This window comes from Cryptomeria japonica, chromosome 6 (assembly GCF_030272615.1).
Source record: "Cryptomeria japonica chromosome 6, Sugi_1.0, whole genome shotgun sequence".
Classification (NCBI taxonomy): domain Eukaryota; kingdom Viridiplantae; phylum Streptophyta; class Pinopsida; order Cupressales; family Cupressaceae; genus Cryptomeria; species Cryptomeria japonica.
The window spans coordinates 137,257,467-137,329,555 of record NC_081410.1 but is presented as its reverse complement, the minus strand read 5'-3'; positions in this window follow the sequence as shown (position 1 = coordinate 137,329,555).

Here is a 72,089-nt window from a genome sequence, read left to right as displayed (position 1 = left end):
TTAATCATTTTTGCAACTGAAAAAACTCTTAACCTCTTTCTTAACATACACAGAACTGTATTGCATAATCACAACAAAAATTGTAAAGAGATTAACAAAAAGAGTTTGAAGAATGAAAACCCCTGATTGTGTGTTGAAACCAATTCTTTCCAAAATGTTCGCTATAAAATCTCCAAATCAAACACACTTCAATGATTCTGAGAAAACATCATTTGTTTTTCTTCTATTAATTTCTTCTTTCATGATAGAGAAAACCCTAACTACTTTTTTCTTAGTTCGGAAGCCCAAATGAAATAATGAAGACATAAAGTGGACTTCAAAAAGATATATTCAATGTTTTATTTGAAGCCATTAAAATCTCATTGGAAATGAATAAGATGGGATGCACTTTTCACTTTATTAATACCTTGTCGATGGGAACACACCAAGTCACATTTCCTAGTCACTTAACTTTCATACGATACTTAGGTGTTTTAAAACTTAAGAAACTTAGTGACTTAGTGTAACGTCATAAAATCGTGACCCTGTAATTTTTTACCGTATTTGAGTCTTCACATTGGTGAAACAAATCCCTAAGCCTGATTGGAGACCCAAGACATGCTCGCACCTCTCGAAACATGCATTTTTCTCACATCTTGCACTTCCTATCCTGGATAGGGGCGTGGCGTGGTGCCCTTGTCCTTGCCCTATTTTAGGCCCCCTCCACATAGGTCCTGCATTGGGCTTGTCAATGTGAAGTGGGAAAAAGGTTTTCAATGTCGGTCTGAGATGAAAAATCAATGACAAACCCTAATTGGCAAGTATATAAGATGCATTCTCCCCTCTCATAAGTTCTATAAGTCAATGAGTTCAAGAGGTTCAATAAGCGAAAGTAAGGTGAACAAGCATTATCTTCATTCAAGAATTCAAGCATTGAGAATCTCAAGTCTCCTTTCAAGGCTAGGTGTTGCATTCAAGTCAAGGATTCAACCATTGAAGAGGAGATCCCTATCTACATTCAAAGCTTATAATTCTACAAACAACTCTATCTACATTTTAATTGCATCCTCTCTTGAGGTGAATTCTACTTCAATCATTTACTTTCATTTACTTGCAAGTACTTTTCATCATTTGGTTAATTCCAAAATTGGGGTTTGACTCGAAGGCAAACCCTCGATCCCAACAACATTTCCTCTCTTTTCTGTGTGTAGGTTACATGTGCGTAGCTATATTTGCAGGTTTAAACTTTTTTTTAGAGATAGAAAAACCCTTTTCGACGGGCAAATTTTTTGAAGGGCTGAGTACACTTTCAACATAGTCCCAACAAATTTCGCTCAAATTTACAAGGGAGCTTCATCTCGACATTTCACTGCTAATTCCAGGTGCACAGCTTCATCTCGCATTTCTATCTTGAGTTATAATCATTTTTTTGTTGTCTTTGCACTTAGTCTCAATTCACTTAATTCATCATTTCCATTCTAAAAGAGGGGTTACTTTTACTTTCCAAATTCATTTCCAATTCACTTAGCATTTAGTATCTCTCTATTGATATTGGATCTAGTGAATTCAACCCCCCTCTTTTAAATGTAATGCGTGAAATAGGTTGAAGATGGATCCTTTGTGAAACTTTCACTCCATCCTTGAGGAGGGTAAAGCTTTCCACTTGATCCCCTACTCCCATTTTCACCATTATATTTTGGTGAAACTAAAATCCTACATGCTTGACATTTCACATTAATGCATTTTTTAATTTACAAGTTTAATTTTCTTGCAAAACTTAGTGGTTAATTCATTCAAAACCCTAGTTGTTAAAATTGGAATTGAACTTGTGTTTTGCAAAAATTGCTATCTATTGTTTTAGATCTGAGAATTACATTAAATTCAATTTCTTATTTGTCTTGTTCAATTTTCAAATCAATTTTACAAAATTTAGTGGTTAATGGTCAAAACCCTAATTTTCAAAAATCAACTTGAAATTGTGCAAACATTGGATTTACATTTAATTTTAAGATTTAGTACTATTTTCAGTTTTGTCTTCTTGCCTAAAATTCAAATTTTCAATTTCCCTCCCTTTTCCAAAATTTAAAATTTAAAAATTCAGTGGTTAGGTCCTAAAACCCTAATTTTCAAATTTTGTTGGATTTTGTGCAAATTTCAATCAATTTCAACCAATTTCAGTTTTCAAAATATTATCCAAGCTTGCCTTATCCATTAGGTTTGACGCTTTTCAAATTTGCAATTCAATTTCTTATCTTTTTCAAAACCCTAACAGGGTCCTATTTTCACATTCAAACCTTCATTTTGCATATCTAAACTTCATAAAATCAACCAAAATTTTGAGGTTAGCTTTAAAATCATCGTAGCTTTCATCCTTGAAAAGTTTCTGAAGAAGTTAGGCAGACTGTGTCTTCAACACGGTACTTGGTTTTTTTCCCGAAATTTCGAGAGACTGTTATGACTGTATTTAGTTGCTTTGATCCAAAAAATTGTCTGATTTTGTAGAATTTTGGTCCCTCTAAAATAAAAAATACTTCACAAATTCAATATCACAACTTTCAAGAAAAAAGTTAAAATTAAGTGGTTAATTGTAATCTGCCCTGATTTTAAAAAAATTGTCAAGTTTAATTTTAAAGTTATGTGGTATCCCATTGGCCCTAATTTTAAAATTCTAATTTCTTTTCACCATAACAATTATTTTGGTAATTGTGTCATTTCTTCTTTCAACAAAGTTCAAATTGTGTAATCATCATTTGTGCATAATTCAATTTTGCAAACTTTGTTCCCCAAGTTCAAAACTCAAATTCAAATTTCAAATTCAAATTTTCCCTCTAGTGCATGAGTTTTACCACTATTAGTCCTACCTCTGCTATCTCTATTAGACGAAGCATTAGAATTAAGGCTTCCCAAGGTTCAATTCCCAAAGAGATGGAGCCTAATTTGGGTGACCTCTTCAATGAGGATAATGCTAATTCTTCTCATCCTAATAACATCCCTATCTACACAGTTGATGATTCCAACAATGAAGAAGAAGCTTTGACTAGAGTTTCCATATATCAACTTTCAAAATTGGACAATCAATTTGAAAACTTTCAACAATGGATGTCCCAAAAATATCCCAATAGTGAATCTCTTCCATTAATTGAAGGTCTAAAATGCATGATTCAAAGTGATAAGAATGAAATGGATATATTGCGTGGCATTTCCCATATTGTTGATTCTAATATCACGCCTATAAAGAGTTGTGCTGAGAAATTAGGTTATTCACCACCTCCTACACAAGTCAATCATTCTATTCCTTTGACCACTTCAATGACTAGCATTCCTACTTTCACTTCAAACATCATAGCTACATCAACTCAAAATGTCATACCTACAACCATTAGTCATGGGAGCAATCCCTCTTCTTTATTCAATCTTCCATCTTTATGTATGCCTTCCATGAGTATTCCTATTGTCTCTCAACCAATCAATGTGATACAAGGGGGCAATTCATCCAATCATTCTATACCTCCTTTTAGTGTCCCATTTCCTACTCAATCATCACCTACACCTACTTACCATAGTGTTCCACCACCCTATTCACAATCAATGCCTTCTTTCAATAACATCACACCACCTTCTCAATCAAACATGTCTAACATAAATTCTTCAACTGAAGCAACCATTAATAGCCTTGCCAAAACTGTGTCATCATTGCAACAACAAATTGCTTCTATGAGTCAATCCAAGTTTGGTGTGCCCACATTTGATATTGTGAGCCCTCTTTCTCTTGATATTATTAGAGTTGTCCCTCCTAAACATGTTGAAGTCCCTCATTTGGAACTCTATAATGGAAAAGGTGATCCTTTAACACATGTCAAGACATGTGTATTGAATTTGCATACGATCAAAGATTGCTTGCCAAGCTATTTACTAGAACACTAAGAGATAAGGCTTTACAATGGTATTTCTATTTGCCTTCCTATTCTATTACTTCTTTTCAAAAATTAGCAAATGCTTTTATTCAAAAATTTCAAAATAACATAGGTCCTAAAATCACTTTGACTGATTTAATGCATTGTAAACAAGGTGTTAAAGAAAAAGTGACTGATTTCATTGGTAGATATAAGCATTTGTATTCTCAAATTTCTTTTCCAATGCCTGATAATGATATTCAAAGAATTTTCATTTCTAATTTGCAAAAATACATTAGGGACAAACTTCTCCTTTCTGAGTTTACTTCCTTTCCATAGTTGTGTGCAACACTTCACAATTATCAACTAACTATGAGTCAACTAGAGCAATCTACTCCTATGGCTCCGAGTGATAAGAGTGAGAGTGCTCAACAACCGTTTGCAAAGTTCAAACTAAATAAAGGCTTCATCAAATTTAATGATACCATCAACAATAACAATGTGAATGCTACAACATGTGTGCCTCCTATTTCTAAATTTTTCAAAAGAGAAAGACAATTTACTCCTTTGAATGAATCTTTACATAGCATTATGTCTCAGTTTTTACAAAGACATGTTATCAACCTTCCTCCAATAAAACCAGTTGACCCTTCTAAGGTAGCCTCACCTTACTTTAATAATTATTATTTTTGTCAATTTCATCGTCAACCTGGTCATGATACTGAGAAATATTTTGTATTAAAAAGTAAGATTCAAGACCCGATTGATAATAATCCTATATCTGTGGGAGGTGTGAATGATAAGGGAAACAAATTAGTAGCTCCTCCTAATAAAAATCTTAAGATTTTTACTGATCCTTTAGCTTCTCATACCTCTAACATGATTGAGACTGAGCATAGCTCTTTCTCTCCTTTTTATCTTACTACCACGACTCCAAATTTGGTGAATATGGTAGAGAAATAAGAAACACCTAAGGATTCATGTATCACCATTAGAGCACACGGTGGACCTTTATACATAGTTATGAAGATTCAAGATAAACCTTGTCATGGTGTGCTTATCGATCCCTCTTGCATGGTTAATGTCATCACTGAGGAGTATCTTTTCAATTTTTATTTGTATAAACCAAGCTATGATGATACTAATGTGGTCGTAAGTTATTTGATGGATTTTCTTGTCCTACCATTGGTTCTATCACACTCCCTATTAAGGTCCACACTAAATCTTTGGATGTCAACTTTGTTGTCATTCCTTCATCTGAATAATTCTGTGTGAAGTTAGGCTACCCTTGGATATCTTCCATGAAGGCTATTGATTCTCCAATACATAAGTGTTTGAAAGTTTCCCACAATAGAGAGATCATAACTGTTAACTGTAGCTTATTTTGACCAGCCGAAAGAAGCCCAAGTGTTCCTATCGATTACTTTTAGCCTCAACCATTTCAATCTCTTCCACCAAGAAGTGATGTTCTCTTTCAATCTTATAAAAAATGGAATAAAGATATGATCTTATCCTTAAGCCAACCTAGAACTCCAACACCTGATATTCCCATCATTCCTAAAGATGAAGTTATTCCTCTAACAAATAGAACTAATCTTCCTCCTAAGGAAGATTCCCAACGTATTCCTATGGATGAAACTATGCCTTCCCCTAAGAAGAACAATAATATTCCTCCTAAGGTTAGACCTATACCTCCTCCTCATGATGGACTTGGTCTCCTTCCTACACCAAACATTTCTCCTTTATATGTTGTAGTTCTGCCTCCTTTCTCTTATAAAGAGAAGAGACCTGTCTTTCCTCTTGTCCAGCCTAAGAGACCTCAACCTGAACCTCCAACTACCAAAGATGAGAATATTTTTCCTTCAGAAAATATTACTCTTTTCATAAATAATCTTCCTTCTTCTCAGCCATCCACTAAGACTCAATGGAATCATTGGCGAGAGATCGCTGATGAAAATGTCGTGCTAGAGCTTGTGAAGTTGTTTCTCAAACTATTCAATCTCCCAAAACACCAACAATTGATATGATTCCCTTTTCTCCTAAACAAGATGTTGAACCTAAATCTCTAAATCATAAGTTGCAAAAAACATGTGATGGTTTTATGTTTATTCATGTTAGGGCTCCTCTTTCTATAAATATTGATGAAGAAATAGGTGAAAATGTTATTCATGATGGCAATACAACTCCTCGTGCTTCTAATAGTGAATATGAATATGTGGATGTTGACAAACATTTATCTGCAGAATTTTCAAAAGCCTTAATCCTAGATCCTAGAATCAAACAAGGTGACTTAGCATATGAGCATAGTCCTTGTTTGGATCTTGTGATAGCTCCATCTGATGTGCTCGATGTCGCTCCTCTAGTGTGTTTCCCGCCTTCCCAAAATAGTGATCAGCAAGATCGAGAGGTGGATGTCATGCTAGACTAGTTGCATTAGCATCGCAGATCCTCTACCTCTATCTCTTTTCTCACTCTTTTGTGACCATTATTCTATGTGTATCCCTGTTCTTCTATTTGTTGTCCCTAGTAATGTGAACTTGCGGTCAATGCAAAGCATTGAGATCTCTTTTGGTCTCTTTCATGTTGACTCAAAAGATACCCGTGTTCCCCTTCTTCCAAGGTATTTTCCTTTCTTTGGGGAATGACGACTATTATTTGCATATATATATATGAGTTATCATACAACATACTAACCCCGAGGAAAGCGAAACCACCTCATGCTTTGTGTTTTGTGTTCATTATCCTTGGGTTTATTCCTTGATTGGGGGATAAATCCTTGTGATATCGTGCTTCCTCTCTCTCTCTCTCTTGGGTGTATCTTACCTTAAATAAATCACTCTCGATAAGGCATGCGCGATCGCTTTAACATGGGGGCATACACTCCGCTCATATTTTCCTTCTTGATACTTAAAGTTACTTAGTGAACTTGACCTTACTTTGTAATTTTTTGGTATCTTTTCTTTTTTCATGATTCATAGTGAGGGGAACCTTACTACATCCAGTCATGGTTCTTCCCTTTTACTTTGTCAATTGAATTTGTAAGATCCATAGTCCACTAGGGGCTTGGTGTATCTTGCCTCCTTGACATGGTGAAAGTCTTTCAATCTTGTTTTCTTGTACTTTATCAGTAATATTGGTGTATGCTTATACTCCCACTAAAGTGGGGGCTAAATGTAACGTCATAAAATCGTGACCTTGCAATTTTTGACCGTATTTGAGTCTTCACATGGGTGAAACAAATCCCTAAGCCTGATTGGAGACATGAGACATGCTTGCACCTCTCGAAACATACATTTTTCTTGCATCCCGCACTTTCCTCCACTTCCTATCCTAGATTAGGGCAGGACAGGGGCGTAGCTCCCTTGTCCTTGCCCTATTTTGGCACCCCTCCACTTAGGTCCTGCATTGGGCTTGTCAATGTGAAGTGAGAAAAAGGTTTTCTATGTCGGCCTGTGATGAAAAATCAATGACAAACCCTAATTGGCAAGTATATAATATGCTTTTCCCCCTCTCATAAGTTTGATAAGTCAATGAGTTCAATAGGTTCAATGAGCGAAAGTAAGGTGAACAAGCGTTATCCTCATTCAAGAATTCAAGAATTCCTTTCAAGCATTGAGAATCTCAAGTCTCCTTTCAAGGCTAAGCGTTGCATTCAAGTCAAGGATTCAGCCATTGAAGAGGAGATCCTATCAACATTCAAAGCATTCAATTATACAAACAACTTTATCTACATTTCAATTGCATCCTCTCTTGAGGTGAATTCTACTTCAGTCATTTACTTTCATTTACTTGCAAGTACTTTTCATCATTTGGTTAATTCCAAAACCAAGGTTTGAACTGAAGGAAAACCCCCAATCCCAACAACATTTCCTCTCTTTTCTATATGTAGGTTGCAGGTGCACAACTGTATTTGCAGGTTTAAGCTTCATTTTCAGAGATAGAAAAACCCTTTTTGATGCACAGATTTTTCAGAGGACCGAGTACAGTTTGAACACAATCTTGGCAACTCTCACTCAAATTTACAGGGGATCTCCATCTCGACATTTCACTTCTAATTCCAGGTGCACAACTTCATCCCACATTTCTATCTTGAGTTATAATCATTTCTTTTTTGTCTTTACACTTAGTCTCAATTCACTTAATTCATCCTTTCCATTCTAAAAGAGGGGTTACTTTTACTTTCCAAATTCATTGCCAATTCACTTAGCACTCAGTCTCTCTCTCTATTGATATTGGATCTACTGAATTCAACCCCCCTCTTTTAAATGTAATGCATGAAAGAGGTTGAAGATGGATCCTTTGTGAAACTTTCACTCCATCCTTGAGGAGGGTAAAGCTTTCCACTTGATCCCCTCCTCCCATTTTCATCATTATAGTTAGTCACTTTTAGAGACCACTATCATACATAACAAGTTTTCCACGTTTGAACCCAATCAAAGTAAAAATATTTGACACAAATGTCAACAAATGCCTTAGGGGTGAACACTAAGATGTATTAGCTAGATGACTACAAAATTAATAGGAAATGCCAATAAGGGAAGGGAAATAAGATATAATAGGCAAAAGAGAGAGGACGAAGTTGTGGAGAAAGGTCAAGTCAACATCAAAGCATTTTTGTATAAATCCAAGAGAAGAAATACCTCCCTTGGAGACAAATGAAGATCTTGGGCCCTAACAAGTGATGCTTAGTCAAGCACCATTTGGGAAAAATTATGATGGATGTTGCAATTTTTTAAGAAACCCAAATTAGTGTAGAAGATGGGGATAAATTTGTCAAATATTGCAAGCAATGGAAGGGATCTTTCCTCAGTGCATGAGGCAATGCAAGTGGTTTGGGTTTGATGTGGAATCTGGATACTATTAAAGTTTCCATCCAAATGATTGAGGATCATTGGTTGCTTTGCACAATTCGGTGATAGGCTTCCAATACGAAATTTTCTTTATTTAACATTTATGGTCCCACCAAAATGGAGTACAAAGCAAGGCTTTGGGAAAGTATCTTAGATTTAAGTAAAATCCTAGATAAAGATAAGTTAATATTAGGTGGTGATTTTAATGTGATTTTGGATTTAAGTGAAAAAGGTGGAGGGGTAACTAAAATAAATAAAGTTGTTTTAGATTTTAGGGATTTTATTTCGAAGGTAGATGTTGTGGATTATGTTCCCAAAAATGAGAATTATACATGGACAAATAGAAGAGTGGGCTTCACCAACATCTTTGAAAGACTTGATAGATTTTTTATTGGGAACAATTGGCTTAATAGTGAAAACACGGTCTTTTAATATGCTTCCTTATTCTATTTCTAATCACTACCCATAAATATTTGAATTGAAGCATATTGAGAGACCAAAAAGAGGGTACTTTAAATTTGAAAGCATTTGGTGGCGAGACCCCTCTTTGAAGGAAAAAATTGAGATAGGGTGGAAGGAGAGAAAATTATTTAAATGAATTGTTAACTTTTGATTTCTAAAGAGAGTAGGGTTTTTTAAAAATAAGTTGAAATGTTGGAGTCCTGAATGTTTTAAAAACATATTTGAGGAGAAGGAAGTAGTGGAGAAGGAGCTGGAAAACTTGAATGAAAAAGTGATAAAAGGAGGCATGTTTTTAGAAGATTTTTTAGAAGAAAAGGAACTCAAGGAGAGGCTATCAGAGCTACTATCACACAAGTAAATATGTTGGAAATATAAGGCACGAGAAAATTGGATATATGTCGATATTAAGATTAAAAAATTATTTCATGCCTCATCCTAGGCTCATTGAGAAAGAAAATGCATTCAAGGGATTAAAATAGAAAATGAAATAATTAGTAGAGACCCATCTTAAATAGAAACAAAAGCGGTAAGATACTTTCAGATGTTCCTAGATGACGATGATAAGGCTAATAACGACTATAATGATCCAATCTTTTTTGTCATTCCCAAGTGTGTATCTAAAGAAGATAATGAGATATTAGTTGAAAGATACACAAAAGAAGAAATCAAAGCTCATACATTCGAACTGCATCTAGATAAGACACCAGGGATAGATGGTATGCTTGCCAAATTTTGCAAATGAGATGTTAGTTAAAAAAATTCACAAAATAGGAAATTGAAGTTGCTACATTCCAATTGCATCTAGATAAGACACCAAGGCTAGATGGTATGCCTGCCAAATTTTACCAAGTATGCTAGGATATCATAGGTCAAGATATGTGGGAATTGGTGAAGGATTTCATAAAACACCATAGATTTGTAAGAGATATCAATAACATTGCAATTTATCTTATCCTGAATAAGAGAAATTGCTCCATGATGGCAAATTACAAGCCAATCTCTTTATGCAACACTATTTACAAAATAATTTTGAAAGCCTTGATAAACAAGTTGAAGTGGTTACTAGGAAAATTAATCGCAAAGTAGCAAAATGGATTCACCCTTGGTAGGGACATTACAAATAACATCATTTTGGTGGCAAAGACCATCCATACCAAAACAAAGAAGAAAATTAAGGGAATGCTTATCAAATTGGATACTAGTAAATTGTATGATAGAGTATGATGGAATTTTTCTTAGAAGTCATGAGGAGCTTTAGATTTAATCTACACTAGATTGAGATAATTAGAACATGTATTACATCGCCATGTTTATTTATTTTTATGGATCGATGTATGGATTTTTCACCCCTTCCAATGGCTCGAGGCAATGGGATTCAATCTCTCCTTTTTTGTTTGTAATCATGGTACAAGTTATGTGGAGATTAGCTGGCAAATTGAGAGAGAATAAAGTATAGGAAGTAATTGTGATTTCTAGTGATCCAAGGCCAATCTCTCATGCTCAATTTTCTAACGACACAATATTTTTTAGAGAAGCTACTATCAGGGATACTATAATACTTTAGGTCAGATTTTGAAGAAGGAAAAAATAAAAGTTTTCTTTTTTAATACAAAAAGGTAGTTTAGAATAGGATCAACAAGGTTTTGGTTTTCCCCGTTGCATCACTTCTTGCTAAATACCTAGGAGCCCCTATTTTTATTGGGATGGGGAGAACCTCTTATTGGGAGGAATTAATTAGTAATTATTGAAATAAAATGGGTGCATGGAAGAACAAATGACTCTCTCTTGCTGGACAAATTTTGATGACTAAAGCAATACTCTTCATTGTTCTCATTTATGTGATGTCATTCTTTAGACTCACAAATACGATAATCTTAGGACTAGAGATCCAAATGAATAAATTCCTATGCGAAGGTACTAAAGATGATAAGAAAATCCCATTTATCAGTTGGGACATGGCTTGTAGGCCAAAACTAGATGATGGCACTAGGTTTTGATGGTTGAACTGACAGAATGTTGCTCTTGATGCCAAGCTCATATGGAAGATGTATTGGGATCCACCCAAACAGTTCTACCAAATAATTCTAAAGAAATACCTAGACCACATCTCAACAATTGACAAAGGGGGGTGGCTCTTTTATTTGGAGATTCATGTGGGAATGCAAGAAATTAATCGTGGAACATTTGACATGGAAGGAATATAATGGTACATAAGCAAATTTCTAGTGTGATTCATGAAATGGTGAGGATCCTGTTTGTCTCATCCTGAACAACCTAGACTAGATCCTGAAAGTCACACGAATGCATGGGTCTTGTGTAGCAGATTATGTAGTGCGGATCAGTGATGGGTTTGGGGAGGAATGGAATTGGTGATTGGTGGAGAGTATAGATGTGGACGACACAAAAGAGTCATTAAGAGTTATCTTGGGACAAAGCAGGATTATGCTCTCTTTGAACAATGATGAAATTTTTTGGTGTGCTTTTTGGTAAGGGGAATGTTCGGTTAGGTTACACAATGCAAAGAGAAAAATTTGATTGGCCATTGAAACTTTGTTAGCACTGCATGTTACCCAAAGCAAGTGCCTTCCTTTAGATGACATTGCATAGTACAATACTAACTGGGGATAGATTGAGGATGGTGGGGATTGAGGGACCAAGTTGTTGCCCCATTTGCTATGAGAATGAGGAGAACATGGACCACTTTCTCCTTAGGTGTCCATCTGCAACCAACTGTTGCGAGTGGTTAGATTCCTGTCTAAATTAGAGGTCTATAATGCATTCCTCATTGTTGAGATTTTTACTAAGTTGGTCAATTCAAGGTAAGAATTCTACTTGGGGAGATATTTGGATTTCTACTCCATCTGGTGGTCCAATAGGTGTGGAACGAAAGGAATAGAAGAATTTTTTGCATTCAATCCTCATCGATTGATGAGGTTGTATCTAAATTTGAAAGTGGGATCTGTGAGATGGTTAATACCAATGTAAAAAGAAAAAAAGAAAAAAAATTTCTCCTCATGGGACAATACAATATAAATGGATTGGTGTGAGCTAAAGGCCCCTCATAACAATATCACAAGTAAACAAAAGTTGAGGGATAATTCCTGGTGGGTCGCATCTACAATGAGGAGATACAAGATAAATTTTGATTGTGCAACAAAAGGGAACCCTAGGCAAGCAAGTATAAGGTGTACCATTAGAGATTATATTGGTAATGGCATTTGAGCATTGGCAATACTTATTGGATGTCCCACAAATAATGAGGTTGAACTAGAGGCACTAGCATGGGGGCTATGGCTTTGCAAGAAAAAAGGGATCCTAGACTTGGACATTAAAGGGGACTCAAAAATTTGTATTAATGTTGTGTGTAAGGATTATATAAGCATCTGGAAACTAAAACACTAGGTATCAAGAATAAAAAAATGCATTACAATTATAAGTGATATTTGTATTTTCTATGTATATAGAGAATCTAACAAGGTAACAAACTTTTTGGTTAACATGGGTGTCAACTCAAACAAAGGGGAAATTATTATTTGTCATCTAGAAAGGTGGATGGACCTGGTTAACATTCTTAGCTAGGATAGGGATAATAATGCTACTATCCATAGAACTGGCATTGGGTAAGACTAGCAGCAAACACATGATGGTATGGCTGGTTTATGAGGTTCGAAGTTGTAAGTTATCATGTGATATGATAAATCTTCATTCACAGTGCTCCTTGAATATTGTGTATAATAATATATTCATTGTTATGTACACATTAGATATCAAGATAAATTTAAAGGATAATTTGAAATGGTGAAATTGTGGATGTGGATTAGTACCAAGCTATCTAGTTTTCGCAGTTTTTTGTAAGCCAAATCTAAAGGAGGATTTTTTTTGAATACTAGAATGCTTTGGTTTTGGCAGGACATGATGTCATGAGGATTTAAAAAAAAAAAACAATGTTACATTTGACCAATCAAATTATGGATGGCGAACATGTAGAGGGATGCAAAGCACATAAATTATTTTGCTTTCACAATTTGAAAAAATGGAATTCAATTCACTTGGGACATGGTGGGATTCAAGTTAGACATCATATCTCCTTGTATCTTGGGATGTCACAAGATACTTTGGATCAAGAGAATGCTTGATGACATTTATCTTTGGAACAAGTTGCTCACGCCTAGAGGAGACTAAGGATGAGAAATGTCATCGACTATTTAAGTGTTAAGATGGCAAAGTCAGACACACCATAAAAATGGCTATTGGAGTTAGATTAGGTGGTGATGACCATGTCCACGATGGGTCAATCTACAAATACTTTTTCTCACCCATAATCTAAACACTTCATTCACTGGACTAGGGTTTTTAAATCAGAAGCACTTTGATGGTGGATTATAACTAGGCAATGATATCAAACACATTGTATGAGATTGATGTGGGTAAGGTTTCTTGGCCTCTATGTAGTTTCTTCAATCTAGAAATGCAAGGGAAGAAAGAGGCAATGAAGGTCACTTGGTCCAATTTCTGAAATGGAGTAACTCAGGAGGATTTCTTGAAACTGTTCAACTAATTAACAAGAATCTTGATTTTTTTTATCGGGCAAATATTAGAAGGTTATTGGATTTTGGTATCAGAATCAGTTTTTTTCGCAACCATTATCCTTGATGTATTTTTATATATAATATCTTTATTATTAATATATGGAAGCTACCCCTATAAGGTAGTACTAATCTAAAAAAAATAGAAAGGACATTGAATAAATAATAATTCTTTATATACTAAATTATTTAATATTTATTATAATTAAAATTTTATTTGATTAAATATATTGATAATTAATAATAAATGAATAAGGGGAGATTACAAAATGGGTCAAATCAATGAAAAATTAAAAAAAGAAGGTTTAAACGATAAATGAATGAATGAAGGGTCATAAGGAGAGAAAGACATAAGTGTTGAAGTCAACACCCAAGATCATTAATTTGCAACACCAAATAACCTTTGCAAGACAAGAGATAAGCAACAATAGAAGATGTTATTTCATTAAATCAAGAATACAATATAATAAACAATATTGAATAGAAATGGGGTTAACCCCGCAATGCAACGACATGTTTTATTCCACGTTGTGTGTTCAATTCCCTTGCAGGGTCTCTCATTTCCTACCCAGGCGTGCTTGCAAATTTATGTTGGTGGTGATTGGTGGTCATAGGTGACATCCCCAACATGCAAAAAGAAGTGGTTGCTAGTCAAAGGCTTGACTAATGCAGGTGTGGCGTAAGGCAATGATGGGTCCTGACAAGGTGGTTGTTAGACAACACACAGGCATGGTGCTGGGTGTTGGTGATCAGAAGACTACCCATGGAATGATAAGGTGAGGAGGAATAAGGAGATTTTTGGAGTGATAAGGAGTGAAGGATGGAGGTGATAACCCAACATGAGACTGATAAATTAGAGAGGTGTTAATACCTCAAATAAAAAGTAGAAAAAAATGTAACCACAGGGAGGGGGTCCCCCAAAAGTGACCCTCATTGGTTAGTAAATCTAGTATAAAAAGTCATTACCAATCAAAACAAAAAAAATTAATAGAAATGAGATGTTTTACAATGTTAGAGGCACCTTCATTTCATAAGAAAGGCATTGGCATAAGATTAGACAAGATTATGACATGTTTCTTAATCCTATGACATGAAACACAACAAATATCAAATAACCTAGGTTATTAGAATTAAATAAAGATGTGATATGATAAGATCTTATATAGACAACTAAGAATTATAGATTGACACCTAGGACCTAGCTAAACTTAAGACACGTGAATAAGTCCCCCCATTAGAAACTATCTATGTAGATAACCTTTAATAGATACAAAACCTTATTCACACCAACACCCCCCTTAAGATCAACTTAGGAAGGAACAAAACAATAAAAAGATGTAGAAGATGGGTCCCAGTAACAAGGCTTGATTAGGTACCCATGTATAAACAATCTCTAACAAGTGGAGAAAAGGAGAAAAATACTACAAGAGAAAAATCATCTACAAAAGAGAGAAAACATGGATGAATAAGAAGCCTCCAAAATAATGTCCCAACATGAATAACATCATTGAAGCATGAAGAAGATTTAGTCAACTATCAAAGGATGACTAATATAGTGTTGTAACTAAAGAAGGTCTCCTCTAAAAATAGGATGATGTTCAAGATCAAGAAGACAACAATATGTATGAGTTCCCCCAAGGACACTACTCAAACAATGATTGGATGTAAAACAAAGGCAATAAAATTTATCAATAAAAAATATAGATGTCACAATAATTTGCTCGAGTGACCTCAACCATCACTACTCAAACAATGATTGGATGTAAAACAAAGGCAATAAAATCTATCAATAAAAATTATAGATGTCACAATAATTTGCTCGAGTGACCTCAACCATCACTACTCAACCAATGCAAGATGAAATATAGGTTTGATATTTTGAAGAACCAATATCAATTGAGGATGAAAGGTTTCCTCTACAAAAGTGGAATGCAAGTGTCTCATAACTCATTCCTAACCAAGACCAAGGAAGCATTAATACAAATAGTATAATACCCCCGATAATGTTGACTAGGGAGAGACATGTCATGTCTAAAACTGTGTGTCACCAAGTAGTGCATGAAGGAGAAGATACAACATCTAAAGTGACCAGGAAAATATTTACACCAGATAAAAGGGTGTGCAACAACAATGCCTGCACATATGAGGCAAGAATCATTGAGATCCATTGTTTTCGTGGAGGGACAATCACTTGGCAAAGCTATAATTGAAAAATAGCAAAGGCACTACACACTATCCATGGCACTTTATAATATTGTGTGAGTACAATAATATGGTACAAAATTTGTGCAAAATACCCCAAAATACATAAGAGTGTGGCACTTTATCTTAGTGCATCTACAAAAAAGAAAGTGCTTACAAAAGATGCTCAAAGAATTAAAAAAGGAAACAAGTTGTATACACATATGAAGCAACACAACTGAAGCCATCTCATGCAAAAAAAGGTTTCTAGGTGTCAAAATGACCAAGTAACTAACAAACATGTTAAAACACAAAAATCTGTATTAACCATACATGGGGGAAAATATGGAAAAAGTGCATAAATTTACTAATATCTCTCTGAAAGAGCTTTTCAATGCCACAAGAATCACAAAAAATAGAATTTGGACAAATTTTATGATCTTGGGAGTCAAAATGCACTTTTGATTTCAATGAGTGATAAAGTGTACCAATAATTTTTTTACAAAAATACCTGCACCACTGGATAGTGTTCAAAACCAACTTTTGATGATATCTCATTTGTAAAAAATTGACATTGTATGCAAAAGTTATGGTTATTTTTCTTATTACTGCAAGTTTTAAAAAAAAACTAGAAAAAATAGCACCTAGGGGCCAAGCCTCTGGGCACCCATACGAATTGGCCCTAGATTATGTGGAATACAAGGGTTGCCCAGGGTGTTGTGGATGACAGTTCCCATTGAGTGGTGGAGTGGTTGTAAGAGGTGGAGTAAAGGTGTGGCACCTTGGAGGTGGTGAGATTTGGTAATGCGCTAGGCGTTTAGTGCATAGGGGTGGGGGGCCATGACGCTTAGCACCTAGAGTATGGCACACACACTAAACATGCCAATCCTCCACTTATGAATAAACATGCCAACCATACTAAGTAAAGCTCAACTAAACATGAAACAAGCTACCAAAACAAACAAAGCATGGTTGAGGTACCAAGTAAACCACCAACCAAAATTTGAATGTAGGTTGACAAATATAAACATAGACTAACATAAACAATAACAACATTGACCCAAATGTACAAAAGGCACAGGCTAGTAGACTTGAGGGGTTTGAAGACCCAAAAATAAATATATTTTGTTTATAATTTTTCCTTTGCCTTTTTTCTTAAACAACCATACAAAAAATGTATTTCCCTAACTATACAAATTAGAAACACTCCAAGAAAATTTTAATTTTTTGACAAAAAAAGGTCATACCCTACATGCTTGGTGGACTATATGACATGCCCAGGCAAATAAAAATTGCCTCAAAAACTTTGGTGGAAATAAACAAATTTATAGTTAATATTCATCACTCAACCTTTTGAACACAATGGCAAGTTTTGTTTGGGCCATAAATTCCCCCCCACAAAAGTTGTTCACCAAATCTAAGCTTTAAACCCTTATTTGTCAATGTTGAAAATAGTGGCCAAATTGAGTGAAACAAAAGTCAAATATGACTTTCTCAATCCTCTTGAATGTAATGAGATAATCAAAAATACTACCACTATGTCCAAAAGTGTTGCAGTCGTCATATCTCACAAAAAACAAGTAGTAATATAGGATCTAAAAATTTATGTAAGCCCCCTATTGTTCTCAAGATCGCATGGAAACACAAGAGAAGAGAATATGGGTGTTCACAAGATCAAATAAGAAATTCAAATCACAATAAAAAATTGGATGATGAAAAATCTCTAAAAGGAAGGGACTTTCCTAGATTCAAAGATATTATACCAAATTGAAGTGAGCACACGAGATCATTAATTTACAACACCAAATAACCTCCACAAGACAAGAGGGAAGCAACAACAAAAGATGTTATTCCATCAAATAAAGAGTACAATATTGTAAGGACCTTCTAGTCCTAACCCTAATTAGCCTCAAAAAATGATTCATAATTACAATCAAATTAAATTTTCATTAATGCAAATGCAAAATTTAAGTTAACTGACATGCATTCGAATAAATTAAGTGAAACTTAATATTCATGCGATGTACGTCTAACATGCAATACTTATCATGCATCATAGAAAAAGTGAAGTAGAAAAGTTCACATGAATTATCATAAAATTAGATTAACATGCAAAAATCATAATCAACGTGCCATAATTAAGTTTACCTAATGGACATTAAATGTGGATATATATGCATTCATCAAAATAAAATTAATCGAAGGAAAGTAAATCATGCACATAAGGACACATGTTGGTGGGTTAGTAGGTTAGTGATTATTTTATTCTTTCTATTAGTTACATTTGCATGATGACTTACTATCACATTTACATCATTAGACCTCACAGGTCCTTTACATAGCTTTTTCATGAGACCATTTTGGTCAATTACAATAAAGATACAATACAATATATATTTTATAATTATTACATATGATTTCTCTGATTCTCTGTCTCCAAATGTGTCGTCTCCATTGCCATCAGAGTTACCTCCATCTACAAATTTGGAAGACAGACATATGACCCAGGCATTTTATCCGCCCAGCCAAATGAAGCTTCCACTTCCTGGTGCTCATGACAAGCTCTCGTCCCTCACAATGAAATTTCCTACTAAACCGGAATCAACTAGCGAGAATGGAACTTGTGCATGCATGCAATATCTAACCACCAAACTATTGAACTTAGCTACACGTGTTATGGCAGGGAGAAAAATTAATAATTTATTGGCCAATATTACCCTATTGGGGTAGGTGAAATAAAATCACCCTTCCTTGGTTAACCCATAATCAAGCACATCTTTCCAATGCTTCCATCACAGACAAAATTAAATCATCCCTTCCAGTAAATTATATTTAATGTTTTATACCCACATGTCTACACACACACACACACACACACACACACAAAAACACACACACATTACTGATAATTTTTCGAATCCAAAATCGGCATTTGACCCACTCCTTGATTTCCATTATAAAAAATTAAATGATTGCAATCCTAGGTACATATATATAAATATGTATTATTTCAATAACAAAAATTTAATGTGAAATCTATAGATTGATGGATAAGAAAAGATAGAAAATCAAATCAAGTTGCAGTCTAGACACAAAAATTATGATTTAGCTAAGACAGATCGACCTATCAAAAGTACAGGAGAAAATCTCTAACAAATTCAATCGATGCTAATCGATATCCCACAATTCTAACTAAATTTTCAAAAGAAACTCTGACAAACATGTCAATTGGCTAAGTTCTAATAAAGTGACTTCCAGCTAGAAAAGGGGGATAATTAACCAAATTAAGGGTTCCCAAATAATGAATGTGCAAGATGTGGTCTGCTAAAAAAAAAGAAGAAAGAGGGAGAGAGGGGTGATTTCTTTCTTACTACAATTCAAACAAGCTAAACTCATGTTGCCTCCTATCTCAACTTCCGCAGGCAACATGATTTGATAGTGTTAGAGTTATCTTTTATTAGCTAATAATTATTTATTTAATTATTAGTCTATTATACTCTATACTTAAGCTAAACTTAGGAATCTTATAATTCTTTAGGATTTTCACCTTTAGGGTTTCAAGTATCCTTTAATAAGGATTCTCTCTTTGTATTTTCATAAAAAATCATAATTTTTGAATTGCATTCTTGTTTCACAATCAATATGACTGGACTCTTTTCTGGATCTCTAAATTCTGGCCTCCATAGCTTTTTTGCTTCTCTCCTTCTATGACAGGTTTGCATGTAGGTGATCTTTGGGAGTTGTAGAGTTGATTTTTCCCCAACTCCAATATGGTATCAGAGCTCCATATTTGCATGCCCCTATTCTCTTCATGAGATATTTTGGGCCTTGTTCTTTAGATCTGTGTATTTGAGGGTTTGTGCAATTGCTTTTTTTCCATTTCCGGGGGTAGCTGATTTTTTGGTACATTTTGGTGCCAAAAGGACCTCACAGTTGGATTTAAGAGGCTGATTCCATGAATTTTGATATAACAGACAAAGGGAGATTGTTGGCATTTCTATAAGGATATTGAGAAGGTTGTTGATGAATATGGATATAACCGATTAAGGATGTTTATGGTCTTAATATTATTATTTTGTCATTGATGTCAAGAAATTGATTTTCTAATTCAGTATGATGTTGCCATATCTTAAGAAGTATGATTTGATGAGTATAAAGATGTCGGTAAAAGACACAGAAAGAATGTGATGAATAAGGGGAGGAATAAGTTGTTCAATGGGCAACTATTACCGAGTTAGACAATGATGAGATCATGATGTTTAGATTGTTTTGATATCCTACATATGTTATTTATTGTAAGGTTAATACTATACTATGTTACCAAGCAAAGAACCTATTCGGTAAACCCTAAGGTTATCGCTATCGATTAATGAAGGCAGAATGTCTACCGAGTGAAGTTTAGTATTTACTGAGTTGCAATCGAGTAATAACAGAATACATTGAATGAATAAAAGCATTATTTAATGAAGGAAGCTGATGAGCTAGAATTGATTAAATGATTGGTATGTCGTGCATGAAGTTTGTTAAAGAATCTATGGTAAAGAAAAATCGATAGGAAGATCTACAACTCAAATTGAACTGCAATACCCTAGCACAAGTTCCAAGAGATGTATGCAAGTTCCAAGGCGGGGTAAAACATTTTCAGATCGAAGGATACATTGAACCTGGTCAAAGTTTGAAGATCTGATGGCTATGATTGATCATGGGATATGTGATCAAGGAGATTAAGCGGTTGGAAAATTGTTTATAAATAAGGAACTGTTGATAAACAATGTATGTAGGCAAGTGTATGCACATGGATGCTACATAGTGATTACCGAGCACAGAAGCTTGAAGACCCGTTTTGAATAATAGAGTATAGAGCCCAGTAGATAGACAAGATAAGTCCTATGACTATATTGTATTGAGCAAATAAGAATCTGCTTTAGCATTTTAGATGTGAAATTGTAGATAGATTTTTATTACTGTTATTTTGTGAAGTGACAGAAAATCTCTTAACCGAGTGGACTTAACAGTCTTATTTGTAAAACCCTCTAGCAAGGTGACATTCTGATTGAGTGTTTGAAATACTTTAACAAGGTCACTTCTAACAAGGTGAAGATCCTAACAGATCTGAGGTAAATCCCTTAACCGGGTCACATCTAGCAATGTGTTTGTAATCTTTAACAAGATTTGCTTTTAACTGAGAATACTCTAGAAGAGTATATTTCTTAGTGGGTCCGAAATCCCACAATGGTTTTTCCCTATTTGGGTTTCTACGTTAAATCTAGTGTTATGAGTGTTATGATGTTTATATGCTTTTGAGTTCACATGTTTAGCAGTTTTGGTTATATTACTGAAGTATATGCTACCGAGGTTGAATATGTTGTTTTTATGGAAGATTAAGTTTGTATGATTCACCACCCCTCTCATCTTATTAGCTTGGCATCTATACTTAACATTAAGTATTAGAACTATCAATTGGTATCGGAGCTTTGGACTCTGGAAGAAAAAGTTTAAAGGTACTTGAGGAAAAGATCCAAAGATGTATAAGAGGGATGCATCGAAGCTGAACAAATCAAGTTTCTCTACATGGCAGAAAAGGATGAAGCTGCACCTATGAGGAGTTGGAGAATATGCTATATATTATCTGGAGAATGATTTCATTACACTGAGCACCTATCCATTGACAATGGAAGAGATAAAAGCAAAGCAAGAACATATCCGAGCAATGATTGAAATAACATCTGCATTGATCGACTCAGAGTTTAATGATCTAGAAGGCTACAATGATGCAAAGGCAATGTGGGACAAGCTCATATCTGTGTATGGTGGTGATGAACATGTTCAAAGAGAAAAAGTGGACAGTCTAAGAGGACAACTTGAATCTATGAGGATGAATGAAGGTGAGAACATAACCCAATACAGTACAAGACTAAAGGAGATTGTCAATCAAATCAAAGGAGTAGGTGGAACTATTGAAGAAAAGGATATAACAAGTAAGTTGTTAAGAACCCTTCTACCAGCTTATGCAATCTGAGTCTCTGCAATCAATGAATTGAGATCTGTACCCAATATGCCAGTTTCTTTAGATGCTACTATTGGTAAGCTACATGCATTTGAGTTAAGTAACTTTGATAACAGTGGGTCATCGGTAAATAAAGTTGAATCTGCATTTAGTTCTTTTCATATTGGTGAATCTGATGATTACAATGATAGAATGAGTAAGTACACTAAAGGGGATCATAGTGGAGCAAGTGAAAGATTTCGCAAGAACATGGAGGAAGTACACAAACTGTATGAGGAAATCAGAAAGCAAGAAGAGTTTGAAGCACTATTAGCCAAAAGGTTACCGAGAGGCAAAGGTAAGTATAAAGGAAAACTACCTTTGAAATGTTTCAATTGTGATAAGATAGGACATATGGCTTCTAACTGTCCTGACAAAGAATCTACTGAAAAGAGAGATTACCAAGATGACAGACAAAAAGATAATCATTACAGAGGACACCGAGACTTCAGAAGAAGAGATAGAAAGTCATGTTTAATAGCCGATGAGGAATCCAACGATGATAAATCAAATGAAACTGATATAGAGGAAGTAGTTTATGTGGCTATCAAAGATGGATCAGTTGAAGAAAGGTATGAAGAAAAAGCCCTAATATTTCACATAAATACTAATGATTCTTGGATCATAGATAGTGGATGCTCATATCACATGATAGGTGATAAACACAAGCTTGTTATGTTAGAAGATTATGATGGAGGCTATGTAAGATTTGGTAATGATGCACCATGTCCGGTAAAAGGTAAAGGATCTATAACACTTCTTGATAATGCAAAATGTAATGATGTTTATTGGGTTGAAGGTTTGAAATACAATTTGTTGAGTGTAACATAGCTAAATAATATAGGTTACCGAATAGAATTTCAGAAAGGAATTGTCAAAGTTCATGACAAGCATAGAAAGTTAGCTGCTATCGAGACACAAACAAAAGGTAACACATTTCACCTTGACTCAACTCGGAATAAGTGTTTGTATGCAAAGATAGATGATACTTGGTTATGGCACAAAAGGTTTTGTCATGTAAATTTTGATAATCTGATCAAAATAAGCAAGAAGCACCGAGTAAGAGGTCTACCGAGTTTGGAAAAACTTGAGAATGCTATGTGCCGAGGATGCCAGATGGGTAAAATGACAAGATCAAGCTTTACAAGTAAGTCCTACACTTCTAAGGGAATTTTAGATCTTGTGCACACTGATCTTTGTGGTCCTATGAAAGTTCAAAGTTATTATGGTGATAAATATTTCATATTATTTGTGGATGATTACTCAAGGATAATGTCAGTTATGTTTTTAAAAGAAAAATCAGAAGCTTTTCAAATGTTTAAATGGTACAAGGCAAGAGTTGAAAATGAAACAGGAAGACAACTGAAATGTCGTAGATCAGATAAAGGAGGAGAGTTCACATCTGATGAGTTCCACTTATTCTGCAATGATCATGGTATAAAAAGACAAGTCTCTACACCGAGAACTCCACAACAAAATGGAATAGTTGAGAGAATAAATAGGTCTATTGTGGATTGTGCCAGAACCTTGATGATTGAAAAGAAAGTGCCACAAACATTTTGGAGAGAAGCAATAAGCATAGCAATTTACACCCTGAACCGAGTACAACTAAAGAAAGGAACTTTGAAGACACCATATGAGATCTAGTATGACAAGAAACCTAATGTAAGTTATTTCAAGATCTTTGGAAGTAGATGCCATGTACACAAAGACGATAGAAATAACAAGTTTGATCAGAAAAGTGAAGAAGGAACATTTCTTGGTTATTCTTCTAGAAGTAAAGCATTTAAATGTCTGATCAAATCATCCAACAAAATAGTAGAAAGTGTAAATGTGAAAATTGACGAATTTGTAGAAAGAAATGATGAGGAAATTCTAAAGAACCAGAAGATTATGATGAATTTGTCTATGTTCAACAAACAAGTCCTACCGAGAAAACTACAAAAGAAAATGAAGAAAATATCCAGTTACCGAGTGATGAAGAAGATTATATAGAGCCTACCGAGCCTGTATTAGCCAAGTATGTTAGAAGACATCATGCATCAAGTCAGATTATAGGAGATAAGGATGATCCAGTGATGACAAGGAACAAATTGAGACAGAGAACATGTCTGATAGTTGAATATGAATCGAGGATAGTGAAAGAGGCATTTAACAGTGAAGATTGGATAAATGCTATGGCAAGAGAGATTGATCAAATCAAGAAGAATGACACATGGACATTGGTCCCAAGACCGAAGGACAAAAATGTAATTGATACAAAGTGGATTTTTAGCAACAAGCTGAATGAAAAAGGTGAGGTCATTCGAAATAAAGCAAGACTAGTTTGCAAAGGTTATGCCCAAGAAGAAGGAATTGACTATGGTGAGACTTTTGCACCTGTGGCTAGACTTGAAGGAGTAAGAACATTGTTGGCATATGCTGCTTACAAGAATTTCAAGGTATATCAAATGGATGTCAAATCTGCATTTCTAAATGGTATATTAGAAGAAGAAGTTTTTATTGAACAACCTGAAGGATTAGTTGAAGACAAAAATAAAGATCAAGTATGTAAATTGAACAAATCTTTATATGGTCTGAAACAAGCACCTAGAGCATGGTATGAAAGATTGCACTCTTATTTAATCAAGACTAGTTTTATAAGAACAAGTGTAAACAACAATATGTATATGAAGAATGATGAAAATGGAATACTGATCTCAACCATATTTGTTGATGATATTATCTTTTGTGGAAATGACTCTCTATCAAGAACTTTGGAAATGAAATGAGCAAAGAATTTGAGATGTCATTAATCGGTGAGATAAAGTATTTTATAGGTTTACAGATAGTACAAATGAAAAATGAGATTTTCATTGCTCAATCCAAGTACATAAAGGAAATCTTGAAGAAATTTGGAATGGAGGATTCAAAACCAGTAAGTACTCCTATGACTACCAACTGTAAATTATCAAAGAATGATGAATCTGCATCTGTTGATGAGACACTTTACCAATCCATGATTGGAAAGCTACAATATGTTGTTTACAACAGGCCAGATATAGCACATGCAGTAGGTATAGTTGCAAGATTCTCTGCAGATCCCAAGGAATCACACATGACAGCAATCAAGAGAATTTTCAGATACTTGAAAGGCACTGAAGATTATGGCTTAGTATATCAGAAAAGAAATGACTTTGATTTAAAAGTTTATACTGATACTGATTGGGCAGGTAACATTGATGACAAAAAAAACACAAGTGGAGGACCTTTCTTTTTAGGAGAAAGACTAGTGAGCTGGCTTAGCAAGAAACAAGGATGTGTTTCACAGTCAACAACATAAGTTGAATATGTTGCTGCAACATTGAATTGTATCAACATAGCATGGATCAAACAATTGTTGGAAGGTATAAATGAGAAAGTTACCAAGCCAATAACTATATTCTGTGACAATACTAGTGCCATTAACATTTCAAAGAATCTTGTTATGCACTCTAAGACAAAGCACATTTCTATCAAATATCATTATCTTAGAGAAGAAGCTCAAGAGAAGAAAGTGGTGCTAGAGTATGTTAGCACAAAGGAACAAATAGCAGATATCTTCACCAAACCACTACCAAGGGACACTTTTGAGTATCTCAGAAGTAAGTTAGGGGTCCTACCCCTATTTTCCATTCACTGACCGAGTTCGGTGAAAGCATCAATTCGATGAATCTACAAAATATTATGTGTGGATTGATGCTTATTTACACACCTTAGGATGTTTTCTAAAGGTGTGCAGGAAACAAATACAGGGAACAAGAATTGAAGACAAAATGCTCTGACCAAGACTAAGTTGATACATAACAATAGGAAATCACTTCATACAGGAAGAAATTATGTTTTAGTTCTTTACTTTTTGGCATTGTTGTCAAAGGGGGAGAAGACTGAAGAAAAGGGGAGAAGACTAATGTATAGGGGAGAAGAATGATGATAGAGGAAGAGCATTTCATAATCTCACAGCAATCCGAATCGAATAGGTCAAATCAATTGGTTTTACCATCAATTTCCAAAGTGGGAGATTGTTGGCATTTCTATAAGGATATTGAGAAGGTTGTTGATGAATATGGATATAACTGATTAAGGATGTTTACTGTCTTAATATTATTATTTTGTCATTGATGTCAAGAAATTGATTTTCTAATTCAGTATGATGTTGCCATATCTTAAGAAGTATGATTTGATGAGTATAAAGATGTCAGTAAAAGACACAGAAAGAATGTGATGAATAAGGGGAGGAATAATTTATTCAATGGGCAAGTATTATCGAGTTATACAATGATAAGATCATGATGTTTAGATTGTTTTGATATCCTACATATGTTATTTATTGTAAGGTTAATACTATACTATGTTACCGAGCAAAGAACCTAGTCGGTAAACCCTAAGGTTATCGCTATCGGTTAATGGAGGCAGAATGTCTACCGAGTGAAGTTTAGTATTTACTGAGTTGCAACCGAGTAATAAAAAAATACATTGAATGAATAAAAACATTATTTAATGAAGGAAGCTGATGAGCTGGAATTGATTAAATTATTGGTATGTCGTGCATGAAGTTTGTTAAAGAATCTATGGTAAAGAAAAATCGGCGGGAAGATCTACAGGTCAGATTGAACCACAATACCCTAGCACAAGTTCCAAGAAATGTATGCAAGTTCCAAGGTGGGGTAAAACATTTTTAGATTGAAGGATACATTGAACCTGGTCAAAGTTTGAAGATCTGATGGCTATGATTGATCATGGGACATGTGATCAAGGAGATTAAGCAGTTGGCAAATTGTTTATAAATAAGGAACTGTTGATAAACAATGTATGTGGGCAAGTGTATGCATAGGGATGCTACATAGTGATTACCGAGCACAAAATCTTGAAGACCTGTTTTGAATAATAGAGTATAGAGCCCAGTAGATGGACAAGATAAGTCCTATGACTATATTGTATTGAGCAAACAAGAATCTACTTTAGCATTTTAGATGTGAAGTTGCAGATAGATTTTTATTACTATTATTTTGTGAAGTGACAGAAAATCTCTTAATTGAGTGGACTTAATAGTCTTATTTGTAAAACCCTCTAGCAAGGTGACATTCTGATTGAGTGTTTGAAATCCTTTAACAAGGTCACTTCTAATAAGGTGAAGATCCTAACAAATTTGAGGGAAATCCCTTAACCGGGTCACATCTAGCAATGTGTTTGTAATCTTTAATAGGATTTGCTTTTAACCGAGCATACTCTAGAAGAGTATATTTCTTAGTGGGTCCTAAATCCCATAGTGGTTTTTCCCTATTTGAGTTTCCACGTTAAATCTGGTGTTATAATGTTTATATGCTTTTGAGTTTGCATGTTTAGCAATTTTGGTTATATTACTGAAGTATATGTTACCGAGGTTGAATCTGTTGTTTTTATGGAAGATTAAGTTTGTATGATTCACCCCCCCCTCTCATCTTATTAGCTTGGCATCTGTACTTAACATTAAGTATCAGAACTATCAGTTAGAGTTATCTTTTATTTGCTAGTAATTATTTATTTAATTATTAGTCTGTTATACTCTATACTTAAGCTAAACATAGGAATCTTATAATTCTTTAGGGTTTTCACCTTTAGGGTTTTCACCTTTAGGGTTTCAAGTATCCTTTAATAAGGATTCTCTCTTTGTATTTTCATAAAAAATCATAATTTTTCAATTGCATTCTTGTTTCACAATCAATATGATTGAACTCTTTTCTGGATCTCTAAATTCTGGCCTCCATAGCTTTTTTGCTTCTCTCCTTCTATGACAGGTTTGCATGCAGGTGATCTTTGGGAGTTGTAGAGTTGATTTTTCTCCAACTCCAATATGGTATCTGTATACGGTGAAAATGGATAACAACAATGACGAAAGACTAAATGAATTCAACCACAAAACCCTAGCCTAACAACAACAAAGATCCACCATAACATATGAAGATTACCTAAGACAATGCAAATCAAATGAAATCACAAAGATTATACCATCACATGTCCACTAGGGTTTGGATCTCCATTCTTCCTATCTCCATTGATCTTGCTTGATATATTTGCTCTCAGATTTTATATGCACAAGAGCTCAACAAAGAACGGAAATGTGGTTGCAAGTAGGATTGCATATGAAAGTGCAAAGGCGTAGTGTAGTCGAGTTGTAAATAGGGGCATAGTTAGGGTTGATATTGAAGAAAACATCTCCTTATATAGAAGACACAATAAGAAATGGAGGGATAAGATTGAGAGGTGTAAAAGATAAATGGTTGGCTATGATTAGAGGGTAGGTAAAAGAAATAATAAAATAATGAGAGGGTAGGTAGTGTATGAATTAAAAGATGAATGACATGTGTCATATGTAGAAAAGGTTAATGAATTAATTAAATAAATAAAGATTTATTTAATTAATAGAGGAAGTGGGATCAATTAAATAAATAAGATATTTATTTAATTTAGGAAAAAAGATAATTTAAATAAATAAATGTATTTATTTAAATGAGAAATAAGGCTAGAAGAGGATAAATGAATTAATTAAATAAATAAAGATTTATTTAATTAATAGAAGAATTAGGCTAAAATAATTAAATAAATAAAAATATTTATTTAATTAGGTAGGACAATTTTAGGTGTCTACATTTTGCCCCTCTTTGAGACAATGTAGCTTGTTGCGTTGTTTCAAAGAAGATAAGATGAACTGATACAATGTTGCCCCAAGATGGGAATGATATGCCCCCTCGAGAGATTGGATGAAAATGTCTAAAAAGATTGCAGACAATCTCTCGATAAGAAAGAATGGCTAGAAAGGATTGACCGGATAAAGTGACAGAGTCACGGGATAAAGAAGACTGACTCGGGGAATGTGGGCTAGGGCTAGGGTAGTCTATAAGATAGACCACAAGGGGAAAACATCCTCATTTTCATCCACACATCCAAGAGATCAGAGTGCAGAGAGAGAATAGAGCAGTAGCAGTCAGCAGCGATGGCATTGGTGCATATATTTGATCGTGTTCGCCAATTCCAGAGGCCAGCAGATGCAGGAGAGCTGGTGAGTATCGCAAAACCTCCTTGAACTTTGTCGCAATAAATGTTGTCATTAATGCATGCTAGGTAGCGCAATAAATGCATTTTAGAATATGTCAAACAAGGTCAAAAAATGTTGAGGCGCGTCTGTGCCGGTGCCAGGCATGGCTGGGTTGGCTAGGCATGTTTATGTTGGTGCTAGACGCATCTATGTTGTGAAAAGCGTCTGTGCCAGATGCAAGCGCATCTGCGTTGTGCAGGCATGTTTGTGAAATGTGGGCACGTCTGTGTAGGACAGATGCATCTGTGCAGAATAGAGGCATGTCTGTGTATTTTAGGCGCGTTTATGCAGAGCAGGCGCGTTTGTGCAGTCTGTAAGTGCGTTTATGTCATGAAGGTGCGTTTATGTCTTCAAGGTCAAATCGACAGTTCTGTGATGAACATACACTGTCGATTGGATAAGCTGCTGAGAGGATACACTCAAGCAGGTCCTCTAGGGAAGACTAAGATAGCAGATAGGGCTAGGATTGACAATTCTGTGATAGAACATATGTTGCCAATTAGGAAACTACTCAAGAGAATACACTCAAGTATAGCCCTAGGATAAGATAGATCAAGGCACTTTGTGATGAACAGTGAGTACCAAGACATAGTACTTTGTGATGAACATGGAGTACCAATAGGAGCAGCACTTTGTGATGAGCAGTGAGTGCAAATATGAGCAACACTTTGTGATGAACAGGGAGTGCAAAAAAAAATGTAGTACTTTGTGATGAACAGGGAGTACCACTAGGATAAATAGCAACACTTTGTGATGAACAGTGAGTGTCACTAGGATAAATAACAACACTTTGTGATGAACAATGAGTGTCACTAAGATAGAAGCAACACTTTGTGATGAACAGTGAGTGTCACTTTGACTGACATGATTGCTTTGCTTGATTGCAGGAGTACTTGCCTATGCTGGAGTCACGGGAGAGATTCCCATTGACTCAGAGGTTATGACCAGAGCTGACATTCGAGGATAGGGTTGCCATTGAGGTTATGGGTCTGAGATACATTTTGTATGTGCTTGAGTTTTGGGCGAACATGGGTTTGCTGACTGCGCTTGCTGAGAGGTGGCATTCTGAGACATGCACATTTGATTTGCCTATGGGTGAGATGATAGTCACCTTGGAGGATGTTTACAGGATATTGAGGATACCGATCGATGGGGAGATGATACCCTATGATCGAGATGGAAATAGGGAAGCCCTGAGACGAGTGTTCCAGGATCCGGGACTGGAGATGAGGGCTGGACACGTGGCAGGGGACACGATGACAACGACAAGACTGGCATTACCAGTAGTGCTAGGAGGAGTGATTAGTGGGTTCCTGTGTCCAGACAGGGCGACATGAGAGTTGGCTGTGGGCTGGGGGAGCACCTTGGAGACACTGGTTACACAACATACTAGATATGCCTGGGGACCGTGCGTGTTGGCACACTTGTACTATGAGCTTCATCAGTTTGTTTATCATGGATCCGTAGGATTGGGCTGCGGAGTTATATTGTTATAGGTATGGGCATATGAGCATCTGCCAGTCACACGATCGATACATTTCAGAGGCCGGGGTCATGGACGTAGTTTTGTGCATTTATATGATATGATTACCTCGCAGTCGCGGATTGGGAGACTGGAGCACTGGTGCATGGTCATTGATGAGATTGACACAGTGGTATGGAGACCGTACCGAGAGTGTGAGGCATGGGAGGATGATGCAATGGAGCTGCCATACACCTTCAGGAGCAGGTATCTGATTGGGCAGACACCCTATGTACTGGAGAGGCAGTTGGTTGACAGGGTATGCAAGCAGTTTGGTCGGATTCAGTGGATGCCACGAGGTTCTAGGATGTATGCTCAGACAGTCAGGGATCAGGCACACTTTGGGTCATTGCTATCATATGATCAGGCAGTGATGCAGTTGGTAGAGATGGTGCCCATGCCTTGGGATATGTGGTCAGAGATAGAGGATGCAGGGATGGATGTAGAGTATACTACATATTGGGCTGAGCATCCATTTCCACGACAAACAAACCCAGGGGAGCAGATAGATAGAGATGGTGGGGGGGATGAGGACGATGATGAAGATGGTGGGGGGAGAGGCCGACGGAGGAGGCGGGGTGCAGTTGGAGAGATGAGGGTGGCTCCGCAGAGAGAGGGTGGAGAGGAGAGGCAGGCTCAGGTGGTGAGGGGTCATGGTGGGTTGCCACTATAGGTGCCAGCAGCACAGGGTCCTAGACAGGTGCAGGGACAACGACAGAGGCAGGTACAGGTAGAGGCATAGGCACAGGCACAACGACCAGTACAGGGGGAGCCACCAGTACAGAGGGAGCCACAAGCACAGGCACAGGGGGCCGAGGAGGAGGAGGATGAGCTATTTGAGCTGAGGGAGATCTGCCAGGGATAGGCATATGAGATCCAGGATCTAGAGAGGGAGACAACTAGGCTCAAGAGATAGCTGAGGGATACTAAGCGGGAGCGGGATCAGGCTATCCAGCATTATACTGAGGCTGAGACAACATTGAGGGCTGGGAGGTAGGTGACAGAGGACACAGGGGCTGAATATGCTTATGTTCTATGGGGAGGGGAGGAGATAGGTTATTGGCGAGACCTATACTATGGGGCAGTTCCACCAGAGCAATGGGATAGGAGCTTTCATAGACCATCGCAGACAACGATGGCTACGAGAGAGAGTTAGAGGAGACAGGCATCCAACGGTGGGGTTATGGGTCCTCCACCACCCCCAGATAAAGGGGGCAGGAGAGATGATCCTGGGGCGGGTCCTTCTAAGGCTCAGACTCCGAGGGAGGGAGTTCATCATAGCCATAGGCGGCTCCGAGGGAGGGAGTTCATCATAGCCATGGAGGGCTCCCTATGTATTAGTTTTGTACTATTTTGTATGATGATGTAGAAACCTTCAGGTGATTTTAGCCATATGATTTTGACATCATTGTATCATGACACTTTTGATTATATATATGAGATGATTCATCATTGTGGTAGCTATATGCATGTGTACCTATGTGATGTATGTTTCATGATGTATGTTTCTATGTGATGGTTATGATATGGATGCAAATATGTACATGATGAAATGCAATATTTTTGTTCTTTTATGTTTTTAATATGTTATGCATATGTGAATGTAAATGTATGAAATGCCAATGAATATGATAATGCAAAGAACTATTTACATGATGAAAATGTAAAATGTGCTAATATGTGTTGTGTGCAGGATGTGATGCAATTGTGATATCTATATGTATGTATGAAATGCTTAATATGTGGTAATGCAGGTGCAAACTACATGAAATGCAAATGTTTTTGGCGTCTCATTATACTTAGTTGTGTGATAGCAGGCTACATGGACTCAAGAAGGACGATGAAAGTCAATCAAGAAAGGGGGATGGAAGACAAAAGATATGAAAGTGAAAGAGCTTCTTGTGCGTTATCATCATTGAGCTTTATTATGGCAAGTAGGTTATGACAATCGAGGCATATGTTCGACCCAGAAAGTCATTGTACCTGTTTGCATGGAGATAAGACAGTCACAAACAAGGAATGCCCCAGTTCATACTAGACTCACAATATCCTCATATCCAAAGACTCACCCTCTGTGGTTGAGAGCTGATATGCACCAGATCCATAGGTTGCTATGATAATGTAGGGACCAAGCCAGTTTGGTTCGAACTTGCCCTTCTTCTCCCTGTCTTGTTGATTTTTAGGATTTTCTCTGAGAACCAAGTCACCTACCTCAAATGTGCGAGGCTTCACTTTATGATTGTAGTTGCATCGTTCCTTGACTGAATGATGTGTAGCTCGAGTGACCGTCTTCCTTGATGAAGGAACTGATATAGAATTACTAATGTGTGGACTACGTAGGCACATATGTGTGTCACCTAAAGAAGTTTGGGCATCCCTGATAACAAAGTCCCTAGAGGAAGTTACTTTAAAGGTCCATGATGTATTGCCAGAAGGAAAAGGATGTGTGAAACAAGTGGATGAGTTATGAAGGCTTATGCTTGTGAAAAGAAGTGAAAGTAGGATAGCATGATGGAGACTTAGGATCAACAAGTGTGATTTTTGACTTAAAATTTTAGAACTTTTGCCCCCAGTTATTTTGGTATTAGGGGAGATCATCTCTTGTTCTTTTTCTTTCATAGGATTTTTATCCTTGACCCCAGAGTCCAATAGCTTTTGATTTTGATTTGGACTAAAGGACTTTTCTTTATTTTTGACTTTTAGATCTTTCATATCAAAGTTTGATTTTTGATCCCCAATGAGTAAGGGCTTTTCTAATTCTTGTTGATCCAAGTCTGGGAGTAGAGTGGAAATGGAATGAATGGATGAAATGGTAAGGATATGTGAGTTCTCAAGAGGGTTGGTGATATACTCAATAGATTCTTCGCTGGAGCCACTCTTAGGACTATTGATATCAAGAGGTTCTTGCACCACTAGAGGAGATTCACATTCAAACTTAGTAGCCACAACATTAGGTGCTTCGTACCCAATTCCTTGTAGATTATTTATAGATTATTCTTGTTGATTGAATACCTTAGGAGATAGTGGGAGTTGATCAACATGGAATATATACTCACCACATCCCATGTCTTTAAACTTGAACTTTTCTTTGATCTTTATTTGTTTTGATGTAGAAGCTTTCAATGATTCTGGATCCACATATGCTGAAGATGGAACAACTTCTTGATTGACTGGGATTGTTATTTCTAATCTAGGTCACAGATTATTGCAATATATGAATGGATTTGGGTCAGCTTTGATGGTCACTTCAACTCCATTATGTGGGAACTTGATACATCGATGATATGTAGATGGTACTGCGTTCATCTCATGAATCCAAGGACGTCCTAATAATATATTGTATGTGAGATCCAGGTCTAGGACTTGACAAACCACATCCTTTGTAACTGGCCCAACTCTGAGAGGTAAGGTGACTATTACCTTGGATGAATGCTCTTCAACATCATATGCTTTGATGGTAATTTTGTTTGTATAATTCACAAATTTATCAGAATATCCCAATTGTTTAATAGTGCTCAATGTACAAATGTTTAGACCCGCTCCTCCATCTATCAGGACTCGTTTTATTCGATGTTTGTGTAGGAAGGCTTCAATGTGTAAAGGTGCATTATGTGGTTGACTTACAAAGGCGTCATCAGCTTCTGTGAATGTAAGGGAGTGTGGAACGGAAAGGTATCCCACCATGGCTTGAAACTGGTCCACATTTAGATCAGTAGGGTCAGAAGTGTCTCTCAAGATTTTGTCAAGAATGGCTTTATGTGCGGGGGATATGTGTAAAAGCTCAAGGATTGAGATAAGTGTGAGTGTCTTCCCTAACTGTTCTACAAGGTCATACTCAGGCTTGGTTGATGAGGAAGCAATGTTTTTAGCTGGAGCACCTTGCAAAGTGAATTTACCTCGACTAGTAGTGACATTACATTCAGAGGTAGGTTCAGAAGAAGATCCAATGCCTTTTAGGACAATCTTGGGTCTTTGAGTAGAATTCTCAGGCGTTTTGTCCTTGATGATAATGGTAGAGACATAATTGTCCATCGAAATGTGATTGATAGTTGAATCATAGTTATAAAATGCTCTGGTATAGTTGGTTTGGTCATCTGTGGCTTTAGCTTTTCCCTCGTCATGCTTTGGGAATGGTTATGAAAAGAAATACAAGAGCAAGGAAAGAAGAATGAAATCCAAGTAAGTTTATTGATGAAGTAAATGTTACCAAGAGAAATGCAAAAAACCTTGGAGAAATCACCCAAATGTTGAGAAGGAGGCACAAGAACTTTTGAAAGGGGAAAACAAAGAAAAACCCCTTGTGATATTATGAATGAGGCAATGCCTAAAATGAGAGAGAGAGAGAGAGCAATAAGCTCTTTACAATATTGTCATTAAGAAGAAATGAGAGAGGAGACATCTCTTAAATAGAGATTGAGGAGAGGAGTTACAAGGAACTCCCAAATCTATGAATGCCACCATTCATAAAACATGTGTGCTATTTGTCCACATCCTCTTATGGAGGAAATCTAATATTCCTTAATAAAGGAAAATAAAAGAAATGACTTGTCCTCACACATGTACTAGAGGACAAATTACATGTAGGAATTCCAAAGGAATTTCCTAAACTAAATACAAATAAACCTAAGCCAAGTAAAGATTAAATATTCTAACACCCCCCCTTAAGCTTTACTTGGGGAGTTTACATCAAACCCTTCAATGGGTTGCAATCCAAGATTTTTACAATGAAATTGGAACTTTTCTTTACAAAGTGGCTTGGTCAAAATATCTGCAACTTGGTCTTCCCCCTTTCAATAGAGGAGTGAAACTTGTTTGTCTTCAATTTGTTCTCTAATAAAGTGGTGTTGGAGAGAAATGTGTTTTGTCCTTGCATGGAAAATTGGATTTTTAGCCAAGGCAATGGCACTTTGTTTGTCACAATACAATTGAGTTGGTTTGTGTTGAGGTAGACCCAAATCTTCAAGTAGTCTTCTAAGCCACAAGACTTCTTTGGAAGTATTAGTGCATCCTTTGTACTCAGCTTCAGTGGATCCAAGAGAGGTAGATTGTTGCTTTTTACTATTCCAAGAAATTGCTCCTGAACCAAAAAAAAAACAATAACTACAAGTAGATTTCCCATCATTGGGATCTCCACCTAGATCAGAATCAGTAAAACCTTTTAAAATAAAATCAGAATTTGCATCATAAAACAAACCTACATTAATAGTGCCTTTAATATATCTTAAAATTCTTTTAGCAACTTTAAAGTGTGTTTGTTGAGGTTTAGACATGAATCTTGAAACCAAACCAACACTATAAGCAATATTTGGCCTAGTAAGAGTCAAATAATTCATACTTCCAACTAATTGTTTATACAAAGTAGGATCAACAAGAGGAGTTTGCATATCAAGCATTAACTGAGTGCCTAATTCAATAGGAATTGAAACATGGTGAGCATCATTCATGTTAAACTTATCTACAAGATCTTGAGCATATTTACTTTGAGATAATAAAATTCCTTTAGAGGTTTGCCAAATTTGCACTCCTAAGAAATAATGTAAAAGACCTAAATCAGTCATCTAAAATTTTTGATTAAGTTGAAACTTAATATCAGAAATCAAAGTATTGGAACTTGAAGTAAGAATCAAATCATCTACATACAAGATAATAATGATAATATCATCTTCACTATGTTTAATATACAAGTTAGGATCAATTTTACTTCTAATAAAGCCTTGAGAAAGAAAGAATGCATTAATCTTTGAATGCCACTCCCTAGGAGATTGCTTTAATCCATAAATTGATTTCTTTAATTTACAAACTAAGTGTGCATTACCTTCTTTAATAAAACCAGGAGGTTGAGACATATAAATTTCCTCATGTAAATCACCATTAAGAGAAGCACTTTTAACATCCATTTGGTGAATAGGCCAATTCATTCTAGAAGCTAAAGCAAACACAAGTTTAATTGTAGGCATTTTAGCAACTGGAGCAAAAGTTTCAGTATAATCTAAGCCTTCAATTTGAGAAAAACCTTTAGCAACTAATCTAGCTTTAAATTTACTAACTTGATTATTAGCATTCAATCTGGTTTTATAAAGCCACTCGCAAGAAACAAGATTTTTACCATGAGGCAAGGGAACTAATCCCAAGTTTGGTTAGAAATTAAAGTATCATATTCTTCCTTCATTGCTTTTTGCCAATGTGGTTGATTTTTAGCTTGATCAAATGTTTTAGGATCATTAGAATTCATAATAGCAGTCATTAAAGCATAATTACAGTAATTAACTCTTCTAGCTTGAAGTCTATCCATTCTAGCTAAGTATTCATCACTATCTTGAATTAAAGATTTAAACCATTTAGGTCTTCTTTTAGAAGTAATGGATTCATCACTAGAAGAAGAGTCATGAGGAGTAGAATTATTATTATCATCATCACTATCACTAGAAGGAATACAAAGAGATGAATTAGGAGTAGGGTTAAGAGAAGGAGGTTGGTCCTCCACAAGCACAACTTTGTTTTGAGCAAGTTCATCATCCTCCACTTTAGAACAATCACGAATGCCTTTTTCTGCAATACAAACATCTCTTGCAACTTTTACCTTGTTAGTAATAGGATTGTAGACTCTATAACCTTTAGTATTTTCATCATAACCAACAAAAATAAAAGGAGAAGATTTAGCATCTAATTTTTTTCTTTTCTCCTTAGGTTTGTGAACATAAGCTATGGAACCAAAAATTCTTAAATTCTGCAAATTGGGCTTTCTACCAGACCAAGCTTCTTCAAGAGTTTTATCCTTTAAGGCTTTGGTAGGTGTTCTATTAATTAAATAAGTTGCACAAGCCATAGCTTTAGCCCAAAACTTGTAATCCATATTTTTTGCATGAAATAAACATCTAGCCATTTCAACAATTGTCCTATGCTTCCGTTCCGCCACACCATTTTGTTGTGGTGTATAAGGAATGGTAAGCTCATGTTTAATTCCAAAAGATTTCAAATAAGAATTAAATGCATTATTGACATATTCTCTTCCATTGTCAGTATGAAGAATCTTAATTTTAGAACCAGATTGCCTTTCTACAAACATATGAAATTTAGTAAACACATCAAGCACTTGATCCTTACTATGAAGGAAATATATCCATGTTCTCCTTGAAAAATCATCAACAAAGGTAAGAGCATACCTTGAACCTTGGATGGAGGGATTCTCCATGGGACCCAAGAGATCACTATGAACTAGATGCAATTTAGTATATGCCCTCCAAGATTGACCATGAGGAAAGGGTTCCCTATGCATCTTACCACTCATGCAACCATTGCAAACAATTTGAGAAGGAACAATACTAGGCAATCCATCAACCATATTTGCTTTTTGCATCAATGAAATATAATCAGAATTGAGATGGCCAAGTCTTTCATGCCATATAGTAAAATCAACAGTAGTAAGCAAAGAATACTTTGGAGGAGCAAATTCATAGAACTTGAATAAGTTATCACTATCCATTTTAGCAGTAGCAATAACATGATTAGTTTTTGGATCAATGATACAACATATGCCCCTATAAAAGTTGATCTTATAATCTTGAAAAAGTTTAGGAACTGAAATCAAATTTGATTTTAATTCAGGAACATAAAGAACATCATGTAATTTCCCATTAGGAACATTCAAATCACCAATAGCTTCAACTTTGCAACTATGATTATTAGCTAATTGATTAGGAATATTAGAAGTATTAGGATGCAAAGATTCAAAACATTCTTTATGAGAAGTAACATGCTGAGATGCACCAAAATCAATAATCCACTCAAGTGGTTGAGAAACATTATAAGTACAAGTAAATGCATGATGAGATGAATTACCATTATTATTACCTTTCTTATAATGAGGTTTATGTTGTTGATTATTTTGGTTCATGGGCTTTTTACCATTTTGCTTCTTAAAACAATTATTAGTAATATGTCCATCTTTCCCACAATATGTGCAATGGGGTCTTGTTTGAGAATTATTCCTTTGATTATTGTACGTATTATTATGATGATTATTATGAGAATTGTTATGATAGGATTTAGACTGAGATTGATAATTAGAAGATTTGTGATTATTATTATGATTATGATTATTATTATTGGATCTAAAATTATTATTATGATTTTGGTTTTTAGACATAAAAGCATGTTCACTATTTTTAAGAGTATCGAATTGAACTAATTTAGCTTCCTCTTGACGTAATAAATTACAAAAAATATCATAAGTTAATTGAGTAGCTCAACTAGGAATAGCAAGTTGAGCATGAATATTCGTAATAAATTGCTGAAATTGACGAGGAAGACATTTTTTAAAAATAAAATGAATTAAACGTAAATCAGCTAGCGTAACTCCTAAACCAGTTAATTGACAATTAATAGAATCAAACTTTAATAAGAATTCATCCATGGTTTTAAAATCTGTATACTTGGGATCTTCAAGTTGATCTTGAAGGTGAATTTTTCGGGATTCATTTGAACTATCATAAGTTGTTTTTAAAATTTCCCAAGCTTCATACGCTTTTGTACAATTTCCAATTAAAACATACAAATCAGGAACCATTGAAATACCAATTAAACCAAGTGCTTCCTCATTTTGAGCCTTCCATCTATCTTGGTCGGCTTGAGGAGCAGTTGTAGTGGGCTCAAAGGTTTTATCAGTTGCAACATTCAAAAGATGGTTGAAACGAAAAATAAAAGAAATATGTGTTTTCCATGAATGATAATTAGAACTATTTAATTTGATTTCCGGAATTAATGTAGATATATTTGCAAAATAAATGTGAACAAATAATGGTTAAAATTGAAAATAAATAAAAATTACCCCCTTTGGTTAAAAGAACCTCCTTGATTAAAAATTGAACAAAATTTTAATAATTCTTTCTTAAAAAAAATTGCTTTTTTTCTAAAAAAATATTTATGAAAAAAAACCATTTTCAAAGTTTTAATAACAAATTTGAATTTTTAAAAACCTAACTTTTAATTAAAAATATATTAAAACTTTAAATCTTTCTTACTAATAAAATAAAACAATTTCAAATTAAAAAATTAAATCTTTATTAATAAAATAAAACAAATTATATTAAAAAGTTTAGTTAAAACTTAAAAAAAAATTATAAACTTAAAAGGTTAACATAAAGTAAACTTGTTTTAAATAAAGTTTTACTTCTTTCACTTTTATGTTTAAATAAAAGACTATACTTTCACGGGTAAGATAAAATAAAAAAAACTTTAACTTTCTATGAAAAAACCTTAAACGTAGCCCTTTTTTTTATGAAGTAAATTTTATTGAAGGAAATGAAATGTTATCGCAGGAAATGAAACGTTATCGCAGGAAAACATTATGTACAGAGAGAATATAGGCCTCGGTTCTGACGTTTCTAAATATGGGCAGAATAAACCAGAGACAATATATAGAGGATGAACACTCACAAAAAAATGTAGAAAAGGCAGTGACCATGCAAGGGAAGATACTTATAGGTATGTTCAAACAGGTTTAAGAAGAAAACAGTATACTCAAGAATGAGTCAAATAGAGCAAAGGCGAGTTGCTATCAACACAGAGATTGCAGAGACGTTACAATGCAGAAACGTTTTCCTGAAACTAAAAAATAGTTATATTGACTGCAAAAAAAAATGTTACACAGAAGAAGTGTTATGATCAATGAGCAGAAACGATTCTTTGCCAAATGACTACGTAAGGAGTAGAAATTTAAATTTCTGATATAGATAAGATTTGTAATGATAATATAAACAATAGAGGTAAAAGTACTCTTTGAAAAACGATTTCTATAGTAAACAAAAGACAACAAATGGAATGAGATATTTAGAATATGTTACTATGAAAAGATTGAATAAAGAATATAAATATTAAACTTCTGAAAAAAGAACTGCGAAATGAAAAATGTTGAAACCTGCAAGAAAATCACAGATGCAACTCAAAGATAAACCAGTTTTGGTGGCAAGCCTTCCAAAACAAGATAGATAATATGGGTTTGGCGGCAAGCCGACCAAACAAATTAAGGATGTTGAGTTTGGTGGTAAACCTTCCAAACTAGACAATAATAAAAAAAAGAAATTCTTCAGTAATAATTTCACAACCACATCTGTTTTGTCATAAACCACTTGATTCAATTGCAAAGTAAAAAGAAATTCTTCAGTAATAACATTAACCATGCACGAAGGATCAATAAGCAGTCCACGGCAAGGTGTATTCTTGACTTTTGCAACTATGTATAAAGGACCATCAGGTGCCCTGATAGTTTCACTAGAATCAAATGTGATGGAAGGTTCTTTAGGGTTTTCTTGCTGCTCTACAAAGTTAATCACATTCGGAGTCATAGACACAAGATCATCAGATGAGAGAGAGGAATCATTAGTCTCAATCGCATTAGAGGTATGAGAAGGTAATGGATCAGTAAAAATCTGAAGATTTTGGTTAGGAGGAGCTATAGATGTGTTGCCTTTATCATTCACTCCAGAAACAGAGATGGTATTATTATCAATCAAATCTTGAATTTTACCCTTTAAAGAAAAACATTTTTCAGTATCATGCCCAGGCTGACGATGAAATTGACAAAAAGATTTGTTATCAAAATAAGGTGAAGTAATCTTTGCAGGATCTATTTGCCTTATAGGAGGAAGAGTAAGCACATTTTGTTCCAATAACTTATTCATAATACTATGCAATGATTCATTCAAAGGAGTATACTTTCTTTCTCTCTTGAAAAACTTAGAAATAGGAGGCACACCTGATGCTGCATTCACATTGTTGTTGATGATGTTTTCATTGAATTTGATGGAATCTCTGTTCGGTTTAGTCTTTCCAAATGGTTGTTGACTGCTATCACCCTTATCACTCGGAGCCATAGGATGTGATTGTTCCATTTGACTCACAGTCAGTTGATAATTGTGAAGAGTTGCACACAACTGTTGGAAAGAAGTAAACTCAGAAAACAGAAGTTTGTCTTGAATATCTTTTTGTAAATTAGAAATAAAGATTCTTTGAATATCATTGTCAAGCATTGGAAAAGAAATTTGAGCATACAAATGCTTATATCTACCAATGAAATCAGTCACTTTTTCTTTAACACCTTGTTTACAATGCATTAAATCAATCAAAGTAACTTTAGGACTTATATTGTTTTGAAATTGTTGAATGAAAGCATTTGCAAGTTGTTCAAAAGAAGTAATAGAATAAGAAGGCAATGAGCAATACCATTGTAGGGCTTTGTCTCTTAATGTTCTAGTAAACAATTTCGCAAGCAACCTTTGGTCATAATCAAAATTAGTACATATTGTTTGAAAAGTCTTAACATGTGTTAGAGGATCACCTTTACCATTATAAAGCTCCAAATGCGGGATTTCAACATGTTTAGGAGGGATAGCTCGAACAATGTCAAGAGAAAGTGGACTCGCAACATCAAATGTGGGCACACTAAACTTAGATTGATTCATAGAGGCAATTTGTTGCTGTAAAGAAGAGACAGTTTGTGCAAGATTGTTAATGGTCGCTTTAGTCGAAGAGTTCACATTAGATGTGTTAGATTGAGATGGAGGTGTTATGTTATTGAAAGAAGGTAGAGAGTAAGGTGGTGGGACACTATGATAGTTAGTCATAGGAGATGATTGGAAAGGAGGAACACTACAAGGAGGAATGGAATGGTTGAATGAAATGCCCCCTTGCGTCATGTTCATTTGCGAAGATGTAATAGGAACACTCATTGAAGGAATGAATGAAGAAGTTGGATTAAATGAAGGAAGAGGGTTAATTGAAGAGGAAGGATTGCCCCCATGACTGGTAATCATAGGTGGAATGTCTTGTATAGAAGTAGCCATTATGTTTGATGTAAAGGTAGGTATGCTAGCAATAGAAGTTGTCAAAGGAATAGAATGATTGACTTGAGTGGGAGGTTGTGTATAACCTAAAGTTTTAGCACAACTTTTCATAGGCATCACATTCGAATCCACAATGTGTGCAATACCACGCAAAATATCAATTCCATTCTTATCACTTTGAAGCATATGTTTTAGACCCTCAATTAAAGGAAGAGCTTGACTATCGGGGTATTCTTGAGACATCCATTGTCGAAAATCGTCAAATTGATTATCCAATTTCGAAAGTTGTTCTACAGAAACCTCATGGAGAGCTTCTTCATCATTAAGAGGATTAGAGGAATTACCCATGTCCTCGTTAAAAAGGCTATTCAAATTAGGTTCCATCTCCTCGGTAGTTAAACCTCGGAAAGACTTAATTCTACGGCTTCGTCTAACGGGAATAGTGTAAGTAGGGCTTATTGTTGTAAAACTCATGCACTAGAGAGGGAGAGGAGATTTTAAATTTAGAGGTAGCAATTTTCAGTAAAATCAGCCAATCTTCTAGATTTAAGCCGTTAAATGCAATCACGACAGTCTCCCGAAATTTCAGAAAAAATGTCCGGGACCGTGGCGCTCGGAGTGCACACGGTCCTTGCAACTTTTTTCAAAATTTGCAGGGATGAAAGTTATGATGATTTTAGAGCTAATCTGAAAAAATTGAGTGATTTTACAATCTGTAGATAGGCGAAATTAAAGTTGCAATCTCAAAATTGAACCCTACCCAGATTGTCGAAAAATGCAAAATTTGAATTTTTGAAAAGAGAGGGAAACTGAAATTTTGAATTTTATGATTTTAGAGGGAATACCAAGAGCAATGCAAGTTTTGAAATTTAAAAATTGACTCAATTTCACGCAAAATTCAATTTTGAAAGCGGAAATCAAAGTTGTTGTAATTAAGCATTTAATTTCAAAAGTCACAAATTGCAAGAATTTGAATAGAGCACTGAAATTTCGAATGAATGCTAACACACTTTTCAGATTTAGGACACTAAGAACACAATTTTGACACAAAATTTCAATTTCAACAATTTTTGAATGATTAGGAGCCTTAAACCAAGCAATCACAAGACCAACTTTGACTGTAATTTTGAAAGTGTTACAATTGATAAAATCAGCCAAAATTCTGGATTTTAGCAGAAAAATACAGTAAGATCTAGCTCCCGAAATTTTGGAAAAAATGTCGGGGACGATGGCGCTCGGAGTGCACATGGTCCTCGCAACTTTTTTCCAAATTTTCAGGGATGAAAGATATTGTGATTTTATTGCAGAATCCAAAGTTACAGCCAATTTGGAAATGTTTTGATCAGTGAAATTGTCGGACAAAGGTTGAATCAAGAGGGTTTCAAAAATTAGGGTTTTGACACTTAACCACTTAATTTTTAAAATTAAAGCATAGATATGAATTGATAATTTGTAATAGAAGGGCAGATCTGAAATAAGCATTAACAATTAAACATTTCAGAAGTTCAATTTCCAAAAAGAAAATTTAGGGTTTTTATGCAATTAACCTCTAAAATTTGCAAAAGATCATACATGGAAATGTAATCAAGGAATCCAATTTTCAGATCTAGCCATGAAAAATCAGAAAGGATGTTCACGTCGGGTTCACCAAAATGTAAAGCGGAAAATCGATCAAACCCTAGTTGCTCTCCCCTCTTCCAACTCCAAGGAGAGAGAAGGGAGGTTGCTAGGGTTGATGGTTTTCACTTAGGGGAGACTTTACATTCAAAAGAGGGGTTGAAACCCACAAGATCCAATCCCACACAAGGCAAGATTGGATTCTGAATGAGTTTCAAGGGTTAAGATAGCAAGGCTACCCTCTTTTGTAAAGAATGTGCATAGAATGATTAAGCTAGGAATGCATAGAAAGTGAGAAAGATTCGCTTATAGACTGAGATAGGGATATAGGATGAAGCGGCAGACCTGGAATTAGCAGTAAAATGTCGATATGGCGCTATCCTGCAAATTTGAGCAAAAGTTGACGGGACGATGGTGCCCGGCATGCACACGGTCCTCCAAAAAATCCGCGAAACGAAGGGGGATCTGTTCGTCTCTGCACAAGGATTCTAGATCTTCAAGTTCAGTCGCGTACCTGCAACCTACACACAAAAAAGCGAAGACGATTGGGGGGTTAGGGATTAGGGGTTTGCCTTTAGGTCAAACCCCAGTTTTGGAATTAACCAATAAATGAGAAATGCTGTAAATGTAAATGATTGTAATGTAAAACAAGTACTAATACCTTGTTGTAAGGATGTTTGTATCCTTATGTGCAAAGGTATAGATGTTGTTGTTTGTTGTATGTTGTATGTTGTAGTATGTGATCTCCTCTTCAATGGTTGAATCCTTGTCTTGAATGCAACACTTAGCCTTGAATGGAGACTTAGAATGATCAATTGCTTGAAGGAATGCTTAAACGCTTGAATGCTTGAATGTTTGAATGTTTGAGTATCGTTTCCATGCTTTTTTCGTCTATGTATCTATCCAAATGAGAGAGGAAAATGTAGTTTATATACTTGTCAATTAGGGCTGATAGACTGATTTTCTCGACCTTAGGCCGACCAGGAAATATTATTTTCCAATTTGCAAACAAAAAGACCCGAAGCCCCATAGGAGACCGGGCCCAAAATAGGGTCAGGGACCAGGGCGCTGGGCGCTCTGGTCCCACCTCCCGAGACAGCAGGGTGCAAGGAGGATCAGGCCAGGGTGCTTCAAAAATGCAGTTTTTGGTGTCGTGGCCAAGTTTCGGGGTCTCCATTCAGGTTCCGTGTTGCGTCGCCATCGTGAAGACTGAAATGCAGTCGAAATTGCAAGTGTCGCAATTTTAGGATGCTACATTTAGCCCCCACTTTAGCGGGAGTATGTATGCTCATACTTCCGGTAAAGTACAAGGAAACAACATTGAAAGACTTTCACCACGTCAAGGAGGCAAGATACACCAAGCCCCCAGTGGACTAAGGATCTTACGACTTCGATTGACAAAGTAAAAGGGAAGATCACAAGGGAGAACCATGACTGTCAGTAGTAAGGTTCCCTCACTATGAGTCATGCAAGAAAAATACCAAAAATTTTCAAGGCAAAGCTAAGTTCGCTAAGAAATTTTCAAGTATCTTGAAAGGATAGACGGGGTGTATTGAATGTAGCGTCCTAAAATTGTGACACTTGCAATTTCGACTGCATTTCGGTCTTCACGATGGCGACGCAACACAGAACCTGAATGGAGACCCCGAAACTTGTCCACGACACCAAAAACTGCATTTTTCAAGCACCCTGGCCTGATCCTCCTTGCACCCTGCTGTCTCGGGAGGTGGGACCAGAGCGCCCAGCGCCCTGGTCCTTCAGGACCAGGGCTCCCAGCGCCCTGGTCCCCCAGGACCATGGCGCCCAGCGCCCTGGTCCCTGGCCCTATTTTGGGCCCGGTCTCCTATGGGGCTTCGGGTCTTTTTGTTTGCAAATTGGAAAATAATATTTCCTGGTCGGCCTAAGGTCGGGAAAATCAGTCTATCAGCCCTAATTGACAAGTATATAAACTACATTTTCCTCTCTCATTTGGATAGATACATAGACGAAAAAAGCGTGGAAACGATACTCAAACATTCAAACATTCAAGCATTCAAGTGTTCAAGCATTCCTTCAAGCAATTGATCATTCTAAGTCTCCATTCAAGGCTAAGTGTTGCATTCAAGACAAGGATTCAACCATTGAAGAGGAGATCACATACTACAACATACAACATACAACAAACAACAACATCTATACCTTCGCACATAAGGATACAAACATCCTTACAACAAGGTATTAGTACTTGTTTTACATTACAATCATTTACATTTACAACATTTCTCATTTCTTGGTTAATTCCAAAACCGGGGTTTGACCTAAAGGCAAACCCCTAATCCCTAACCCCCCAATCGTCTTCGCTTTTCTGTGTGTAGGTTGTAGGTATGCAGCTGAAATTGAAGATCTGGAATCCTTGTGCAGAGATGAACAGATCCCCCTTCGTTTCGCGGATTTTTCGGAGGACCGTGTGCACGCCGGGCGCCATCGTCCCGTCAAATTTTGCTCAAATTTGCAGGACAGCGCCGTATCGACATTTTACTGCTAATTCCAGGTCCGCAGCTTCATCCTATATCCCTATCTCAGTCTATAAGCGAATCTTTCTCACTTTCTATGCATTCCTAGCTTAATCATTCTATGCACATTCTTTACAAAAGAGGGTAGCCTTGCTGTCTTAACCCTTGAAACTCATTCAGAATCCAATCTTGCCTTGTGTGGGATTGGATCTTGTGGGTTTCAACCCCTCTTTTGAATGTAAAGTCTCCCCTAAGTGAAAACCATCAACCCTAGCAACCTCCCTTCTCTCTCCTTGGAGTTGGAAGAGGGGAGAGCAACTAGGGTTCGATCGATTTTCCGCTTTACACTAGACAATAATAAAAAAAAAAGAAAGAAGAAACTTTGGCGGAAAGCCTTCCAAAGACTAGAATCTGAAAAAATTAAAACCTGCAAACAAACTTGTTAACAAGTTTGAAAAAATAAAATTAAAACCTAAAATAAAAAACCTGCACAGTAGAAAATATTAGAAAAAGAACTTCTTCTCTTCTCAAGAATGCCTCCAAGAAGGTGAACTGCACAGAATGATAACCTTCATCAATGTCAACTTAAAACAAGGATTAGAAACCTGCTCTGATACCATGAAAGGAAATACAAGAGCAAGGAAAGAAAAATGAAATCCAAGTAAGTTTATTGATGAAGTAAATGTTACCAAGAGAAATGCAAAAAACCTTGGAGTAATCACCCAAATGTGAAGAAGGAGGTACAAGAACTTTTGAAAGGGGAAAACAAAGAAAAACCCCTTGTGATATTATGAATGAGGCAATGCCTAAAATGAGAAAGAGAGAGAGAGAGAGAGAGAGAGAGAGAGAGAGAGAGAGAGAGAGAGAGAGAGAGAGAGAGAGAAGCTCTTTACAATATTGTCATTAAGAAGAAATGAGAGAGGAGACATCTCTTAAATAGAGATGAGGAGAGGAGTTACAAAGTAACTCCCAAATCTATGAATGCCACCATTCATAAAATGTGTGTGCCATGTGTCCACATCCTCTTATGGAGGAAATCTAATATTCCTTAATAAAGGAAAATAAAAGAAATGACTTGTCCTCACACATGTACTAGAGGACAAATTACATGTAGGAATTTCAAAGGAATTTCCTAAACTAAATACAAATAAACCTAAGCCAAGTAAAGATTAAATATTCTAACAGGTTCTCATGTTCTTGATTGGATGAATGTCCTTCAATCTCAATGTCACCTCTATCAATGAGATCTTGTATGATGTTCTTCAGTCGATGACAATTTCCTATTTTATGTCCCTTGCTCTTATGAAATTCACAATATTCATCGTCATTCCACCAATTTGGTTTGACCTTTGGTTCATATGGAGGAAAATCTGGAACTGTGATTACCTTGTTTGCCACTAGCTTCTTGAAAACCGACTCAAGTGGTTCTCCCAATGGAGTGTACTTCCTTCATGACTTTGAAGTTGTTTGAGTATTCACTTGATTATTTGTAGAGCTTGATCCAGAAAAAATGATTTTAGGTCACACTGTATTGGCATCCACAACACCATCATTGACTGTGTTCTTGTTTTTATTCCAAAATCTGGGCTTGTCTTTTCCTTTAAAGTCATCTTTGTTTTCTTTGAATATTTTGATGACTCCTTGCTCAATTAGGACCTTTTCTATCGCTAAGCCTTTTTCAATGACGTCCTTGAAGGTGGACAAACAAGCTTTTCTTAAGTCATAACCAATGTCTTTGTTAACATTTTGGGTGAACATTTCTACCATTTGTTTTTGTGGAATTTCACAAGAACATCTGCTGGCTAGATTCCTCCATCTTTGTAAAAATGATGAAAAAGACTCTCCATCCTTTTGCTTGGTGTTGCACAAAGTGGTGACTGATATGTCTGTCTCTATGTTGTATGAGAAATGTTGGATAAATGCCTCTGCTAAGTCACCCCATGACTTAATTCCAGGTGGGAGTTGAGAGAACCATTCCATAGCTTGATCACCTAAGCTTTGTGGGAATAATCTCATCAAATATGTCTCTTGTGCTGCTACCTCAATGCAAGTTGTGAAAAATTATCTTATATGTGCCTTAGGATCTCCTTTTCCTTTGTACTTATCAAACTTAGGTGTCACAAAGTGTGTAGGAAATGGAGGCATTGGAATGCTTTTGTCAAATGGATAGGGACATATGTCTCTCATTGTGTATGTTGGCTTTGGTGTATTTATCTCCTCCATTTTCTTTTGTAAGTCCTTGATTTGTTGTTCCAAATTGTTTTTAGGTGGAGACCAACTTCTTGGACCATACCCCATGCCTGAACCACTGGGTGGAGGAGCATGTTGCATATATGGATGGTATTGATCATACACATGTTCATATGGAGGAGGTCTATAATGATGCTGCGTATATGGACCACCTGGTATAGAGTCATGATGAGGAATGGAATATCTGCTTTGTCCATGTATACCATACTCTATAGGAATGTCATTAGTTTTTTCTAGTGTGTTGCCCCCAAATTTGACGCGGGGTTTCCTTGTGTCCAAATTTTGAGCATGCCTTTGAATATCCAATTGCTTTGGTGGTTGATCCTTAGCATTGGTATATGATTGAGCATATTTTTTTGCATAAGATATCCATATTGGTCAGCGAAGGTGAGTATCATATGCTTGACCATGTGTGTATGGGACCTTTGGTTTTTGAAACAAAGATGATGGTGATTCAGGCACAAGATGTGGTCCTCTATTGCCTCCACTATTAGGCCTCCTTTGATCCATGTTGAGGTGAGGTTGTTGCAAAGGTCGATTTTCCATTATTTGAGACATATCAAAATCATGAGGGATCTTGGTTCCACTTTGTGCCATCACTTGTAGAAAGTATTGTCTATCTCTCCTCATTATTTCCTCAACCAATCGATTGAAATGAGGATTCATAATGGTGTCTTCCACTTCTTCTGAATGTATTGAAATATTGTCCATATTGTCATTGTGTGTACCATTGTTGTTTGTAGTGTCCATGTTCTCAACATTTGGAATGTTTCTATAAGCATCCATATTAGGTAATGTAGTATGATCAGAATTGAAAAAGATATCATTGTCATACTCATAGGAACTCATGTTTGCGGACTCTTGAGCCTCTTTAGTTTCTCTCCTAGATTTTTGGGAACGGGTTTCAAACATGAACTAGGTATTGACCAAGATGTGTGAGACTAGATGAAAATGGAAAAGAGTATGGAAGACCAAGAGTTGGATGGAATGTAAATGAATCTGAGGTTTACTTGCAATGTCCAAAGTGTAAGACCAAGTATGTATGTAGTAGAGTAGGTGTGACTTCCAAAGAGAGGATAGTTTCTCTTGATGAGGTAAGTTGACCTTGACTCTAAGTAAGACCAAATGAGACCCAAAGGTGATAGACCTTGATGAGGGATCACTCAACAAAATGTTGTTGTATGTAGTGTGTTGACAAAGTATGATGAGGACAAGCAAGTGACATTTTGACTCAAGTTTAGACAAATGTGAATGTAATGCAAGATGTAAAGCAATGATGGACTTTGTAAGACCCAAAGATAGGTTGAATGCTAGATGATAACCCCAGAGAGATAACCTAGGAAGCTCAATAAGTCTGAAACTGACTGTTCTTGTTTGCTGAATTATGAAAGTTTTCAATCCTGAACACAGATGTGCCTGTATACTTCACAGATGCGTTTAAATGGCATAGGCACTATTCTGTCAGACACAGATGTGCTTAAATGACACAGACGTGTTTCTGTCAGACACAGACGCGCTTCTGAGATGTTGTAAGTGCAATGTTGCTCAAGGAAACACAGACGCACTTCTGCCCTTCACAAACACAGTTATATGACACAGACGTGTTTTTGCAAACTTTGTGCAATTTTTCCAATTTGTGAAGTTGTTTTGTTGTGACCAAATCTAAATGTTTGACTATTTTTTGTGACAAGAGGACACAATGTTGATGAGGACTCAATGTTTGCAAGTGTTTAGACTCAAAAATGACTCAAAGAAAAGTGTGTTGTTTGATGTAAGAATTGTTTTGCATACACTTGAAGACACAAAAGACACAATGTTTTGTTGTTTGGTCTTGAATGTTTGATTGTTCAAAATAAGTCAAGCACAATTCTTATGGCTGGCCAAGACAATACTTGTTGATCTCACGTGGATTTTCCCCTGAGGTTACACTATTCAGAGCGGATACTTAGATGCTTGACCCCACTAGCTCCACTCTCGGCACTCACTTCTCAGGGCAGCCAAGCATCAGTTCCCATGAAAACTCCTCATGGCGAACTTTGTATCTCTACTAAGAACCGTATGTGTGTGGGCCGCTACCAGAGGTCCGACCTCCTGCCCCAACAACTAGAAGGATTTTGGCTTCTAAAACAAAAAGGTGCTAGTAAGGGCATCCGCTCGTGTGGCCATACACGTGGCACTTTCAGCTCTGTAAATACAAAAGGCTCCCAATCGACAGGGGTTACACCCTACAAATGATCAAATAAATTTGATCAAACAGGTTTATGGGGGGACATAGTGTCGGTATGAACTAATCAACAAACGTTATCCATAGTTTTAAACATGAATATAATTATTTATAGTGGTTTGGAAGAAGATGGCTTTTCTTTTGCTACCACTTGGGTTTTTCTCTCCTCACTAGTAGTCCTAATGACCACACGAGGAGACAGACCCTCTAAAGATTAAACAAAAAGAGCCTATTGCTCAAGACACAAAAGATAATGGTTCAATTTTAGTGCACCAATTGAAGTGTTTGCTAATCTATGAAAACAAGGCACATAATGAAAGATCAAAAAACCTTGTCAAGGTCCTGCAACAAAGATCTATTAGTAGTTTGGATTGTTTGAAATAATCACCCCTTCCTGCAAGCACAAAAGTTAGGTAAATTTTAGATCCAAAAGACTTTGTGAAAATAGGGGCCTTCAACAAAACGATCTTGCTTTCAAGACAAGCTGCACCAATTTTGTTAGCTAGATATGGAGATGTTAGCTCAATATAAACCAGATCCGAAGCATTAAAAGAAAGACAAAATGACGAAAAAATGAAAACCTTAAATGAGGAAATTTTTTCTTTTTTTCGCAGACGTGATTTTGCCCTACATAGACGCGATTCTGCCCTACATAGACGCGATTCTGGAACACAGACGCGTTTCTACAAAAAAAAATGCAAAATAGAAAATCCTGCAAGACACAATGTGATTAAAATGATCACAAACGTGATTAAAATGATCACAAACGTGATTAGATCTCACAGATGCGATTAAATTGCCCACAGACGTGCCTATAATGAAATCCTGCAATCTGGAAAATGAAAATACTGTTAGAAACACAAACGCGATTCAAAGGTTGATAGACGCGATTCGGGAACACATATGCGACCCTGCAATCTGCAAAAAAAAGTGAAATAATGTCAAAGACGTAGACGCGATTCCATATGTCACAGACACGACAGAAAATCAAAAACGCGATTCGAAAGTACACAAACGCAAAAATGTCCAAATATTGTCGAAAATATCAGATCTGCAACTTCAAAATCACAAAATCTGCAACAAAAGATGTTAAATGCAAAAGAGACAAGAGTCCCACCGGGTGTGCCAAAATGTATACGGTGAAAATGGATAACAACAATGATGAAAAACTAAATGAATTCAACCACAAAACCCTAGCCTAAGAACAACAAAGATCCAGCATAACATATGAAGATTACCTAAAACAATTCAAATCAAATGAAATCACAAAGATTATACCATCACATGTCCACTAGGGTTTGGATCTCCATTCTTCCTATCTCCATTGATCTTGCTTGATATATGTTGGGCCCATATACAAATTTCCATTCTATATGCACCCCTATTTGTAGTCATGTTGGTCTAGTTCATTGGTCAAAGGGTTGTTTAAATTTTGCTCTTGTCTTTCGGTCCTTGTTAGTTTTCATTGCATTGAACTTGAACTTGAACTTTTTTGGTTCAAGGTTCAAAGTTCAACGAGCGTTGTTTTGAGCATCCTTTCCTCTCGTGCAACTTTAAGCTTTGCTAGTCTTACCAGCGTTTTGCATTCTTTGAACCTTGAACTTGAACCGTTTTGGTTCAAGGTTCAAGTTCAACATTTGTCGTGTTAATGTTTTTTTTGTGGTGCTCGTGCAAGGTTCTGAGTTATATGTTCGAGTTCTTTGGAAGGCATGTGACTTGCCATGTGGTGATGGCGTGGGTTTTCAGAACTCGATTGACGGCCTTCGAAGGAAAGAATATTCTTTTTCCAGTGATTTGAAATCTGCCATTTATGGCAAGTATGTGTGAAAATTGGCAATGTCAGAAGAGAAGTGACTTAACGGTTAAGGCGAACCACAGCGTAATCATTTCAAAGTAACTTCACACGAACAAGGAGTAATAAGGGCAGTTTTAGTAATGATGGGTAAGATTTTCTCTGCTTTAAAACTGAGTAGTTGTCTCATCATAAGTACTATTTTTTGTGAGAAGATTTTGGGGAAGGAGTTTTCGGAGTGGGAAAATTAGGTAGTGATAAAGGTGTACAGAGAACAGAGGAAGGTATGTTCAACAATTTTCTAAATTGCTACAGTTTGTAAAAAAAGATCTGGGTGTTCTTTAGCTACTTGTTTTGTGTTCAATTTCCTTCTTCACCTGGGGTTAATTTGGGAAAAAACCATGAACCAGAAGATGAGGCCTGTTTTACCCAAATTGGTGAGCTCATCTTCCCTTGTAAGCTCTTTATCGGAATTGGGAGACACAGCCCTGGTTCAACTAGATTTAGAGGTCTTTCTAGGGAGAATTAAAAATTCAACTGCAGACATGATGAAAGATGTGGCTCAGAGCGGTTTATTGGAAGCCATTGCTTTCCCCACTGCTGCTCCTTGTCTAGAATTAGTCTTAGAGTGTATGAATCATTATGACAAGGGCAATAGGTGGATAAGGAGAAACGATGGTGAAGTTTTGTTGTCTATTGACAGACAAACGGTAATGGAAGCTATGGGTATCCCACACTGGGAACCCTATGAAGACTGGACCATTGGTAAATCATATGGGATCTTCTATGAGAAGAAGCAGTATTATAGAATAGTGATTGCCCGAAATTGGCTAATAAATTTCCAAAAGGGAGGCTTGAGGTTACCGAGACCCTTAACTCGTGAACACTTAATCCCAGTAATCCGAGATGTGGTCATACTGCTAAGCAGGGTAAAAGGTAATTCTCATTCTTTTTACTGGGAGGACTGGATGTATTTCTTCATCTAGGTTACTCTGGATAAAAATCAGTTTATTGATTGGGGAACTATTATCAAAGAAAGATTACATGAGGGTCTGAGTAACTATCTTGGAATGTCCAATTTTTATATGTCATCCTATCTGCTATACATGCTTGCCTGTGTCAGAGAGTGGTCCAAGTTGTCACATGTAAAATGGGTTCAAGGTATGAGAATTTATGAGTATCATCCTAGTTTAACCTTGAATGGGCATGTTGATGATTACCTCCGTTGGAATAATTTAAATATCGTGAGCTCCGATGATTTATCTACCAAAGGCTAATTGAAGATGAAAAAAGCAAAGATCGTATATAAATAGTTGAAGCTCTTGATTGTAATAATTACTTCTCTATCCGTATTAATTCTTGTAATTTTTTTAAAAATATTTCGTATATCTCTACAAATCTTTCCCATAAATGCACTAGTGTGTAAAATTGGAAACAATTATAAACCAGTACCAAGTTGGCAAGTACCACATTGGAAGTCATGGGGACAAAGTGGATTGTAGTTAATGACTAGACATATATTAAATGACCAACATTATCTATCGTGACATTTGGTACGTGTCTATTGAATCCAATTCCATTCTGGGCACTTTCTGGTGAACTACGTTCTCTTTAGAAATTTGGGCCGAAATAAAACTTCAGCCATTGATCTACGATCATCGAATGGTTTTAAATCATTGATGGATTTTAGGTATGTGTCACCCTTCACGTGTCAAAGAGGCCACGCTTATCGATACATTGTGCAGAGTCTAGAATCAATGTGATGTACTGATGTGATGTGACGTGCCTTGTCTATTAATGACAATGAATTCATGAAATCGCCAATAAAATATATACTTTTCCATAAATAACAAAATTTTAGCCAAACAAATTAAATAATTTTCAAGCGGTGGATAAAAATTGCCAATACACTTAAATAATTTTTCTTTCTGTAAATGGTTTTGCCTCTTGAAGGGTTCTTGCCTTTCTTGCAACCAAATTTAAACTGGGTACAAGAGGAACAAAGTAAAATTACCTCAGAGTTGGATACTCTAGCCTGGAGGCTTAGAGGAAGTCGGGCAAAATATGATAGAATCAGTGCTCTTCTTAGTGAAATTGAAAGACAATCGGATCAGCCTGAGTTAGTCATTGAAAGAATAGTGGTTCCTAGGGTCTTCTTTATTCATGTCTCTGATAATCAATTCCAAATTCCCAGACGTTTGTTGCCCTGATTGTTCTACACTGGACTCCAGACCATATACTAGATCCCAGAGGAGAGGGGGGGGTTTCCGATCCTATCTTTGAAGAATTACAAATCTAGGTTCCCAATCCAATTTCTTGTCCCAATGAAGGGCAAGAAGTAGACCTCCGTCTCCTTTGCCATCAACACCTGCTTCTCCCATTTGTCAAGCTTTGGTCTTGCACGGTGTTCCCATCCCCATTTCATTCAACCCTACTCCCCTTAATATTATACTTCCAATGGCGGCCAATAACCCTTGGGGGGCGACTATAGGCCTGTTGAACCTAGGCTTGAACCTTAACCCTTTGCCCAAGGCTACTAGAGATCATCTGCCTAAGTTTAGCGGGGATGGGATGGTCACTGTAGATGAACATTTGAATGCTTTCAGTGTAGCCTATGGAGTAATAGCGGTTCAACATGAGGATGTGGCTATTAGGCTGTTTATCTAAACATTAACAGGAGTGGCGGTGGACTGGTTTTATCATTTGCCAAATAGTGTGATAACTACCTGGCAGGATTTGAAGACAAGATTCGAAGCTAGATTCAAGGTAGTTGAAGATGAACACTCACTTCTAGCTCAGTTGTCTCAGTTGAAAAAGGAACTTCCCGAATCCATGAGAGATTTTGTGGCCATATTTGATAAGATTCTACACAAGATTCCGGTCAACCAAAAACCCTCAGATGACAATCTCAAATGTTTCTTTATTAACTCAATGCCCTCTGAAATAAGTTTCTTGATTCATAGGCAAAGGGTTGCAGATTTGAGTGCTGCTAAAACCCTTGCAATTGAACTAGAAGATGATTTGATCACTGCAGGCAAATGGAAACGTGAAGTGCAAACATCCAATGCATAGCTTGCTTCTTCTTTAGATCCTATCATTCAACGGTTAATGAATGATGTAATTGCCTTGAAGAGATAGACCCCTAAAGAAAATACTTCCTATTCCCAGCCATATCAAGACCTTCCCGGGAGATATCCTAACCAACAGGCAGGGGGTGGAGGAAGACAATTACAATTACCCCCTGTCCAGCAAAGACTTGCTATTGAGGCATCGCTACTCAAAACAAATTCTTGTGTGTTCCATTTAACTGATGAACATGATGGATCTTCATGCTCGGAGATGGTTCATTTTTCTCAAATGATCTGTAAAGGAGAAAAAGTCTTAGAAGCGGATGAAGTAAGCTCTCAAACTATGCCTGGCGACTTTGAAATTCATTATATGGAATATGTCTCCGACTCAGAGAGGGGAGGAAAAATGTTGGTATCTTTGGAGGATTCTTCATATGTAATTCTTACAAGAACTCAACAAAATTTGAAATCTCAAGATGTTGCAACACCCGTACACAGTTCAGAGAAGGGAAAAGAAATCTTAACCCGTCAGGGAGGTATGTCAAAAGTGGTTCTAGATGTTGCTCCTTTAAGTTCTCATTCCTTTACTAACCCTTTTGATATCATTGAGTTCTTTAAAATATTTCGTGTTCAGATTTCTCTAGCTGAGTATTTGAAGTTGAACCCGCGGGAACTTGATAGATTAGTTGAATTTGTTAAAGGGGATGATGCCTATGCCTTAGCTAGCGAAGCCTAGACACCTGTGAATACTGTTCCACCAGCACATGCTGATGTCAGTCTTGCTCAAGTAACCCCTAAGAGCTCATCAAGGTCTTCCCCTTTGCAAGATGACCTCCTTGAACCTAGCCTCGAAAGTAAACCAGAACCTTTCTATGTGTCCTTGTATATTAATGGGCACAAGTTGAGTAATTGCATAATTGACTCGAGAGCGTCCGATAACGTCATGCCTTGGGTTATAGAAAAAGCTTTAGGTTTGACCCTAACAAAGACCTTTGGCAAGTGTTATTCCATGGACTCCAAGCAGGTTCCTTTATTAGGACAAATTAAAGATGCGCAAGTCGCCTTAGTTGCACATCCTGCCAAGAGAATTAAGTTGACAATCCTAGTGGCTGATATTCCTGCTAGCTATGGTATGTTGTTGAGTCTCATGTTTTGTAAAGACATGGGAGGGGAGATTAAGATGGGCTGGTCTCAAGCGACAATCTCAGTTGGAAAATAGAGAGTCCTTTTGTACCCTAAAATGAAGGCTAAATACACAGTTTTTCCCTCTGATGATCCGAAAGCTCAAATTTTGTATCAAGATTGTGGCTTTGGCAATTACATGATAACGACTGACCCTCAAGATGAGAATATTTTACTAGGTGCAGGTAGGTCAAATGAACTCTAGTCCATGGAATTTGATGGGAGTTGTTCATCTTCAGGATCAGGTGCTGGGGTCATTTTGGTGTCCCCTCGCAGAGAGATTATTCCTTATTCCTTTAAGCTGGATTTCCAAAACACAAATAATACGGCCAAGTATGAGGCCTTGCTATTAGGTCTGGATGAAGCAAAGAGGTTACAAATTAAGATGTTGAGGGTGAAAGGTGATGCAGAACTTATTATGAAGTAGGTGAGGGGCTTATTTGCTGTAAAAAATGAGAGATTAAGACACTATAGAAATTGTGTTTGGGATGAGATTGAGGCCTTTGATGCTTTTTCAATTGAAGCCGTTCCTCGGGAATTTAATTCAAAGGCAGATTCTTTGGCAGTATCTGCAGCCCTGCTGGTTCCACACCTAGATTTCACAACTGATACTTACAGGGTTGAATTGGTTTATAGACCTAGTGTGCCAGATAATTTTGAATCTTGGCAAGTGTTTGAAAATGATAAGCAGATTCAGAGCTTTCTGCAATGTGTTGACATTTTCACATCCTTGTTTTATGAAGGGTCGGTAGAGAGTTGTAAGGAGTTTTCTCCTGATACGCAAGAGGAAGCACATGACGGGGTGTTGCAGTTGAAGGGAAATAAAATTCCAAAAGGTTTAGTTTCTCTTGAATGTCTCTTTGATAGGAAAGATGGGTATGTCAAGCGAGGGGATAAAGAAGCCCCTGTGACTCAGAGCTCAGGGGAGTATGAACAAATTAACATTGGTATTGATGAGGATCCTAAATTGGTTAATTTGGGAAAATGCTGTTCAGAAGTGGAAAGAAAGAAGTTCATTGATTTATTGGTAGAGTTTAAAGATGTATTTGCGTGGAGCTATGATGATTTGAAGAACTTTAGGGATGGTAAGTTTCAGCATCAAATTCCTTTAAAACTACGTGTTAGTCCATTCCGACAGAAGTTAATAAACTTTAATCCCAAGGTAGCAGAAGCAATTTTTCATGAGGATGACAAAATGTTGAAGGCTCAAATTATCTATCCTATACATCATTCTACCTGGGTTGCGAACATAGTTCCTATCCGGAAGAAGAATGGCGAGATACAAATCTGTGTTGATTTCAGAAATTTAAATCAAGCAAGTTTGAAAGATAATTATCCCCTGCCTGCGATGGATCATATTTTACAATCTGTTTCCGGGTCAGAAATGATGTCTATGTTGGACGGTTTTTCTGGATATAATCAGATTAGTGTTGCTAAGCAGGATCAACACAAGATAGCCTTTATAACTCCCTGGGGCACCTTCGCTTATAACAGGATGCCTTTTGGGTTGATTAACGCGGAAGCTACTTTTCAAAGAGAGATGGACCTTTCCTTTGGACACTTGAAGGATAAGATTATTGTGGTGTATTTGGATAATTTAACTGTATTCTCCAAAAAAAGGAAACATCATGTGTGGGACCTAAGGAAAGTTTTAATGAGATGCAGAGAGCATGGGGTATCTTTAAATCCTAAAAAGTCTGTTTTTGGTGTCACAGAGGGAAAATTTTTGGGGCACATTGTCTCACAGGAAGGAGTGAAAGTTGATCCTTAGAGAGTAAAGGCGATACAACAGCTTGGCCTTCCCTCAAGTAGAAATGGAGTGAGGTATTTCTTTGGACAGGTGAACTTCTTGAGACGCTTTATTCCTGACTTTGCTGAGGCTACCAAGTACATTGTGAATATGATGATTGAGAAGGTAGCTTTTAAGTGGAATGAAGCTGGCAGAAAAGATTTCAAAGAGATTAAAAAGGCAATTGCACATGCACCCACCCTGGTAAATCCAGACTTTAATAAAGATTTTATTATTTATTGTTATGCATCAGACCATACCATGTCCGGGATTTTGGTACAAAAAGGCAAAGATAATGAGGAAGTGCCGATCTCATTTATGAGTGTTCCCCTGAAGAAGCATGAGCTGAAATACTCACAGATAGAGAAGCATGCTTATGCAGTGGTTAAGGCCGTTAAGCAGTTCAGGTATTATATACTTCACTCACATGCAATTGTCTTTGTTCCTAATACTTCAGTGAAGGTTATTTTAACTCAACAAGATGTTGGCATCAACAATAGAGAATTTTGGGTTTCCAAGATACATGAATTCAATTTAGATATCAAGCCCACTAAATTGGTCAGAGGACAAGGCCTCTGTAGATTGATGGCCGAGAATGAGTTCAAAGAGGACAACAATTTACCTATAACTATGTTCGTCGATCATCAAGATTCATGGTTCACTAATGTGGCGTATTATCTTACATATGGGGACTATCCAGATTGTCTTTCTCCTAGAGAGAAAGGAATTTGAGGTTGAAAGTTGTGAAGTATGTTCTCTCGAATAACATATTGTATAAAAAGGGCTTGGATGGAACTTTTCTCCAATGTGTGGATAAGCTGCATCAAGAAGCTCTGTTAAAAGCTTTCCATAATGAAGCATGCGGCGGTCATTTTTCTTCTACGGTTACTACATACAAAATCCTGTGAAATTGTTGCTATTGGCCAGGGATGTTTCAGGATGCATACTCTTGGGTGGCGAGGTGTGAGAAATGCAAGCTTTTTACTGGTAAACCCTAATTGGTCGCATTGCCTTTAAGGCTTGTGGTGATTGAAGAACCATTTAAGTAGTGGGGGCTCGATTTTATTGGTCCTTTAAATCCTAGTTTTAGTGCGGGGCACACCCACATATTAACAGCGACAGATTATTTCACCAAATGGGTGGAGGCTATCCCTGTAAGAAAAACTACCTTAGAAATTGTGTGTACATTTCTTAAGGAGAATATTCTTGTCAGGTTTGGAGTTCCTCAGAAAATAGTCACAGATAATGCATCAAATTTCTCTTTGTCAGAATTGAGCTTGTTTTGCTATGACCATGGAATTGCCTTGGCACACGCTTCTGATTATTATCCGCAAGGTAACGGTCAAGCGGAATCAAGTAACAAGAACTTGATTAATATTATGAAAAAGTTAGTCAGTGAAAATTTCAAGGATTGGCATAAGAAGCTACATGAAGCACTATGGGCGGATCAAACTTCACCAAAGTGGGCCATAGGGATGTCACCATTTGAGATGCTTTATGGAATTGGCACGCAAGTCTCTCTTCCTTTAGAATTAGCTGCTTCTAAACTATAGACGGTGATAGAAGATGCATTTTTTTAGAGTTCTCTTGAAAAGCGAGTCATGTATCTAACCAAAATTGAAGAAGAGAGAGAAAAGTTGGTTGACAGGATCATAGAGCATCAGATGAAGGTTAAAAAGATTTTTGATCAGAAGACGAGGCCCAGGAAGTTCATGAAAGGAGACCTAGTGTTATTATGGGATAAAAGAAGAGAACCGAAAGGTGCTCATGGCAAATTTGAGTCGCTGTGGAAAGGACCTTATGTGATCTACGAGGAAAAGGGGCCCAATTCTTTTAAACTTGCTTATCAAGATGGTTTTGAGCTTCCCCTATCCTATAATGAGCAGGATTTAAAATTGTATCAATTATAAACAGGCATCCCCTGTTGACTTGTACATATTTATTTTGTTGTGCTAGTTTAGGCATGTTTGTTTTCTTATAGGTAGATTCTTAGTCAGTTATGCTGCAAACTAGAGATCCTGTGATTCATTGCTTGGTATCTTATGACACCCAGTCCCCATGTAGAGCCACTGTTGGGCCCATATACAAATGTCCATTCTATATGCACCCTTGTTAGTAGTCATGTTGGTCTAGTTCATTGGTCGAAGGCTTGTTTAAATTTTGCTCGTCTTTCGGTCCTTGTTAGTTTTCATTGCATTGAACTTGAATTTGAACTTGAACTTGAACCTTTTTGGTTCAAGGTTAAAAGTTCAACGAGCATTGTTTTGAGCGTCCTTTCCTCCCGTGCAACTTTAAGCTTTACTAGTCTTACCAGCGTTTTGCATTCTTTGAACCTTGAACTTGAACCGTTTTGGTTCAAGGTTCAAGTTCAACATTCATCGTGTTAATGTTTTTTTTGTGGTGCTCATGCAAGGTTCTAAGTTATATGTTCAGGTTCTTTAGAAGGCGTGGACTTGCCACGTGGTGATGGCGCGGGTTTTCCGAACTCGATTGATGGCCGCCGAAGGAAAGAATATTCTTTTTCCAGTGATTTAAAATCTGCCCTTTATGGCAAGTATGTGTGAAAATTGGCAATGTCAGAAGAGAAGTGACTTAATGGTTAAGGAAAACCACAACGTAATCATTTCAAAGTAACTTCACACGAATAAGGAGTAATAAGGGCAGTTTTAGTAATGATGGGTAAGATTTTCTCCACTTTAAAATTGAGTAGTTGTCTCATCAGAAGTATTATTTTTCGTGAGAAGATTTTGGGGAAGGAGTTTTTGGAGTAGGAAAATTAGGTAGCGATAAAGGTGTACAGAGAGCAGAGGAAGGTATGTTCAACAATTTTCTAAATTGATATAGTTTGTTTTAAAAGATTTGGGTGTTCTTTAGCTACTTGTTTTGTGTTCAATTTCCTTCTTCACCTGGGGTTAATTTGGGAAAAAACCACGAACCAGAAGATGAGACTTGTTTTACCCAAATTGGTGAGCTTGTCTTCCCTTGTAAGCTCTTTATCGGAATTGGGAGACACAACCCTAGTTCACCTAGATTTAAAGGTCTTTCTGGGGAGAATTAAAAATTCAACCGCAGACATGATGAAAGATGTGGCTCAGAGCGGTTTATTGGAAGCCACTGCTTTCCCCACTACTGCTCCTTGTCTAGAATTAGTCTTAGAGTGTATGAATCATTATGACAAGGACAACAGGTGCATAAGGAGAAACGATGGTGAATTTTTGTTGTCTATTGACAGACATATGATAATGGCAGCTATGGGTATCCCACACTGGGAACCCTATGAAGACTGGACCATTGGTAAATCATACAGGATCTTCTCTGAGAAGAAGCAGTATTATAGAACAATGATTGCTTGAAATTGGCTAATAAATTTCCAAAAGGGAGGCTCAAGGTTACCGAGACCCTTAACTTGTGAACACTTAATCCTAGTAATCCAAGATGTGGTCATACTGCTGAGCAGGGTAAAAGGTAATTCTCATTCTTTTTACTGGGAGGACTGGATGTATTTCTTCATCCAGGTTACTCTGGATAAAAATCGGTTTATTGATTGGGGAAATATTATCACAGAGATATTACATGAGGGTCTGAGTAACTATCTTGAAATGTCCAATTTTTATATGTCATCCTATCTGCTATACATGCTTACCTATGTCAGAGAGTGGTCCGGGTTGTCACATGTAAAATGGGTTCAAGGTATGAGAATTTATGAGTATCATCCTAGTTTAACATTGAAAGGGCATGTGGATGATTACCTCTGTTGGAATGATGTTTTCGTTGGAAGGATAACCTTCGAGTTACAGGGAAATTTGCATAGAAGAATGTCCGTGGAAGCGGTTGAACTCATCAATGTATATGGCAGTTTCTTCATACAATTCAGCCATTTCACTTATTTAAGAGTCAGAGGATTTAAGGGTGAGCCCTTTAGGCTTCCTAGGTACGTCTCAAACTCTTGTATATTGATTGAGGTATCTAGACAGCTCGCTTATGTGGCCAAAGATTATGGTGAGGACTCCGACACAAGCGAGATTTTTCCCATTGATTTAGGACATTATAGCTGCAGATCAGTTTCTGATGCATTGAACCTTGAACTTGAATTTAAAAAGTTTCATTTGAAGTCCTTTGTAAAGATGGATAACTTTGACAGTAGGGGTTTTATTCCTCAGTATGTAAAGAAAGCGGTGTTCGAGCAACATGTCACTCAGTTGGAAGATTATTGGGAGGGCTATCGAGATGAATTTGAAGTACGGAGAAGGAGTTGGTCAAGACTAACTTTGAAGAAAATTCATGATATGAAGTTACCCATGGATACTTATGGTGTCACCAGTGATGATGAGGATACACTTGACTCTGAGTTTATGAGATGGGTTCATAATGAACCTCTTCTGGAAGTAGATTGGAACAAGAAGATGAGTGACAGTGTTCAGACATGCACTTTTGGTGTAATCCGGAGGACAGAAAATTGGTTGAGGGGTCGTCGTTCTCACCTAGCGCGAACCACCAGCCCAAGAAGCAAAAGTGGGAAGAGGAATACTGTGAATAAAATTTTTTCTGTGACTAACATTCCTATTTCTGATGCAGGGAAAGTACAGGGAAGGATTAAGGAGGAGAAACCTAGCATCGGGGTCGAATTTCCTGTTGTTGGTCGGGTAACCAGATCAAGATCCAAGAAGGGTTTCAAACCGCCGGCTTCTCACCTCATTTTGGATTTGGATCCAGAAGAAACACCGAGCAAAATGACATCCCCCATTTCAGAAGTAGGCAAGCTTTCAATTGACATTGATACTATTTTTCAAGATTTAGGAACACTTGAGATTCAGTCTCATGTAGGTCATACCACTCCCTCGTCCTCAGTAGGGTTTTCATCCATGTCCTCAAAAGAGTTAACCCTAGCACCAAAATGGCTAAATGACTCCAGCTCCAGAAAAGGAATGTAGTTCCGATTTCAGTATCAATGGAGGACGCTGTAAGCAAATGCTTGGGAAGGTTTGTGAAGCCTAAAAAGTTAAAAACAGAGTCAATGAATGACTTTGATGAAAACACGAAGCAATGGACTGCGGATATCACTAGACCCGGGCGTAACAAAGATGTTGCTACGGCCTCAAAAGTGGATTATGCTGTGGAACTGATAGATTTGGGAGTTAGAACCAGAGTTGTGGATGTTAAACACCTAGAGACTTCTACCAAACGAATCATCTCCCATACCTAGAAGGATGAAAGGGACAAGGCTGAGTTGAAACAGAGTTTGACACAAATGGCTCAATATATCCATGCCTTGCAGAATAGCCCGTTGCCATTATCACAACATTTAGGACCTTTTAGTCCAAAGTCACCTAGCAATCAGAAATTCCTGGATGAAGTTCAACGGAACAAGATGATCGCCGAGGTTTTCTTAGAATGGCTCACCACAATCATGTGCTAGGCAACCAATTACACAACCCACTTGGTTCAGATTTTTAAGGATGCCAATGAGGTCACCAAAACCTTAGATACTGACTTGGTCTCATGGAAGAAAGAAAAGTCTAAATGGACTGTGATTTTGAAGCAGATGCGAGATATCCAACGTTATGGGCTAATGAATTTTCTTGCTGAAAACCAAGTGTCAAGCCTGAATGAAGATGTCATGTTCATTTGCAAAGAAAGTATCGAATGTCGCAATTAGATTATTGAGCAGGGTTATAATGAATCAGCCAGCCTGCGTGGTGAATTAACAGCCCTGAGGGCAACCATGCAGAAGGACTTGCGATGTGTGGATGTTCAATTACTTAAGGAAGGCAGTGAAACTCTGGAGGACACCACGGAAATGATTAACCAATTCAACAGTCACATCAGGCAGATTAAGATGGATAAAACCCTATCTATGGAAGATTTCACATAGATATCTAAGGTGGAATCAATTCTCACCATGTGCCTCGATCATCTGGATTCTCATAGGGATAAAGTGAAAATGGTAAAGAGGAAGAAGGAGCTTTGGAAGCAGAGGGTTATTCATATCAGTTTGCCACATGTAACGGTAGTCCAGGAGTTTTCAAAAGTACATCGAGAGTGGAGCATGACCAAGGCAGTGATGGTGTCTATCCAAGACACTAATTCGAGCGATAACACCGAAAAAGAGCAGTCTGCATGACTAGCACTGCTGGCAGTTGTTTGCCAGCAAGTCTAGTTATTTTTCTTTAAAAATTCAGTTATTGTAGTTAGGGTTGATTTCCATTAACTCTTATGAGTTAATTTTACTTTGGTTAAAAACTATTGGGTCTGGTGACCTATAAGTATCTGGTGTAATGAATTTGTCGAGGTTTGATAAGTTTTTGAAAAGACTGGCTTTAAGACAAGTTAAATACATTTTGTGTATGAAGAAAGTGGAGGAACATCTGTGAATGTGAATCTTTTTAACAACTATTTTCAATTTCAAATCCGTGTGTTTGATTTCAAAGTTGATTTCTATGCAAGTCTATTTTTAGGAAAGGGCTGTTATACTTTTTATATATCCAGAAGGTTATTGACTAGATTCATTTTGGAAGCCTTTTCATTTTGTTTTAGTGATCATATGAAGTCTATCGGCTTTATATATAAAATTATATATGGATCAGTACCTGCATTCATTTTGTATTGACTGGTGTATGCAACTGCCTTTAAGTGCTTTCTGGTGAAAAGCATTCCATTGATTGTATGTAATTTGGAGTTGAATGAACATTAACTAGAGGGAGTTGTACCTAAATTTAGAGGTTAATCAATTAAATGGTTTTCCAACTGTTTGGTAGGAGAAATTGTCTGTTTTTTTGTGTTTCACACTGAGGTTATTAAATTACATAACGAAAGACAAATATGTATACCAACAATATATTTGCCCTTAGATTTTATATGCACAAGAGCTGAACAAAGAACGAAAATGTGGTTGCAAGTAGGATCACATATGAAAGTGCAAAGGCATAGTGTAGTCGAGTTGTAAACGAGGGCATAGTTAGGGTTGATATTGAAGAAAGCATCTCCTTAAATAGAAGACACAATAAGAAATGGAGGGATAAGATTGAGAGGTGTAAAAGATAAATGGTCGGCTATGATTAGAGGGTAGGTAAAAGAAATAATAAAATAATGAGAGGGTAGGTAGTGTATGAATTAAGAGATGAATGACATGTGTCATATGTAGAAAAGGTTAATGAATTAATTAAATAAATAAAGATTTCTTTAATTTAGGAAAAAGGATAATTTAAATAAATAAATGTATTTATTTAAATGAGAAATAAGGCTAGAAGAGGATAAATGAATGAATTAAATAAATAAAGATTTATTTAATTTATAGAAGAATTAGGCTAAAATAATTAAATAAATAAAAATATTTATTTAATTAGGCAGGACAATTTTTGGTGTCTACAGTATCAGAGCTCCATATTTGCATGCCCCTATTCTCTTCATGAGAGATTTTGGGCCTTGTTCTTCAGATCTGTGTATTCGGGGGTTTGTGCAATTGTTTTTTTTTCCACTTCTGGGGGTAGCTGATTTTTTGGTACATTTTGGTGCCAAAAGGATCTCACAGTTGGATTTAAGAGGCCGATTCCATGAATTTTGATATAAAATTTGATATATTTTGGTGTCAGGTGTTGAAGAGGAAAAATAAATTTAGGCCCTAGGCCATACAACCTTGAGGCACGTAGATCGAATTTTTTTTTTTTTGGGTAGTTTTACGCCATACCCAGACCGGATTTCCAAAATGTTTTGTGAAAAACCTTTAAACAAAAAAGGTTTTTTTTTGTTTTTTTTTTTCAAAAAAAGAAAATCAAAGGGGGGGGGGGGGGTGACGACCTTTTGAGGTCCTTTCAACCTGCACAAGTTGTGGACCTCGCCCCATACTCTGCAGGCCCTTCCCGCTAGTCGTTTGCCTTCTGCCGCCGCCCTCGGCCCCTGTGCCTTCCAACCTCCCGCCCTTGAACCACCGCCATCACCGACCACCAAAGCACCCTCGCCGCCCGGACCATTGCCACTGCCAACCACCAAAGTGGCTCTACTGCTTGGAGCACTGCCGCCTTAGCACCGCCGGTCTTCCGCCACTGCCATTTTTTGGCCCCCTGCAACTTTTCAACGACTTGATATTTTTTCCTGCAACCATTTTTTTCCGACAGGGAGACTTTTCCGGCCACCAGATTCTTTTTTCGATGATTTTTTCTAGGCAGATTTGTTTTTTGGTGGTAATGGCCATACGACTGTCAAATTTATGCTCACAGTCTGCTGACATCAACACTGTGTAGGCAACCTTCAGGCCCCTTTTGGGTCCATCCGGAGCACCTTTAGTTTTTTGGCCATATCTTGGGCATACGGAGGCGTTTTTCAACAAACCTTATATCCTCATAAATCTCTTTCCGAGCTCTATCTAGATTTGGAGGTTTGAATTTTTTATTTTGCTTTTTTTATGGCATTTTTTGCTGTCAAAGCCAAAGGTTCTTTTTTGCACTTCAGGAGACATAACTTGAGCATTCGAACTCCGGTTTTTGAAAACTATATTATTGGAAAGCTTGTTTTGTGCAATTTCCATTCATATGAGTTTTATTTCCAGATTCTTCTCCAGGTACATTTTATTCAGTTTTTTGTTTTTCAGCACTTTGGTGAATATCTTGGATGTTTCAGGTCCTGAGATCTTTTTCTTTAAGTAGGATGTCTCGTCTTTGACTGTTCTTTCTGTATTTCCAGCCTTATGTCTCTTCTGATCATTGTAGACTATTTTTTGTAAGCATTTTCTTTATGCAAACACACTGAGATAAAGTACTAATATGCATTGTATACTTGAGATCTTGCACATCTTGTGCCTTATTGTACATGTACTACATTATAAAGTGTCATGGGGGGTTGATGTTTGCCTTTTTTTGCCATCTACCTTTGTCATGTGAGTGTTCCTTCCATGACATTAGCCTCATGATGTGTGTCAAGTGAGTGTTCCTTCCACGACATTAGCCTCATGATGTGTGTCAAGTGAGTGTTCCTTCCACGACATTAGCCTCATGATGTGTGTCAAGTGAGTGTTTCTTCCATGATACTATGTACTTTCTCTGCACCTTCGATGTTCCTGGTTCTTCGTCATACAGTTCTTGTTGGCCGTTCTTTTCAGTGTACCTGTCACTCTCCCTTGTCAACATTATGGGGGGGTTTCTCCTATTGGTTCTAATGCTTCCTTGGTTCGATTGATCAACTCTTCAGGATTTGGTGTTTTATGCCATCTATATCTTCAAGTTCAGTTGTTTGCCTTTGTTTGCCATCTGATTTGAGTAGTGTCATTTGAGGGCACTCATGCAGATTACAGTCTTCTCTACCTGGTCATGTTTTATTTTAGTGGAGGTTCTTCAGATCAACAGTTACTCTTCGACAATGTTTGCAGCTTCTTCATGCTTCAGTGGTGTTCTTCATGATCATCCTTTATTTCCATTTTCTAGGAAATTCTCTTGTTTGGAGGCTTCTTCAGACCTTCACTAGTCTTCATCTCTTTTTGGAGTAGATTTTTTTTCCCATGTGGTTTTCTCTATTTCTCTGCCTTATAGAGACTCTTTTGTACTTAGGTACCTCATCAGGCCTAGTTGTCGGGACCCAATGTTTCTTTCATGCATTTTTGTTTACATGCATTTTTAGTCCTTAGTTGTTTTTTAGCTACTCCCTAAGTTCATTTTAAGGGGGGGTGTTAGAGTTATCTTTTATTAGCTAATAATTATTTATTTAATTATTAGTCTATTATACTCTATACTTAAGCTAAACTTAGGAATCTTATAATTCTTTAGGGTTTTCACCTTTAGGGTTTCGAGTATCCTTTAATAAGGATTCTCTCTTTGTATTTTCATAAAAAATCGTAATTATTGAATTGCATTCTTGTTGCACAATCAATATGACTCCTCTTTTCTGGATCTCTGAATTCTAGCCTCCATAGATTTTCCACAGGTTTGCATGTAGGTGATCTTTGGGAGCCGTATAGTTACTTTTTCGTCAACTCCAATAGATAGTTTTTGGGGGACTTAACCAGTTTGATTCCAAAGGAATCGATGTTCAAGAAAGTGACTCAGATTTCAAATATTTAATTATATTTTTAATCTTTTATATTTTTTTTCAATTTTAATAACACCTATGCATGTCATTTTCTAATTTAATATTATTAATTTTTTATAAAATTTAAATTTTAATACTTTATCTCTTAATATTAAACCCATGCATGCCAATTTTTTATATTTTTAATATTATAATTTACTAACTATAACCTTTAAATGGATTTTAAATTTTAATAATTCAACTTTTGAATACATTACTTATCATATTTTATTTAGTTCTTCAATTGATTTATTTATTTTAATTTTCCAATTTTAATTTATCTAATTTTTATTATTATTTAATTTGTGTTTGCATAGGGTCCCATTCCACAAGTCATTGCCGATGAGATAGAAAACTCCTCCTTGGTCATATGTCTGCCTTCGACGGTCAACCCTGCAACCATCTCACACTCGACAAAAGAACGTCAGATCATGATAAAAACACATTATATTTATCATTACATTTAAATAACTAAAAACTCATTAATAACATTAAATATCATCAATATCATTTAGCATCATTAATCACATTAAAAATAAAACAATGGCATTACACACATTTATTAGCATAACAATGTCATCAATATCAGTGTTTGGTAAATAAAAGCAATCTAAAAGTAATTGGTCTAAATCGGGTCATGACATCCTTCCCCACTAGGAAGAGGCATCGTCCCGATGTCTTATTCCAATAACATGCATGAAATAAAAATAATTACCGAGTCTATCAAAGTAAATGCGGGAAAGAACGCTCAATATCCTCAATGCTTTCCCATGTAGCACTACTCTCTGAATATTGGTCCCACTGGACCTTATACTGCAATATATCTCTCTTGCGCAACTGAATAGTGTGCCTATCAATAATCCAAGTGGGATCCACTAGCACCACTCAGGGGTCCTGTACTTGTAGTGTACGCCAATCAAGAACATGAGAAATATTGGGATGATAGGGCTTCAACAATAAAACATGAAAAACACTGTAAATCCAGGCAAGAGCAGGCTGTAAGGTAAGTTGGTAAACAACTGGATTAACCACTTCTAGGATGTCAAAAGGCCCAACATATCTAGGTTCCAACTTCAAGGACTTCCCAAAATAAATGCAACTCTTTTGAGGTTTCACCCTCAAGAAGACCTTATCTTCTTCTGAAAATTGTCGAAAGGTCCTATTCTTATCAGCATAGCTCTTCTATATATCAACTGCTTCCTTTAGTCTAGCTCTTATTGACACCATTTGTTCTTCCATCTCCTTAAGTAATTTTGGACCAACTAAAACTTTGTCTTCTACTCGGTCCCAATTGATAGGTTTCCTACACTTATACCCATAAAGAGCCTCAAATGGTGCCATGCCTATAGATGAGTGATAGGAGTTATTGTATGCAAAATCAACTAAGGCAAGAAAATCTTCCCATTTGTACTGTTGATCCATAGAGTACATCCTTAATAATTTCTCTACTACTTGATTTACCCTCTCAGTTTGTCCATCTATTTGAGGATGGTAGGTTGTGCTAAAGTTCAACCTTGTATGTAAAGATTCATTCAAAGTGGTCCAAAATCATGAAGTCATCCTCAAATAACTATAAAAAATTATTGTCTTAGGTACCCCATGAAATCAAAAAATTTCCTTAATAAATTTCTGAGCCAAAACTACTGATCCATCCTTAATATTACCGGGTATAATATGAGATACCTTAGTCAATTTGTCTACTACAACCAATATCATGTCATGCTTATGCTTGGACATAGGTAATCCTTGGATAAAATCCATACTGATCACTTTCCATTTATAATTTGGCACATGGTGTGAAAATAATAACCTTTTCGGATGCATATGCTTAGCCTTGACTCGTTGGCATTCAAAACATTGCCTCAGATAGGCTATCACATCCTTCTTAAGTCCCAATAAAAAATATAAGGGTTTCATATCTGCAACCATCTTATTCACATGAAGCTATCCAAAATAAGGAACATTGTGCATTTCCTCCATGATCAAATCCCTTAGCCCTCCTTTGTTAGGAACATACATCCTCCTCATATATCTAAGGAGTCCATCTGGCTCAAAAGTGTATCCATCAAAATGATGGCTATACAAATTAGTTTCTAAGGCATTGTTGACTAAGTCATAAGAGATTATCCAATACCTATTGTTTCAGGGTAGTCCTCGTGGTTGCTATCACTGCTAGGTGCCTTCTTTTGCTTAAAGCATCAAGCACTCTATTTCCTTGCCCATGAAAAATCATACCCACTTAAGAATTATAACCATCTTCTCTGTCTTGCATTTAGATTAGGTTGGGTAAAGATGTACCTCAACCCATGATGGTCAGTTTTTAGCTCAAACTACTTACCTAAAAGGTAGTGTCTCCACATGTGGAGAGCATGTACAATAGAAGCTAATTCTAAATCATGTGGAGCATAGTTGAATTCATGTTGCTTCAATTTTTTGGACTCATAGGTTACCACCTATTCATTCTGCATTAACACCCCTCCTATTCCTTCTCTCGATGCATCAGTAATAACTATGAATGGTCCATTTGGATTAGGTATGGTGAGTATAGGTGCTGAGGTCAACTTTTGTTTCAATGAGTTGAAAGCTTTCTCACATTCTTCTGTCCAATCAAATTTCCTTCCCTTTCTTTGGAGTGTGGTTATAGGAGTTGAAATCTTAGAGAACCCTTCTACAAACTTCCTATAATATCCATCTAGCCCCATAAAGCTACAAACCTTAGAAAAATTTCAAGGAGATGGTCATTCAGTGATTGCCTTGATCTTTTCGAGATCAACGAAGATTCCATCTCCAGAAATGATATGCCCTAGGTAATAGATCTTTTCTTGGAAAAAGGCACACTTGGACATTTTACCATAGAGCTTATGTTCCCTTAATCGCTATAAGATTAGCCTCAAGTGATTCTCATGTTCCTCTATTGATTTTGAGTAGATAAGGACATCATCTATGAAAATCAGGACGAAGTCATCCAAACAATCTTTGAATACACTATTCATAAGATTCATGAAAGTTGCCGGTGCATTTGTCAGTCCAAAGGGTAACACCATGAAATCATAATATCCACAATGAGTTCAAAAGGTTGTCTGATGTATATCTTCATCCTTTATTCTAAGTTGGTGATATCCTAACCTGAGATCGATTTTTGAGAACATTATTGCACCTTTCATTTGGTC